At 29.3% G+C, this 72,089-nt stretch overlaps 5 protein-coding genes across 5 annotated transcripts; 3 read left to right on the top strand and 2 right to left on the bottom strand.

Moving 5' to 3' along the window:
* Positions 1–17,423: 17,423 nt before the first annotated feature.
* On the top strand, positions 17,424–22,144 carry LOC124849020 (uncharacterized). The gene is made up of 9 exons (XM_047326863.2): positions 17,424–17,762; positions 17,862–18,055; positions 18,687–18,868; positions 18,956–19,240; positions 19,320–19,378; positions 19,492–19,528; positions 19,647–19,718; positions 19,891–20,215; positions 21,563–22,144. The coding sequence occupies exons 1-9, from the start codon at positions 17,642–17,644 to the stop codon at positions 21,905–21,907; spliced, it is 1,620 nt and encodes a 539-aa protein (XP_047182819.2). The 5' UTR covers positions 17,424–17,641; the 3' UTR covers positions 21,908–22,144.
* A 7,924-nt stretch (positions 22,145–30,068) lies between these two features.
* Positions 30,069–31,803, top strand: LOC124848731 ((2S)-flavanone 2-hydroxylase-like). Its single transcript, XM_047326505.2, is given in 3 exon segments — positions 30,069–30,642; positions 30,645–30,943; positions 31,144–31,803. Coding segments are annotated over 3 exon segments (1,533 nt in total).
* A 5,157-nt stretch (positions 31,804–36,960) lies between these two features.
* On the bottom strand, positions 36,961–42,729 carry LOC124849015 (uncharacterized). Its single transcript, XM_088105990.1, has 3 exons — positions 42,114–42,729; positions 38,636–38,642; positions 36,961–37,640 (listed from the first exon to the last, which is right to left on the bottom strand). Exons 1-3 carry the CDS (start codon positions 42,701–42,703, stop codon positions 37,209–37,211), a joined length of 1,029 nt encoding a protein of 342 aa, XP_087962116.1. The 5' UTR covers positions 42,704–42,729; the 3' UTR covers positions 36,961–37,208.
* Positions 42,730–52,884: 10,155 nt separating this feature from the next.
* Positions 52,885–53,996, bottom strand: LOC124849000 (uncharacterized). The gene has a single exon (XM_047326834.2). The coding sequence runs from the start codon at positions 53,959–53,961 to the stop codon at positions 53,143–53,145; it is 819 nt and encodes a 272-aa protein (XP_047182790.1). The 5' UTR covers positions 53,962–53,996; the 3' UTR covers positions 52,885–53,142.
* A 13,567-nt stretch (positions 53,997–67,563) lies between these two features.
* On the top strand, positions 67,564–70,193 carry LOC124825257 (uncharacterized). Its single transcript, XM_047297842.2, has 6 exons — positions 67,564–67,742; positions 67,815–68,120; positions 68,718–68,764; positions 69,124–69,186; positions 69,500–69,632; positions 69,861–70,193. Exons 1-6 carry the CDS (start codon positions 67,640–67,642, stop codon positions 69,875–69,877), a joined length of 669 nt encoding a protein of 222 aa, XP_047153798.1. The 5' UTR covers positions 67,564–67,639; the 3' UTR covers positions 69,878–70,193.
* Positions 70,194–72,089: the final 1,896 nt, after the last annotated feature.

Genomic DNA, 72,089 nt, shown 5'->3' with positions numbered 1-72,089 from the left:
TAGGAAAGAAAAAAACAAACATTTGTGCATAAATTCTTTTTACCAATATTGCTGAATAAATTGTATTCAAAAGAGAGTTAATTGATGTAGTTCTAGTGTTCCCCACTGAACATGAGAATTAATTCATGTGATTTGTAAATGGCAATCCACTTCATCAATTTTGTAGAAATCAGTGTAAGCTTCTTTGTAGAAAGTGATAGCAATTTGTGATTCTTAATCAAATAACATAGAAATCAGCTCCTACTATAATATTATTTTAAGTATAGAGTTCAAATCTTTATTTGTTTTTTCTCCAACTATGATTAATGAAAAATAAAAGACACCCAACATTTTCAAAGAAGTTTTGCCCTTATTCTGCAATGATACGAATACCCTTTGGCCACAAGTTAAGGGCATCCCACACAAAAGGACTTTGCAACAAAATGATGAATATGTATGCTAATGAAACTTCCATTCTAGTCTCGAATATGCTCAAGATTTCAGATTTGCAAATCTGAATTTGTCTCTTTGAAGTCATAATCACCCATTAATACTCTCAACAACACTCTTTCATTATTACCGTAAAACATGATTAACCCACTTCAATTATTTCCCACTAACTCCATTTCTTATTATTAACTTAGAAGAAAAAACATACCCAATAGAACTTAATAGTATAAACACATACAATATTATTACCATTTTTCTATATACAAAAAAAAAAGATAATCTCAACTATGGAACACCATACGAAAAATTAAACTTTTGTTCATCAAAGCATATGCATGGTGAGTGTAGGAAAAACCCTAAAAGCATCACGCCCTTGAAAAAGTTCACCTCTATGCGTCTTTGGTAGAGTGACGTCATGCGCAGAATGCTCCAATTTTGACGACTGTTTCAACTTTTTTTTTTCCACAAAAGGTGCTTCTCATTGGTTGAATTAGGGTTTTTTCTTTTTTTTTTAATTATACTCTTCTCTAGTTTCATTTCATTTATTGTGTTTTATTCCTAATGGAGGCATGGCCATGTTTATGTTCCTTTCCCATATGATTATTATATATATAATGGTTTATCCAACCTAACATAATCTTGTGTGGTTTTGGGCCCCTAAGACTGTGTTCTTAAAGGGATACCCACTAATAAACACTTTTTAAGTACGACCAAACTAGTTAATAAAACAAATGTTGTTGTCTTTATTATGCACCTTTCAGCCTTGCCCAGCACCCAGGAAGTTTTCCCAAGCTGAAACCGCCTAGGAAGTAGGCTATAATGTCCCACTTCCACAAAAATTACTTTTAATTAACATCATTGCAACACAAACATTTATACTAAATACTCACATAATTTTCTTTACATATATAATCTGCTTTATTTACTAGCTTCCATGGCTTCGATATTGTGTTATGAGTTCGATAGCAATCTTTGATTAGTGTTTTCATCTCATTTTGATGTTTTCATGGCTCAGCTATTGGTTAATGAATAACAATCTTTGATTTTTTTTTTCTTCTTCTGTGTGTTAACTATATTACGAAGAAAAATTTACCTATAAAAAGAACTCCAAGAAAACTTTTACCATCATAGAAGTAATATAAATTCAAGTGAATTTTTTTTTCAATATATTATATTATATAGATTTCTACACTGTCACCTTATTTTTTACTTGGTTTTTGCTTTTCTTTCGTTGTATAATGTTTCTTAAATTTATCTGTAACTTATAATGTCCATTGCAAACTAAATAAATATACTAAGTTTGTTAGATTTCGAAAGAGTTTTTTGTGTTTATCTTTTAAAACTAAGCAGATTTTAACTTTTTTATCTGTTTGTCTAACCTGTCTAATTTAAAAATAAATATTTTTTTATTTTTTTAATAAGTTAATTTATTTATTTTTTAACAAGATAATTATCTTTAAAATGGTTTGTTTTAGAAATTCTTATTTAAATTTAACCAAATTAAAGTGTTTGTTTTGCAACAGAGTAACCCATTTTCAAATCTGTGAAATGATATATAGTTTATAAATTATTGATTTTCTTGTTTAGCTACTTATTTGATTCGATGTTGTACTCTTTTTTTTATATTGAAATTTCAGTAGTTGAAGACAGTTATCAAGTCTATAACTTATTCCAAATAAACAGTATGAGTAACTGCACCTAGTACAATGCACATTCTTTATCTTAATTTATTTATTTATATTTATAGAATTACATGACGTATTCTATTTATATTTTTCATTTTTAGGTGCTGAATAAAGCTATGCGTTTCAAACTTTCTCCTTAATATATATTTATGGTGACCATAACAAAATAATTGAGATTTTTTATTACTAATTAAAAAATTCAATTACAAATGTGATAGTTACGATTTTTTATTAACATATAGATATTATTCCAAGAATAATGTTAGATTCAATTTTTGATAGTTTTATAGTAGAGGCTTTAAAAATAGCGTATCCAGTGATAACGTCATTGACATTTGTATAAGAAGAAATGAAAAGGAAATAAGAGAAAGCAGGAAACTTTAGAGTAAAAAGCTGTTATTTGATATAAATGAGAGGTTGGTGGGACAGAGCTCGATGGGTGTAGCCACATCAGAAAAGTTTCATGAGTCACTAATAAAATGCCTTTTATTTATTTATTTATTGTTGAGAATGGATTTTCTTCCAGGTTCATGCATGAAAATAAAATATTAATAAAAATGCATTGTCGAAAATAGTCAGTGCGTAGTGTCTATCTTTTTTTCTTCTTTTTGATAATCAGTGTTTCATTTGTTCAACAACTTTATATCAAACAATAATTGAACCACAAAACACCTACTATACGAACTTTGCATATTCATTAAAGTAATTCAATATTTTTTATAATAAAATTTAATATTTATTAAGTCTACCATATGATTATTTATTGAATTATCATTAATTTCTAATCTCATAAATTTAAAATTCGTTTTCTAAAAATAGATTAAATTTAACCGTGTTACAAATTAATGGATTCAAAACAAGTTGAAAATAGATTAACTAGTAAATTTTCATTTTTTTTTTCATAATATTTACTTATTATAATTTAATTGTTTAATTTTAATTTTGTTCAGACATATAAGTTAACAATTTAACTTTAACTTATTATCTTTGTAATCAATAAATAATAAAATAAAAAATATTTTAATTGTGATGCTTATAAATATGTGAATTGACTCGATTCACGAAAATTATTATAATAAATATATAAAACCAAGTTTAAAAAGACATATAAAAGAACATATAAATTATAAAACATTTTACTTATTAATAAAGTAAATCAAGTTAAACTATCATTTTTTTTTAACTTAATTACTAATAAATGAACTTGTGTGAGTTGAATTGGCTCGCATTATACATGAGTAGCTAGTTCTATAATTAATTGTAAAGCATAGTTAGTTACTTTATAATTCTCTCGATTGCTTACATTAACCAAAAAAAATGTTTTATGATTACTGGGATGAAAGGACCCTAACATTGTAGTTGTTAGTTTAATCCTGCAAATCCAAAATATCGAGGAAGCTATCTCTATCACTAATTGCCTCGAGGGGTTAATGTTGGTTCGAATATTTAAATTGGCCCGAATTTTGTTAACGTATTGTTAGATTACATGAGATCCAATTAATTTATAGACTAACGCATTATGTGCTGTGTTTTGTCTTATCACCAATCTATAAAAAATGTCCATTTTTCATAGTGTGAATCTATTCCATTTTTTTGACAAAAAAAAAAAGTATCTTGTTGGTTAATTTACTTAAATGGTAAAATAATAAATAATAAAATTTGCAATTAAACTGCAATTAGTAAAGTGTGATTATCAACCATTCAATTGCAATTAAATCGTTGTTAAATTGAAAATTATAAATATAACTTTTAGATAAAAATATTAGTAATTATATTTAATAACATTAATTATCCTAACGATCGAATTTTTATTGATTTAGCGTAGATATATATCTTCTGTATATATTCTTTCCGTTTGATCGAATAAATAAGATAAACACTGACATACAGAAGAACTAAAACTTTTAAGACATAAACGTAAACGTCGACCTTCTAACTTAAACCGAAGAACATAAAAAAAAGTGAAACAAAATGTTTGTGGAGAATAAAAATTAACATATTCTGATAATAAATTTGTTTGGAGTCTTATTAGAAGAAAAAATAATAAAAAAGTTAACCTGTCCCTGAACTTAGCTCTAGGGTTAAATGAATTACAGGAAGCAGACAGCATTTGATAAAATTAGCTCATAAACAAGTTAGTTTCTATCTAATTAACTTGTAAGTTTCAAATTAATAGATTATACTTTTATGTAATTTACTGATAAGATAATCGGAAAATATAAAATAAAATAACTAAATAAATTTATCATAATAAAATTTGTGTTTAGTTTTATATCATTAAGTAATAATTTTTAGAAAAAAAACAATTAAACTTCTTAGTATACCAATTTTTAAAAAATATATATTTTTAAAATTTAGACATTTTATTTCTTTTAAACTAGGTTATCTAATAAAATTTAGACATTTTATTTCTTTTGGTAAATAAGTATAAAAAAAACAATTAAACTTCTTAAAACACAACTTCATATTTTTTGCCTCAACTTCATCTCTTTCCTGTTCACTCGAGACATTCTCTAAGCTCATACCATTAAAATAATCATTATAAAATAGAATAAACAAAATAGACAAACAACACGGAGAAAGGGCAAACTAATGTACCAAAAACAATCATATACTACATTTATAGAATTACACATATAACACAAATAAACATTCAATCCTAAGTCATACAATTCTTTCATCTAGACTTGACCACTCAAACACATGTATTTATATTGAATTATAGGGGCTCTACTCCAGAGGTGGTGCAACAACAACTCATCCACATCAATTGTCATATTTCGAGGTGAATCTGTCAAACATTTATGGCCAAAACAATTGACCATCAGGCTAAGGATCTCCTGCTACTTTTCACGACATAACTATCTTTCTCTTCTTCAGACTGAAAGTTATCTTTCTCTTCTTCACAACATGTAAAGGAAATGAGACAGACCAAAGAAAAAGAGTAGAAACTAACTTACTCTTTTGGAGAAGCTGGTCGGATAGACTTGAAGATCTTGTCGCTGTCATCACTTAGGCGGTCTCTGATCTTCAAACAGATGAATGCGAAGAACTCCTAGAGAGAAGTCAAATAACTATAGAATAATGGTTTTTAAAGAGATTGTGTGTTTTAAAATAATGAAACTCATTAAAACTATTTATATTAAAATTGTTTAGTTATTAAAATAATTGAGTCTCACTATTTTTAAACTACTACCTTCAAAAATACCTTTTTTTATAGAAGAAATGTTTTCATTCTCGAGAATTCACTTATCAAGTAGAGAAAGAAAAGTATTTTCTCTAACTTCACTCTTATCACACCCACGTTGCTTAACAACCTCACTAACTGAAAAGCTTCTCTTTGTATCAAATATTCAAGTGTTCAATAATATTTTAACTAAATTAATTTTTAAGTGAAAAAGAAACATATAAACATCTAACATAAGTTTGATTGTACTTTTTGGATTTTATTTTAAATTTTCCATAATTTAGTATCTTAATATTAATTATCTATAACTATAACCATTAAATTCATTTGGACATGAATAAATAATAACTAATAACAAGTAAATTCATTTTCTTATGAATAACTAATATTTAATTGTCTGCATATTTACTTAATTTTTACTTTTTAAAATATACTGAATCATTCTGAAATTATATTTTATAACAAATTTATATAATCGTTGTAACATCTCAAAAATACAGTGTAAAACCATATACGAGAATCATCACATATTAACAATACTACAGATCAGTTCTACACAGAACGAGATACTATTATGGCCGAACGGCCTTACATATATAATAACAGGGAATTTAAAAACATACGCTAGCTACTACTAGACTGAACGATGTACGAAATAAATTATACCGAACAGTCTTACAACATATAAAGCTAATAACAGACCGAACATCACTAAGGTTCGGTCTTCACTTCTGTCGCGTCTTCCAATACTTCTTCCAGCAGCTCTTCTCCTTCTGCTTACATCCACACGGATGATCATTGCAACAGGAAAACCACAGGACGCACAACACAGACAAAAATAATAAACAGGGTAAGCTTATGTAATTTAATTTATTCAATCACAACATAGAACATTCATAACAAAACCAACAACAACCACATCATAATTCATACATCAATGCATGCAAATAACGACCACATGACTTGACTGTCCGGACTGTATGAATCCTGTGTAGCTACGACGTTCGTGCACCCGGGTGATGTAGTAACTGGGATACCCTCAACAGCTGCCACCTGAGGTTGATTTGTTCCGTCCAAGTTAACCTTATGGACTAGGACCTCCTGCCATTCCCACACATGACTTACTCCTCTCTACATGAGAACGAGTAATCATGGAATATCAGGATGAACGCTCGCTAAGCTTTGCCCACATTCATACTTTACCAATCAATAACCACTTTCTAATATATCCCTCCCTGGAGTACTCGTTCATAATCAAACTATTTCATACACATCACATTTCAAATTCTCTCAGACTTTATCATCCACATATTCCAATGAAATAAGATCATACGTTCTTATCATAACCCAAGTACGACTGGTATAACAAGACCGAGCGCTACTCATCTACTTCAATAAACAGACTCCTAAGAGTTCAAACCGGACGCCACGAAGCCTAGGCCGAGTACTAAGACTCTAGGCCGAACACCTTTTAAAGACCAACACTGATTTTCACTAAATATTAATACAAATGAGAAACTATGAATTAACGAACGCTAGCTAGTTTGAATAAAGACTCTTATTCTAAGCACAGTAATACTATATTACAGAAAACAAGACCCAACGCTTGGTTTAAGACCGAGCCTTGTAGAAACCGAACACTATTGGACGAGCGCTGGTCGAAGACTAAGTGCTTATCAGGAACGAGCGTTACTAAAACTGAAAGATTGGTCCAAGACCGATCGCTAATAAACTCACAGAAAATGAATGAATATATATATATATATATATATATATATATATATATATACACACACACAATTGAGCCACCACTTATTCTGAATGAAAAGAACGGTAACGTCTACGACCTTGAGTAGTATATGACACGTTAACTAAACTGTTCAGGAAGTCTAAAGGAAAACTACACTTAGGCTGATCACTCATATTTACATTGTAATATTATAACACGCTCGTTATTACCGTAATTCCTTGTATAGGAGAACCTAATATAGACGGACGCTCAACCAGATTACCACCTTTACTCAGAATACTACAGTTGACGATCAATCCCTATCTCAACTCAATTCGCCACATGCATCATTCATCCATCCACACGTCCAAACAAGCAGTACACACATATCTCATATTCATCAAATAATCAAACAATGTATCATGAAAACATGCCAACGTTCAAACAAGAATTTAAATCAAATTATATAAGCTTCCCTTACCTCGACACGTAACCGAACGCTCAACTATGCAGGATTAGAGCTCCCTACTACCAAAGACTTAACGTCCGACGGCCACGTTTTAGGAATACTGAACCACATAGAAAACCAGAAACGCTCAGAATTATACTATCTACTCAGGCAACCAGAAATAAAGGGTTGCATGCAAGACTTAAACGAACGCACTAGAGAGAAAGAGACTCACCAGCTCAGAATCATAAACCGATCGGTTTAAATGGAAGCTCTTGACGCCGGGAGTGTTGCAGCGGTGCCTGAGAGGTGATCGAAAGAAGAAATGGTGAGGTTTTCTTAGAGAGAAGGAGGGGATTTTAGAGAGAAGAAGAAGAAAATGGTTTCAGCAGGGTGGGGAAGAAGAAAGGCATGCAGAGAAGTGGCACGACATTTGAAATTTGGCCTTAAATACTGTCGTCGCCCAAAACGAACGGCCACTCTCCTGCAGTCACATGTTCTCCACTAACTGAGACGCTCGCTTACTTCTTGGCACATGGCTTGGGGTTTTTTGGTGTGTTTTTAATGGATTCTAACAATCACTATCTTTTTCACTTCTGTAAGAAACATCTCATGTACTTTTTTTTCCAATAATCTGTTTGTGTCATGGCCAAATGTAAAAATAAAATCAAGTAATTCAACAAGTTATAGATAATCAAAATATCAAAAGATAAACATCACGTAAAAAAAACAAGAAATAAAAGTGAATGATTAAAAATTAAGAAACTAAAATTATTTGGTAAAAAAGTTAAAAATAAAAATTGTGAATTTTCTAAAACAAAAGAAAACCAAAAGTAGGTTTAAAAAAAAGAAACAAGCAACAATTATTATAATTTATTATGCGTAAAAGTTAATAGTTAAATTTATTTATGTATTATCTATAACTATATATATTTATCTATGCCTATATACTTGTATATAAAGAGAATATTTTTTATGATATACACATTTATTTTTCAATTTTATCCTTTAAATGATTTTTTTTCAAATTAAAATAATTATTTTTCTAATTTTACCTTTAAGTGATTTTTTTTATAATTTAACCATTTTTATTTGATATTTTCTAAATTAATAATTTTTCCATTAAAAAATTACCTACAAAATAAAAACTTGTTTATAATAAAATTATAAAATTAATTATATTTAATTTTATAATAATAATATTGAAAATTTCACTAATATATATTAAAGATCTTATACCTCATCGAAGTGTATGTGATTCAAAATGTATTTGGAGGAATAATTGAAAGAATGTGGTGATCAAAGTAAGATTTGAATTTGATTTTTTTTTTCCCGTAAATTCAATGTGCATTGGTCATATAAACTATTTTATGAAAATGAAATAAAAAAAATCTTATAAATTAATCACAAAATATGTTTCTAAGCTGTTTAAATGAAGCCTTTCACTTTTAGGAGTGATATAGAGATATTTATTTTTAATCGACAAAGTAAGGAATGTTGAAGTAAAAGAAATGATGATATTTATAAAAAACCAACCTCCATTTTGACACCCATGATTGCAACACTTCTCCTAACCTGTCATTTCTCCGTTCTACAGTTGCAAACACATCTTATTTTATTAAATTCAGGATTTCAGTCTTTGGCATTGATTTAATTTATGAGCTCCATTCCTCTATTATATATGTATTTACTTAATTAGTCGTCTTTATATATGTATGAACATCCATTGATTTATAGAGAAAAACTTTTTATAGCTTCTACAAACTAAATATTTGTCAATTAGATGATTGAATACAACTTCGAAATTAATGTTTCGTTTTATTTTACAAGTAAAGCCAAGTTAGAATAGGCTCCACCACAGTCAGCAATGCTTGCTTTTGATTTATTTTACAAAACGATGTAATTTTGGGTGAGATACAAATGTATAAGATAAAATATGAAAATTTTAACTTATATGATTTATTTACAAAAATTCAGCAAATCTTATTGAACTTTTAAAGATCATATAAAATAGAAAACTAAAATAGTAGAAAATTCAAATTTAGAAAATCATATAATCATTTTAAAGTTTCATAAATGTAAAATTCAATTTAATTAGAATCGATTAAAAATATTATTTACAAAAAATACTGTGACGAAAATAATAAATAAAGGTGTAACATTCCAAAAATACAGCTGTAAACTATACTTAAGATTTCTTACATTTACAATAAAATAGAACAGTTACAGGAAATAAATCTAACTTACAGTTATCCTAAAATAACCATAAATTAAAAACTTTACAGAAACCTACACGGATACATCCTCTTCTACCAGCGCCTACTCTAGAGAACCCTCCTCACCTTCTGCTCACACCCACAGGGTGATCATTGCAATGACAAAGACGACCGAACGGACAACATGACCAGACAAGAAAATAAGGGTAAGCTAGTGTAATTTAATTAACTATGATAACATATAATTCAGACAGACATAAGAGTAAACAAAAACCAACATGTCAATCATGCAACAACCAAACATATATTTCCAGCAATGACCGAATGTATAATACATGCAATGACCAACCACTTTTACTCTGACTGTCCAGACGGTATGAATTGTGTAGCTACGACTCTTGGTTTTGTTCATACCTTTAAACATTTCGCTGCGTATTTCTAATAATGGGTATGAGAGCTTGTTTTAATAGTTTTTCAAAATTTTACGAAAATGGTTGGAAAACACCAAATGTAGGATGAGGGTGCCCCATTGTTTACTAGTGATAACTATGCATTCTGAAAAGTTATATTGCAAATTTTTTTGAAGTCTGTTGACAATGATGTTTGAGAAGTTCTTCTGAATGGACCTATAATTCCTACCATAACTATTAATGATGTTCAAGAGAAAAAAACATATTTACAATGGATTGCTGAAGATAACAAGCGAGTTCAGTTTGATGTGAGAGCTTGCAATATAATATCATTTGTTTCTGTTTTAAATGAGTTTTAAAGGATCTCAGTTTGCAAAACAGCTCAAGAAATGTGAGAGGTCCTTCGCGTTACACATGAAGGAATTGATGAAGTGAAATATGCCCGAAAGAACACCCTTACAGAGGAATATGAGATGTTTTGGGTGCAATTAAGTAAAATCATTGATGACGTACAAAAGCGCTTCACACTAGTTATGGTAAAACTTTAATGTATTTAAAATATACCTTATAGTTTTTTAAAATAAAATTATAAAAAAATATAAAATATAATATATAATATAAATTAAATTAAGTATAAATTAAAATTTAATTTTAATTTAATTTAACTTAATAAAATATAAATTAAATTTTAATTTAACTTCATGAAATATAAATTTAATTTTAAATTTTTAGAGGTAACAAATATTCGCAAATACCTATAATATGATATCTACTCCCAGAATATTTATAGATGGATATTAAAAACTTGTTATGGGTTATCCGCGAATAATAAATATCTATAAATACTAATTATATATTACAAATTTTATTCACACTATAAATACATATATTCCTACTAAAAGCACTACAAAATTCAAAATACATGTTTTTTCATAGCTTAACATTGTATATGAAGGTTTCCATTTATAGACTCATCAATGATTATTTATTTCTAATGTACATGAGATGCGTTATCATCCTAAGATAGGTAGACAATTATTATACGAGCAATGTATAAACTTGTATTTGAAGGAAAATTTATCATATCTCATAATTGATAGCATGTTCTTTGTATTTTGCAACTACTCTCAATTTCTTAAACATTAAGTCATGATACTTTGATTTCCTTTTTTCTTATCAAGCTCTTCAGTCGAATAGTCTTTTAACTTAGCCAAATTCACCTAGTATCTTTATAAAATGTTTTTCGTTGATTCATATATATACATATAGGGGTTTGTTAACATGTGTAAGCTCTTTTTTAAGTTAGTACATTTTAGTAATGTATACCCAATTTTAGTAGACAAAAATACCCTCATATATTATGATTCTAAGTTTTAAAGTCAAGGGTATTTGAATAATTTTCATTCTCAAAACTAAAAAAAACAAGAAACCCTCGAACCCTTATTCATTTCCATCATTCCTCTCAACCCTTTCTCTTTCATCTCTCACTCCAACATTTTCTCTGTCATCCTTACGGTAGCCCTAACTGAAAAAATCATAAACACCGTTGTTAAACAATTTCTTACAAAAAATGATTTTATAATGAGTTTTCATTTTATAATTTTTGTCTTATCTAATTTTCACAAGCATAATGACATCCAAATGAATTAGTAATTGGCCTGGAAAAAAATCAGAAATACTCGTTGTTAAATCATTTCTTACAAAAAATGATTTTGTAATGAGTTTTCATTTTATAATTTTTGTCTTATCTAATTTTATCTAATTTTCACAAGTATAATGACATTCTAAAGAATTGGTAATTGGCCTAGAGGGTTTTTGTAGAGACGATGATTCAACATCCGCAGATGATGAAATTAGAGAGGTTAGTGAAGATGATGAAATGGAAGAGATTTTGAATGAACCTTTGCTTGAAGGCGAATATATCAATGACTCAACTCTTTATAAAGGCAAGTTGTTTAAGAGTGAGTGTTTCTTATTTTTTTTCAGTTAGAGCTACAATTAATAGGGATGACAGAGAAAATGTTAGAGTGAGAGAGATGAAAGAGAAAGGGTTGAAAGAAACGAGGGAGGTGAGTAAGAGATTTGGGGTTTCTTGTTTTTTTTAGTTTTGAGAATGAAAATTATTCGAATATCCTTGACAAAACTTAGAATCCATAATATATGAGAGTATTTTTGTCTACTAAAGCACGGTATACATTACTAAAATGTACCAACTCAAAAAAGAGCGTACGCAAGTTAACAAACCCATATATATATATATATATATATATATATATATATATATATATATATATATATATATATATATTATATATAGAATTACATGACATATATTTTTTGTAAATTAAAAGTATATTATATAAAACTATAACGATGTAGAAAATATAAATTGTAAATTTAACACCTTATTAAACTAGTAAAAGTATATAAAAGAGTAAAAACAAAAATGTTTGAAAGAAAAATAAAGTTAGTAAAAGGAAAACAAGTTTAAAATAAAATAATTATTATCTTGGAATTTAAATTTTTAAAATTAGTAATTTTTGTAATAATTGAGTATGAATATAAGTTTGCACAAAACATGAATTTTTAAATTGAGTAATAATTTCATTTTAAATTATTAAAATATGTTTAATTTATTAGATAGTTAAAAAAACTTATTTTCACTATTCTTTTTATTTTTTTTATTTAAAGATCTCTTCTCTTACTTTATGTAATTTTCATTATCTCTGAATTATTCTACTGATTTCAATATCCATTAAGTTTGTTCAGATTTTCAAAATACTTTTTTTTTTCATTACAATCCTAATTATATATCTTTTTTCTTTATATGGTTTAATTATCTTAAGATTTTTTTGGTTGACCTGAATCAGAAATTACATATTAGATTAAGATAAACCAGACGAACATAACATAATGAAAAAAATATACAAATTCATTACTTTAAGTTTTTAGGTTGAAAGTAATGTCATAAACTCTTATGAATTAATTTTAGTTTAATTTTTCAAGTTGTTTAATATTAATGTCGAGTTACTCAAAATGAAAATATTTTTTTTAAAAAAATATTATAATAAGTTTCGGTTGACCAAGGAATCATAATATATAATCAAATAAAATTTAATTGTTTTTTAAAATCCAAGCCTCTTCCTTTTCTCGTTTTTGGTATGATTTTTTAATGTTGTGAGTTTCAATTTTTAGAGACGATTGAAGTCTAAGGTTAAAGTTTATGTTTTAATTCATAATCAAAATTAAAAGTTCTCATTTTTTACCTGATATATTTCAGTTCGAGAGGAAATCAAAATATAATGTTAAAAATAACTTATATCAAAACCCTTCCTTGCACTAGCTATGTGAAACTTCTAATGAGTCTCAGATTGGATGAAAAAGAGTGAGATGATCAATATATAAAAAGAAAAACCCACAAATTAAACATCCTGGTTGAAAATAATGTTAAATTGTATGTCTCTTGAAAACAATACATTACTTGGTAATTAAGAAGTAAATAAACAAATAAATTAACAATAAATGGTAAAATAATAATTGGGCTAATGAAAAAGAATCTCCTAGTAATAATTGTTATTTAATGGACCTAGAAAAATAATAGAGTTTATATTTATATATATATATATATATATATATATATATATATGTGTGTGTGTGTGTCTGTGAATCACTGAGGCAAAGACACTAAATTTCAATTTTATTGAATTGATATAATTATTATTTGATACTCTATTAATTATGCAATTATGATTTCTTTCTTGATATTATAATAAAGAAAAAGTTATGTGTCTTTCTATTATTAAATTCTTGATGATAATATCATATTTTTGTGTAAAAATTATTTAATAAATATTTAAAACAATGAGAATAGGTTAGAACGTGAGTATAAATATGCAACATTGCCATATGAAAATAAAGATGAAACATAAATTTTATACCTAATATGAATAGAAACATGATAAATATAAATTATTACTTTAAATAATTTATAAAAGAAAAAAAATTAGATATAATTTAATGACATAAATATATTTCTATTTGTCTTCAAATTAGAGATTTTTAATCTTGATCATACAAAGTTTTCTCTATTTCTCATTTCTACAAAATTTGAAATTGGTCTTCATAAGAGCGTGAATTTTGATTTTACTATCCGTAAAGTATTTTCATTTGATTTTTATCCTTCAGAATTAAAAACCGTTATTTTTAATTCCTATATAATACTCATTTTAAAATAGATAAATATAATTTGTGTACTAGCTAGCATTGAATCATAATTCATATTTGAAGACAAACAACTGTGTATGATATGAGGATTAAATATAGTGGATAAATAAGCATACACTGCCAAAGGGAGGCTTAGAAAAGAAATTTCAGAAATCAGACGTAACATTGATGATAGTCTCAAAGAATTCAAGAAAGCAAATAAATTGACAATCTTAACTTAAGGCTTTATAAATGAATGAAAGCAAGGTGGAAGCATCTTCCTAAGAAGCATTCAATATATTGTTTTATTTTTTCTTTATTTTGACTTTTGTGCCGAATATAGCCTATAAGAATATGGTCCCAAAATAACGTGGATGAATGTGTGTCACTATCTAATAAGCAACAGCTAGCATATCATGTTACCGTCGTATAAAGTATTCATAAAGATAATAAACTAAAGTTGAAAACACCAAAATGAAAGAATCGCAAGTTCAAATATGTGATTAAGAAGCCACCAATAGAATAATGAACCTTCATTATCTTAATCTTAACCCTTGTTTTCGTATCCAAGCATAACTAAGAACATAACCACGTAATCAAAACACGTAGCACCATATATATTCAACACTTCTCAAGTAGAATTTGGGGTGTTGTAATTCTGAATAGTTTAACACTGTGCAACATCAAACATCTAAAATTGAAAATGGTGATGGTTAGGACATGCTAGGTCACCACGTTTTTGCAACCAATTTTATATTTCGATTTCGTTATACCAAATCACGTTGCGACTACAGTGAAGTTAGGGTTTCGTTGCTTTTCTATTTTTTTTTGTACCAAAATGCCCTTCTTTTACCAGTTATATATTAAACTTAACTAGTTATTTTTTATAATCTTTTTAAGAATTATGATTTTGTTAAAGCAGTATCTTCTCCAGTGATAATTAATTTATGACACGGACCATATTACCCGAAACAAATTATTTTTTACATATAGTAGAAATTAATTTTTTCTATACAAACTAAATTTAAATTGAAAACATCTAAATTATCTAAAATTTTGAAATTGTACCGTTTAAAACGATTTGTCGCTGCCCTCTTAATATAGAAACATGCCGACATCGTAACTGAAAATATCCTATTCCGTGGCTATCAACTGGACCACAAATTTATTAAGAGCCTTTTTCGTTATCGTTTCCTTACAGTTTTGAAGTTGTTTGTATCAGTTTCTTTATAAAACATTCTAAAAAATACGAAAATGATTGAAATTAAATTCTTCGTATTAAAATTAATTTACATAAAACTTAATTCATAGAAAATTATATATACATTTTTTACAAATTTCATTTTAATTTATACGTAATTTAATTTTAACTTATATAAACTGTTTTTATATTTTCTATTATATATAAAGAAACTCATTTGTACTTACATATACGCTTTGATTATTAAGTTTTCATTCTAAAAAATTTAATTTATAAATTAAATATAATTCATAAAAGTAATTTGAGAAAGAAATATATTCAATGTTATTTTAAATAATATAATTAATTCATTAGTACTTTATTAATAGTCACTTTTTTTTAACTAAATAAAAAATAATCTTACAGTTACTCTTGGACAAAATTAGTATGAAAGTGATTCAACCTTTTCTCACTTACAGTATGGCCCATTCATTCTATGTCAAGCTGAGTAGCCAAGCACACCATGCTTTCCGCACGTTTGGATTTTAAATTATATATTATATAAATTGCTTTTTCTTGAAAACAATTTTATCATTATTTTTTTTTATAAAACAAGTTTTATCTTTAAAGTACAGAAAAATATAAACTTTGTATATTGTATTAACATAATAAGAATTCAACATAAAAACTTAAGGATTTTAATTTTATTTTTATGAGAAATAGACTCTAAGTTTTCTTCATAAATGTTTAATGATAGAAAATTAAATTACAAAATAATAATGTTTTTTTTAGGATTTTGGTTTCATACAATTAAAAAGAATAATAAAATGAACCAAATAAACTCGACCGTAGAGTTTGTAGTGTTTATGATTTAATTATGTTTTTCAATTTGACATGGAGTGTTTTAGTGTTTGAGTCTACTATTAACACAAATTTGATGAATAATTTTTTTGTTATAAATTAATGTTATAAATATAGTTAAATCACTAAATTATCTCTTAATGTATCATTTTAGGCTATTGTTATACAATTAAAACTCTATACAAAAAATTATTCAAACAATTATTTAAATATTTTTATTTACTACACAATATCATTTATGAAAGATTCAATTGATTTACTTGAAGAAAAACATTTTCCCTAATTAGTTTCAACTTTCCATGTTTTACTTATTAAAAGGAATAAATGACATCTTTCTCTATTTATTTGTCAAATAACTTTCCTTTGGATGAATGACTTCTATCTTGGTAAAAAGATATTTTTTCCACTATTTTATAAATATACCATAAATCACTTAATTTTATCTTTTATATCTTTAAATAGGTTTCAATTTGATTTATCATTAAGAAATCGACCAAAATTATCAATCCGTATTCAACCATAGGCTTATGATTTTCTTTAACCATATTATTTCGATAGAAATTCACTTAATGCAACGTTTTCATTATTTAATTATTTTATTATATTTAATTTCATCACCAATAAAAATTCAATTTAAAATTTTTAAAATATATTAATGTAGTCCTCTTTCATCCATTAATAAAATTATTAACCATTAATTTATAAAATAGTATTTATAACCAAATTGACTGTTCATAAAACGGATAAATCTCAACAAATGACACTATTAAAATTTTAAAACGAAAAGAATTAGATCGACGTTAAACCAGTCACCATTGTGATTTTAAAATTAAAGAATTTAATTGAGGTTTCATAAATAAATGAACCAAATTTCAAAAAATAATAATAATAAAACAAAAAAGTGATAAATAGTTTTGAAAGTAGAGGAGGACAAAAGTGTCATTGGAGGAGTGAGAAGGAAAAAAGGAGAAAAGACGAGGGTATTTTGGTCAGGCGGTTTTGAAGTAAACACGATTTTGAAGTAAACAAAGGGTGAATGAAGGGCCTACAAGTACAAATACGAAGTGTCTGTTTCGGAAGACACGAAATGCCGAAGATCTCACCTCAAAATAAACTATCTTCCAAAAACTTCTTATCATCTCACACACCAACAACGCTGTCTCTCTCTGTTCTTCTCCCTCCCACGCTCTTTCTCTGTGCCTCTCTCCAGAACCAGAAGAAGAAGCTCTGGGGAAACCGCAAGAAGAAAAAGAAAAAAAACCCACTTATCTAACCAAAACCCACTAAACCATTATGACATGCTTCACACCACACCCTTCACTTCTCTTCCTTCTCACCCTTCTCCTACCTTTATCGTTCTTCTCTTTCTCCGCCGCCGTTGAAACCTCTGATTTCCATTCCTTGCGTTATCAAGGTTTTTTTTTTTTTTACTTTCCCTTGTCCGTTTCGAAGTTTTTATTTTTCTGAAATGGGTGTGCTTTGTTTGTGTTTTTGTTTTCTGGGTGTATTTCAGATGGAGTTGAGGGTGGTGGTTGGGGAGAGTTCCCGAAGGTGCTACCGTGGAAAACGAGGAGATCGATGGATGAAGATGCTCCGAGCAACACGTCTCTGATATTGGCTCAGAGAAGAACTACGAGGAAGGACCCTTCGGACAACTTTAACCGTTACACCGGTGGTTGGAATATCAGCAATCGCCACTACATTGCTGTCAGTTCCTACCTAACCTTTAATACCCACCACTCATGACTTTTTTTTATCTTCTAAAAATCATGCTTTTTATCGGTGTCTTTTATTTGCTAGTTCATTTGGATAAATTTAGCTAAAAAATAAGAGGATAAAATAACTTATTTCGTATAACCTAAACTCAATTTATGCATTTCAGTTTTTTGAGAACTGGCATGAGAAAACTTTTATAAAAAAATCTGTGTTTATGTTGAGAGTGACTCACTTTCCGTTCCCACCTAACTTTCCTTGATCACGCATGACCATTCTTTTTCTTAATTTTAAATTATGCTTCTAACTTGGTGCTTGTCATTTGTTTCCAATTTTTATTAGTTTTTTTTTGTTTCTAAGTTCTAGGTAAATTTCCCAGCTAGAAGAAAATAAGAAAACAAGCCAGAATAAAATTAGTTTATGTATTTTAGTTTTTTGAGAAACCTGACAACAGAACTTCTATAGAATTTAATGTAATTTAAGTTGGAAACGACTCAAATTATTTTAATTCTATCAATCATATCTGAAATAGTAGAGAGGGTAGCCGAAAATTGCTATGTTGTAATTATTTGACTGCATTGGAACTATTAATAATATTTGGCTGCCTTGTTGTCTTTTGGTGCAGTCGGTTATTTTCACTGCGGTTCCCTTCTTTGTTGTTGCTGCAGTCTGGTTTGTGATTTTTGGACTTAGTTTATCCATAATCTGTTTGTGCTACTGCTGTTGTCCAAGAGAGCCTTACGGTTATTCACGTCTGGCCTATGCTTTATCCTTGATCTTCCTCATCCTCTTCACCGTTGCAGCAATGTATCTCTCTTTCTCTGGCACATAATATGTTATCTTTGATTCATATGACTTTTAAGGTTTTCTAAATGTGTGTGATTGTTGTGTTAGAGTTGGATGTGTCCTTCTTTACACCTCTCAGGGGAAGTTTCACGGGAGCACCATAAACACTCTGGAATATGTGGTGAGTCAGGCAGACTTCACCGCTGAAAACCTCAGGAATGTGTCAGATTATCTTGATGCAGCTAAGAAGATTGGAGTTGATGCCGTTTTTTTGCCTGCTGATGTTCAGAAGGAGATTGACGATATTAAGACTAAGATTAATTCTTCTGCTGTAGAACTTTCCAGCAAGACTAAAGATAATTCAGAGACAATTAGAGATGTCATAGATGCAATGTTAGTTAGTAATCTTGATTTGATTTGAGGTTTTAAAATGTCTTTTTTTTTTCTGACAATTATATATTATGTGCTGTAGGAGACTGGCTCTGGTTATTCTTGCTGCTGTTATGCTCTTTCTTGCATTTGTTGGATTCTGTACGTTTCTTTTATCCTGTTTTAGTACTTGTTTCTGGTTCTATTTTCTGTCTCAATGATAAAGATTTTTTGTCGTCTCATGTGATTGTTTTTGTGGTCACAACTTTCTGCAGTATTATCAATATTTGGTCTGCAAGGTCTTGTGTACTTGTAAGTTAAACTAGTTGAACATTTTTCTAATCTTTTTTTATTTCTGGACTTTGTAATTCTTAATAGTTTGTCCCATCTAATCACCAGTCAGTAAATCATGTTCTTTTAATGACTGCAGCTTGATCCTCATTGGTTGGATTCTTGTTGCTGGCACATTTATACTTTGTGGTATATTTCTCTTTCTTCACAAGTAAGTCCCTTCTATTTTGTAGAATTTGTATTGAACTTTAGTTTTCACCTTTGCGGTTACTCTGTTAACTCGTCTATTATGAGTCACTCATTTGATGAAGTCCATTTTCTGCTATAATCACTTGTGTTGCACATGTATAACAAAAAGCTATTTTATTGCGTATTTGCACCAGTGTGGTTGAAGATACATGTGTTGCCATGGATGAGTGGGTGCAGAACCCTACTGCACAGACAGCCTTGGATGAAATTCTTCCGTGTGTAGATAATGCGACTGCCCAGGAAACCTTGACACGGACCAGGGAAGTGACTCATCAGCTTGTTAAATTAGTTGACAACGTTGTTTCCAATGTCACGAACAGGAATTTCCCACCTGCTGCTGGACCCTTGTATTACAATCAATCAGGCCCCTTGATGCCTCCTCTTTGTAATCCATTTAATGCTGACCTTACTAATCGGTCGTGTGCACCCGGGGAAGTTCCCTTGGACAATGCTGCAGAGGTAAGGAATATTTTAAGATTTTGAAAAGTAATTCTATGTCCAGGAATGAAAAGCTTAGGCACACACACATGTTGTAAGATAAGAAAAATACCCATTAAATCACCTTAATGGTTCATTACGTAAAATAGTCATCCATTTTATTTAGCAACCTATTGATTCAACCACTGATGAACCTATTAACCCATTGGGTTGGTTTTTATAACTATGGTTGCAACCCATTCAACCAATATGCTAAAACTTACACCTAAAGTACATGAATTTGACCCAAAAGTAGATTGTTTTGCCACATAACACACCAAACCCATGTTGAACCACTCCACTTGAAGGCCTCGGGCAGACACTTAAGTTTAGGAGGAAATCAGTCTGTTCAAGTTTTTCCACTGATGAACATCTTTGATATAAATATTTGAGACTGAAAAAGGTACAAAACTGTGTATAGGGTACCACCTAGACCTCTCTAGATCGTATGCACCTCACTTGAAACTTTTTAAATTGAATTCGAGGCCTTCTCAAGTTAATACTAGAGTTAATGAATTCAGTAGAAGTCTCCTGAGATAAACTTCTTTTGAGCAAAATGACACTCGATCTCTATATGGTTAGTTCAACACAATATGGAGGGGACTATCACAATATAATTTCATTTGTTGAGTTTCAAGAAATTTTAACTCTTGAATCAGTTGTTTAATTCACACAAGTTCCTGAGGCCACAATTCTATATTCAGTTTTTCCACTAGACCGAACAATAACATTTTCGTTTCTTACTCTTAAGAGAAATCATATTTCCACCAATAGATACCCAATATGCACTTCTAGAATATTTCTCTGTAAGACATCTTTGCCCAATCAAGATAACAATATTCAGAAATTTGGCAGTCTTCTTTATCTTTATTCAACAATCCTTGTTTAGGAGCCTCTTCGATATATTTAAGAATGTGTATGACAACATTCCAGCGGTCAATGTTAGGGTTCTGCATAAATTTAATACCAACTCCAACGACAAAGGTAAGATCAGGTCATGTGATCGTGAGGTAAATGAGTTATCCACTACTCTTCTATATCTCTTAGGATCTGTGAATGACACACCTTAAAGAAGCATCAACCTTTGATTGAAATCCATAGGGATAGGATAATCAGTGAGTCTAACTCAGTCATGCCTGTTTCTTTCAAAATATTCAGACAATCTTTTCTTTGTGATGATCAATCAACCTCTATCCCATTGTAAATAGCTATTCATGACTCTCATCATGTCTAAGCTTGATGGTTCTACTACACATGCGTTCATAAGATCATGTTTTTCAGAATATTCCCGAAAGAAAATTGGTAATGATGAAATGTTGTCTGAAACAGGTGTGGAAGAACTATACCTGTGAGGTTTCTTCGTCAGGCATTTGTCAGACGCCCGGTCGGATGACGCCGACGATTTACGGGCAAATGGAAGCTGCAGTGAATATAAGCTACGGGTTGTATCACTATGGTCCATTTTTGGTTGATCTGCAAGACTGCACTTTTGTGCGGAAAACATTCACAGACATCAGCCACGATCACTGTCCTGGCCTGCAGACGAATAGTGAATTGATTTATATTGGATTGGTTTTGGTATCTGCGGCTGTAATGCTGTCTTTGATCTTCTGGGTCATCTATGCAAGGGAGCGGCGGCACCGTGTTTATACAAAACAGTTCATTGACGGCTAAATGTGTTGGACTTCACATTAGGAACATCATCGTTATTGTGTACATTTGAGTTATAGATGTTTGCATTTCCTGTTTGCATTTCCAGTTGAGTCTCTTGTTTCATGTTATGTATGTAGAGTTCTTGAACTCACAATTTCCCTATACTTTAGTAGAAGAGATATGTAATGTGGAAGTAACAGTGTGTTTTGCTATTAATTTTCTTATTTCAAAATAAATCATGTCAATATTATTTTTTCAGCGTAATAATTATAATAGTGATTATAGAAAAATATTAAATATGAATACAATAAATGATTAAGGTTGTCAATGTATCATCTCTTTTGATGTTACATATAAGAAAATGGGAATATTAGGAAACTATATAAGTAATGGAATTAAGTAATAATAATTTCAATATTATAAATAAGAAACTATATTCTAGTAAAATGACTGTAAAAATTATTTTTTTATTATTTTTCTCCAAATAATGTCTCTCTTCAATCTACTGTTTACTATTCTTTCAACTTAACGTTTTCACTCATTTATATCTATTTTTCTTATTTTTTTCAGCTAAATAATTTTATCATTAATCTATATCTAATCTTTTTTTTTACTTTCTTTTTCTATATTTTTTAACCTAACAATCTTGATATTTACTCTATTTCTCATACTCTTTTTCACTAATGAACGTTAGGGATAAATATTTAAAGATTGTAAGATGTCTATAGCATAACACACTGTTACTTTATGAACGTGGTTCCAAACACACCACGTTTTCTTGTTTGAGAATAATTAAATCTTGATAGCTCAATTCTTCTTTTGTTTTGTGTTAAATAATATCTTACATAATAGCTTCCTTAAATAGTCAATGTTGAAACAATTCATGTTATTATTTTTCAATAACAAATAATAATATAAAAATATAAACTTCAAACTGGAAATTAAAATAAACTATTTCTTTGATAATTTAGAACATCGGCGACAATAAGAACAAACACGAATGTTCCGAAATTCCGGTAAACATTTATTTATAATACCAATTAATACGTAATTACTAATACGTAATTAGATAATAGGAATGTTCAAGATTTAACTTCCTAACCCCTAAAAGAATATATAGAGATGCGTGTTTTAGACTGCTTGAGGAAGCCAACAAACAAATACTTTTTCTAATCGCACCACTAATATTACTAACTTCATCCCCTTGTTTATTTTCATTCATGAAAATTCAAAAACTTATATACTAATATTAAAAGAAGTACATATTTAATTTTTTTAATCACTAATTTATAACTCAAAAGCTCGTAATAACTTGGTTGTTGGAAAGTCTTAATAACTTGGTTATTAGAAAGTATTTTGAGCATGAACATAAATTAGACACAACATGTGTAAAATGTTTGATTTTTTTTTTATTGATTTTATCCTATTATTGAGAGTTATTAACATATATTTGCTCTTATAATACTAATTATGTTAGATATTATGAAGAGAATTAAAATACTTTATATTTAGTTTAATTGAGTTAATCAGTCTAGATAATTGTTTATGGTTGATGCTATAAGTGATTAAAATACTTATATACTAGGAGTGGTTAAACTCGGATTAGCTGTGTTGATTAGGTGAACAAGGAATGATGCTAATACTGGTTGTAAACTTAGGAAAGTAAAACTTGTGTAATCTTCTTAAAAATTAATGGAATCCCTTAAAAGTTATTACAAATTAATGGAATCTCTTAAGAGTTCTTAAATAAGAATTGAACATAGCTCTAGTTGAGTGACCCACTATAGAATCTGTGCTTTATTGCTTTGTTTTTAAAATACTTTCATATACATACCCATTATATCTCCTATAAACCTATTAGTCGCTTTGCAAAAAAGTTTTAAAACATTATTTACCATCCTCTAGTGTTTTTTCGTGATTTCAATATAAATATATATATATATATAATAATAATAATAATAAGTAATATATTAATTTTAACTTGAAAGGTAAAATAGTAATCCTATATATTAATGTAATAATAATCTTTTTTATCTATCATAAAATCACTCACAAAAACATCACTCCCAACTCCATCTATTTTACTTCCAACTTTCTTAAAAGAAACAACTAAAATCCATCCATTCAAATTCACTCAAATTCATTCCTTGACTCTCCTTCAAATGTATCATCTCAAATGAACACAATTATAATATACTACCTAGATTTTTATACTAATTTCTCTTAAAATGATATTATTTGAAAAATAATATTTATTGATAATACAAATTATTTACATTTTGATATAAAAATTTGTCTTTTTAAAGTATTATTTTTAAATTGATTTATCATAAAAATAAAAATATATCTCAACTCTATCATTTAATATCTAATAATTTATAATTTAGTTATTAAATAACACTATTATTTTCTCAAATTTAAAATCTTCAGTGTCAATTATCTTTAAAGTTAGAATTATTTCTTAATAAATTTGATCCGTGATAGACAATTTTAAAAATTAGTTGAGTTTAATTTTTTTTAAATTTGGATCCATAAATACATTGTAACCATTATTACATTTTTTTAAATATATTTTCAATATAATTAAAGAATAACTTATATTTAAAATTTTAAATTTTTTTATACTATATTCTCAATCTTAGTTATCTTTTTATGATTTTTAATCATTTAATCATTTAGTAAGTTATTAAAAAATAATTGATATTTAAAGCATTAATTTTTTTATATATTTTTTTAATTTTATTTTCATCCGATTTCTAGTTAGATAGTCATTTAATAAAATTAAAGTCAGGAAAAAAAACATTTTTTTATGTCTTAAAATAAATCACACACACAAATATTTTAAATAAAATAAATTGAAATTAAAAAAATCTATTTTAAATTGTAAATAATTTACTTATTTATGTCAAAATTTACTTTATTATATATTTATTTGTTTACACATATTTTAGGATGGTAAATAAATGTATACCATGAGTATTTTTGAAACTTGTTTTAATTTGAACTATTGTATTAATTGAACATGGACATTTGTGTGATAGTAAGTCATCTTACTTTAAAAATATTTAACTAATATTTAAAACATGGAATTTAATAGATAAAGTGATAAAAAAAAAACAGTTAAATAGTGTTAATGGAGTCAAAAGTTGGAATGTAGTGTAAAGAATAAGGAAAATGTTATTTGGACAACAAAAGTTTGATACAGTTTTGACAACGGCCACGTGGCAGCTGTGCATTGGCTCAGTGAATTGAAAATAAACCAGAGAAAGGGAACCGGGGCGAGGGGTATTTTGGGTTTTCTAGATTAAATTTTTAAGATTTGGGACTTGGCGGTTTAGGGTGCGAAAGACGTTCGTTCAAGCCTTGCTTCTTCTCCTTCGTTCAAGCCTTCTCTCTCGTCCGTCTTCTCTCTCGCTGTGTCGTCCTTCTTCTCGTTCGTTCAAGCCTTCGTTCTCTTTCCGTCTTCGAAGCTTCCATCCTCGGTTTCGTTCTCTCCTCCTTCTTCAAAACGTGCGTTGAAACCTTGGAGGATCTCTGTGGCTGTGTGTTCCATCTTTACCCTACCCACAGCGTTCAACCCTTCCATCCTTTGTGTGGGTCTGTCATCCAAAGAGAAACCCTTACATTTTGGTGTAAGTAAAAATGGGCGAGCCCTGACATTGTGTTTTACTCTGTGTTTTTGGTTTTCATTAAGTTGAATGATATAATTGAGTGTGGAATGTTGTCTTGTTAGGGCCGTTGCAATGGAAGGGAAAAAAGCAAGTGTAAGAAAAAACTTAAATTTTTTGTTTATATATTATTTAATTATCTTACGGATTGTAGTTAGTAATAAATTTTTATGATTTTTTTTGTAGTGGCGACTTCTTATCTCGATGGATTCATCGATAATTATTGAAATGAATCGTTTACTCCGACAGTGTCATGTGGATCGGATTAGGATGACACCATTTATGTGGTGTTTGAATATTAACAACCCTGTGGAGGTGAATTTAAAATTATTGAAGGTTATGAGGAAAAGTTTTTTTATTTAATGGTTGCAATGAACCAAGATGAAAACCGAAGTTTAATTTCAATTTTAAATTTTATGAAAGTGAAAAAATACAAGTTCTTTTTATTAACGTATTTTTGCAAAAACGAATGACAAATAATATTAATGGATTTTTACAAATATACAGCACAAATAAAACAAATAGATGGATGCACATCCTGACTGAATTAAAAAAAAAACTGTGAGAACCCAAAATTTGGGATTTAAAAGAATGGGTTACTGTATTAGACTAATAGAACCATATTTTTATTTTAGTATAAAATAGATTTCTAAACAATCTGGTTCATTAGCTACTTCCACTATATCTCTAAAATCTCAAGTTCTTCTAAGTTCTCCTCCTTCTCTCTAACCTCCACACTCACTGACTGAGTGCATGTTCGTTTAGGTGGTGCCCAAGCGTCCATAGCGTAGAGGGCTTTATTTTGAACCGATTACTTCTTTCATTCGGACCGGTAAGTAGTTCTTCCTTTTCCTCCTCTGTTTTGGAACCTAGGGCATGCTATTCTACTGATTTCATGTAACTAGAAATCTTTTCCTTCAATTTCTTGTCAAAACTTAGCTCTAAAGAGCTGTTCTATCACCCATTGGGTGGTTTGTAGGGTTTGGTTGAGTTCTTGCTGAGTCAGGCACTGTTGAATGAAGTTGTGAGCTTAGCTATGAAACCTTAAGGTAAGGGGAGCTAGAATACGTTTTTAATGGGTTGCATGTGATGTATGTATATTGATTTTTGCACTGCTATGTTGTTGGCGTTGTGCTTTGATTGAGGAATATTTAGTTCCATGTGCTGGAATGTATGATTGTGAAACTGGAGTGTGATGATTGTAAACTGTTTTGGATGTATCTAATTTCTGTAATAATCATGTTGAAAGTGTTTGGGGTGAGAGATCTATTGTAACAATGAATAGGTAGAAAACTTGGTGTTCTGTTAAGGTTTAGTTCATTTTGAGAGGAAGTGAGATAATGATTTTAAGCATTAGAGGTCTAGAGTATTTTTGGGTTGTTGGGGGCATACTTAACCAATGCATTGTGACTTGTTTGAGTCACCAAAGTGGTCCAAATAGGTACAAAGAGTTAGATTTGTGTTTGGGATCTTCAAGTTGTGGAAATTGATGTTGAGGAGTAAAAGTTGAGTAGTAATCCCTTTAGAAATGTAGTAGGAACGTTTAGGATCAATTAGACAAGTTTAATTAAGTATAAAACACGAATTAGGGGTGTTAGAAGTTGGGGAAAATGACTAGAAATGGTAAAGAGTGTGTGAGTTGCATAATTTTGCAGAATTTGCGTTCTGCAGATTATGCAGACTCGCTGAGCTAATTGTTTCGCACAACGAGTCACCCTAGCGAGATGCTCTCTGTCAGGGCATTCGCACATAATTGTTCTGCATTGTGACTTGTTTGAGTCACCAAAGTGGTCCAAATAGGTACAAAGAGTTAGATTTGGGTTTGGGATCTTCAAGTTGTGGAAATTGATGTTGAGGAGTAAAAGTTGAGTAGTAATCCCTTTAGAAATGTAGTAGGAATGTTTAGGATCAATTAGACAAGTTTAATTAAGTATAAAACACGAATTAGGGGTGTTAGAAGTTGGGGAAAATGACTAGAAATGGTAAAGAGTGTGTGAGTTGCATAATTCTGCAGAATTTGCGTTCTGCAGATTATGCAGACTCGCTGAGCGAATTGTTTCGCACAACGAGTCACCCTAGCGAGATGCTCTTTGTCAGGGCATTCACACAACGAGTTGGTGCGTTGTGCGAATGGCTAGAGAGGGTTCCTCTCTGTTTGGTGATTCGCATAGCAAATCTGGGCGCTGTGCGACTGGTGGTTGCCTTGAAAATGCTAGTTTAATTCGTATAGCGAATTTGGGGTGTTATGCGAGGGTTTAGGGTCTGATAGTGTGTAGCAGAATTTTCAGTTTAGCATAGCGCACAGACTTGGTGCGTTGAGCGAATGTGAGTGAGTAAAACCCATTGTTTTTGTTATTCACACAACGAGTTTGGTGCGCTGAGCGACTTGCCTAGAATCTGTTTTTATTCTTTTTATTCCTATTTTATGATAACCTTGAACTATGTTTTGATTATTAGAATGGTGTAAAAGTATCTATGATATTGTATGATCAGTGAGGTTATATGTTTGGATTCAATGTGATAATATTATGGTATTTGGTTGTTCATGTCTTGAGTTAAGTTTCAAAGTGACAGTATGGTTGATGGACGTAATTCCATGGATCTCAAAGGAGGTTAAATGGTGGTGCCCTATGTTAGTGAACGTAATTCCATGGATCTCAAAGGGAGGTTACATGGTGGTGCTCTATGTTATTGGACATAATTCCATGATCTTCAAGGAGAAGATCCATGGTGGTGCCCTTGGTGTGTTTTAGAATGATTTGCATGGAAACTCAGTCTTGAGGGTTATCCTGAAACTACAATGGTCAATCATTCTCAAGTAGAGAGGATTGAACCATGTCGTGAGTAGTATCAGGAGGTCCTAGTCTTGGGTTCTTCCAGTATGGCCCAAGGGTGAATTGGTTCTGGAGTCATCTCTACATAAATGCAATTCAATATTCTCAAAAGTGCCTTACAAGAGATGTTGATATGTCTATATATAGGACTAAAAGTCCCTCCTATCTATCACATACCTAACACTTTTTACACATACTTTACTAAAAATAAAAGAAATACTACACTAAGATAATTGTGTTTGGGCGCGTCCATCCCCTTTAACATGATTAAATTGTAATATATAGATACAATTGAGATTCTCTAATGGTTTTTAGTGTTATATATTATGTTTAGCGTTACACTTATGTTAATATTTTAAAAAGAAATTCAATATGTTTTAAAACCAAAATTAGTGTCCATCGTTATTTTGAAGACACAACATAGAGGAACAACATAGAAAAAACAGAGAATCCAAAATGTATAACTTTTACTTTATCTTGAAATTGAATTTATTAAAAAAAATAAAATTTAATCTTAACTTAATTTCACAGCATAAGTTTAATAAAATAAGATTTATTATTTATATATTATAATCTTGGTATATTTTAATAGAGTTAAATTTAAAGTTACTTTTCAATAATATTAATATCTAGTATAGTTGAATTTGTTTTCGGTGGATTATATGTGATCTCGAAGAATATTTGAACTTCCTATTATATTGTTTCTAAACTGTAACAAATACAAATGTTATTTTAATATACTCATGCACATAATTTTTCTTAAGATTGAAAACTATTTGTGTATAAAAAGATTTAAAATTAAAAATATCTTGAAAAAAATTCATTCTAATATATTATGAGTAATTAATAATGAATTGAGATATGTGGCTTTGAAATTTTTTCATCCTACATACGGACGTTTCTTCCAATTCAAGATTCATGAATGGATAAGTGAACCACCGATAGGATTTTGTCTTCTTCCGGGATGCTTTATTTAATTCTTACATCAAATTAGTCTAATTGGTCTAATGTAATCTTGTATCATATATAGAAATTTATAGTGATATTTTGTTTTATATAGGTAATAAAATATTGCAATATTTTGGTCTTAATTGCAACTTTACTCTGACATATTGCACAATACTTTTGAATACTGATGTATAAGGGGATTTTTTTATGTTCATATTTTTATTTAATTTTACCTTTCATGAAGTATTTTTTTTCAAATTTAACTTTTTTTAGTTGCTTTAAATTTTATTATCTTTTAAAAATAATTAAATAAAAATTAATTAAACCACAAATTTTATAAACAAAATTTCTTGTAATTAATGATAAACTAACCTGATACCAATTATATTGTTAGATTTATGAATAAAATGAAGAATTAGTAATAAAGCCTTATAAAATAAAATACTTAATAATATTTTTAGAATAAAAAATGGAAACATACCTAAAGAATTAATATTGGAAATAACTAATTAATCAATCTGGTTTCTTGTTTTCGTTCTGTATTTGATTTTATTTTCTCATAAGATACTACTTACTCATATTACTCATATTGATAATATTTATAAAATCCACCCATTTAAGAAATTTCCGTAAAAAAATTTGCGCCAACTTGAAAAGTTTTCCTATATAAACACTCTAGATTCATCCCATGCATGCAAGGCCCTTCTTTTTTGTCTTAAGAAAGCCTCAGAAATGGAACCTCAACTCCTCTTTCTCTCTTTCTTCCTTTCAGCACCTCTACTTTACTTCTTACTCGCCATTTATTTCAACCACCACCTCCTCCCTCCCTCTCCACGGTGGCGCCTCCCAATAATAGGGCACATGCACCTGTTGGGTCCTCTCCTCCACCAATCCCTCCACACCCTCGCCCTCCAACACGGACCCTTTTTCTCTCTTCACTTCGCTTCCCTTCCCTGTATCATTGTTTCTTCTCCCCACTACGCCAAACTCCTCCTCCACACCTACCAACACGCATTCATCAACCGCATGCAAACCATCGCCGTCAAACGCCTCACCTACGATTCCTCTCTGGCTTTCGCGCGCTACGGTGAGTACTGGAGGTTCATCAAGAAGCTCAGCATGAACGAGCTTCTGGGCTCACGCAGCATCAACAACTTCCGCCACCTGCGCCAGCAAGAGACACGTGGCTTTCTGAGGGTTCTGGCCCTGAAAGCCAAGGCTGGTGAAGCCGTTAATGTGACGGAGGAGTTGCTTAGGTTGACGAATAACGTTATTTCGAGGATGATGTTGGGTGAAGCAGAGGAGGCAGTGATGTGGTGCGTGGAGTGACAAAGATCTTCGGGGAGTTTAATGTTTCGGATTTCGTTTGGTTGTTGGGGAAATTGGACCTTCAGGGTTTTGGGAAGAGGATAGAGGATCTGTTTGTGAGGTTGGATGCTATGGTGGAAAGGATTATTTGCAAACGAGAGGAAATGAGAAGAAGAAGAAAAAGGGTTGAAAATGGAGATTGTGACGTGAGAGACTTTCTTGATGTTTTACTTGATTGTGTTGAGGATGAAAACTGCCAAGTCAAAATTAACAGGGTTCACGTTAAAGCCCTCATTGTGGTAAACCCTTGCTTTCTTTACCCTAATTTTTTGTTTTTTTTTTTTTTACAATCTTAATGCATTTTTCTTCAATAATTTCACTTATTTATTTGACATATCTTTCTTTATCTCTCACGTTTTATCAATTGTTGTAGATACAAAACTACCTAGGAGAGGAACAGTATGATTTCTGACGTATATTGGTGAAATATGTTTGGTAGGATTTTCTGACAGCAGGGACTGATACCACAGCCATCTCAACAGAATGGGCATTGGTGGAGCTGATGAAGAACCCTTTGGTGGTAGAAAAAGCTCGAAAAGAGATGGAGAGTGTGGTGGGAAAAAACAAAGTTGTTGAAGAATGTGATTTTGAAAATCTACCTTACCTACAAGCCATTGTTAAGGAAACATTTCGTCTGCACCCAGCAGTGCCTATGGTTAACAGAATATGTGTTGCAGAGTGTAAGATTGAGAATTATGTGATCCCAAAGAACACACTACTGTTTGTGAATGTTTGGTCAATGGGAAGGAATCCAAAATATTGGGAGAAGCCATTAGAGTTTCGTCCGGAACGGTTCATGACGGTGGGTGAAGGAGGAGATTCGAATGGGGTGATGGATGTAATTGGTAAACATTTTGAACTTCTTCCTTTCGGTTGTGGAAGAAGAATGTGTCCTGGGGTATCTTTAGTGATGCAAGAGGTGCCAGCATCGCTTGGAGCTATCATTCAGTGTTTTGATTTTGAGGTGATGGATTCCAAAGGATTGAAGGCTGATGGTAGAGCGATTGATATGAATGAGAGGCCAGGATTAACGGCTCCAAGGACTCAGGACTTGCTTTGTCTTCCACTTCAAATATCCAATATACATCAAACAACTTAGAGTTGCTTCTGTATTCTTCTTTACAATCGCTTAGTATGTTCACCCTTTTCAATGGAATTTTAATAATTTTATTTTTCTTATGGATTTTAAGTGTATCTATCTATCTATATATATATATACATGAATTACTTAGACTTGAACTTTTAAATTAAATTAATTAAACCATACAATATTTTAAGGTGAGCTATGAAGTCACCTATATACAAAATAAAATGGTATTTGTCTTTACTTCGTATCACAAATATTAAAGTGATGTTTCTAACCGTTAACATGATTAAATTGTAATATATATATTATTACGAGAGTTTTAACCGATTAAATTGTAATATATAAATACAATCACTAGTAAAAAATAGGCTTTTTCACCTAATGTTAGAATAAGAAAAGTCAATGTTAAAAATAATTGATGATTTTGTTGTAAATAAATGTTCAAATTTGATGTCAAAAATCACTTTATTGTGACGTTATATGCTTATTTGACATTGGAATGCCACATGTTGGAAACTAACATTTTAGATGTTATATAGTTACATGAATCATTTCAACCTCTACATAACTGACCCTTAGGCGGTCAAAACACCGATTAGACATCTCAAAAGTGAAATTCTGACGTCAATTAACATTGGAGTTTCACTCTTTAGATGTTATATGTCCTTCAAATTTGATGAATTCATTAAAATGTTTGGTAGACAGCTGTAAAAGTTAACTAACATAAGATGTTTGATACCTTAGATTCTGACGTCAAATACTTATAAGATGTCGGAATTCTTTGCATTTCAACGTCACATCTGTCAAAAATTGTAAAAAAAAAAATCCATGCATATTATTTCTTTGTGCTTCTATTTCTGCTTGAACTTGCATTCTTGAAGACAAGTGAGACGAAGAACAAATGTTAGTTTTTTGTCACTTACCTCTTATGAGAGTGTTTCTCTTGTCTTTGTTGGGTTGTTTCATTAGTTTTGATTGATTTATATCGTTTTTCGTTTAGTATTGACGTGCTTTACACGAGTTCAAACTCCATCACCCTAAGTGAACCAACTACTTTGTTCACGAGTGCAAGGAAGAATAAAGGTTAGTTTTAGGTTATTTAGCATAAATGTATATGTTTCTACAAGTGGAGGATATGATTTTGTTTATGTTTATGGTTTGATTTCGTGTTTTCATGCTCCATTAAAGGTCAACCACAACAAACAACAGTGTCAGGAATTTCTTCACTTTCCATTGCTGCCAACAACTCCCTTCTATCAAGGTTAGTTTTTTGGTTTTGATACACATTGTAATGTAGTAATTTATTCATTATGGTATAATGAAGAGTGATACAATTTGGAGTTGGCATGGAGAAGTACTACAAACCTACAACTTCAAGGGGAACATATTATGTGGACGAATGGATGAGTGACCATTTAGAAGACATGATACGCAGTGTTGGTGAAGAAAAAATGAGATGATCCTTTAGCAAAGCTGATAACAAAATTATACAGGTTGAAAATAGAACCTGTAAAGTTGGAGTGAGATTTAAGAATATTTAGCCTCAAGTGTCATGTGCTATTGTATATTACTCTAAATGATGCATGAGAGGTCATTGTTGGAGAAAGAATGTTAAACATTTAATCCTACAACTAGGGTGCATGTAAGATTTTTCATTGTCTCCCCTTTTTAAATATTCAAATTGTTATATATATATACTTAACTTTATTGTTATAGATACGTGAATATATTCATGGTCACTAGTGCAAAAATAGTGTATAACGTCATGCGTTCAACGTCCAACCAATGAATAGTCAACGCTAAAAATGACCGATGGTACTTTTGTAAATAAATGCAATTATTAAACATCGTTTAGAATTATAATTCGACGTAAAATGATATAAAATGTTGAATGCCCCAACATTAGATGTCAAAAGGTTAGTGAATTCAATAAAAAATTGAGTGAGAGATTGAAAATTCATTCACTTTATCTTAGTGCGCGAGACCCTTTTCTCTTCTCAAACTTTTCTCGAACGAAGTTTGACGACCCATGTAATCTTTCTTTCATTTGATACAAATGCATGTTAATTAACTACTTTATGTATGATTTTCGTTTGTTTTGACTGATTATTTTAGTGCTTTTGTTCTTCATAGGCACATTCTGCTTTCTTCTTCACTGGTGACGACACTTTATTCCGACGAACCCACCTATTTAAGGTTAGTTTCCGTTTTTGTTTTGAAGAACTTGTTTGTTGTTTTTTGTTGAACTTGTTTGTTTTTGTTGTTTGGTTGAACTTGTTTGTTGTTGTTGTTTGATTGAATTTGTTTGTTGTTGATTATTGTTGCTTGTTTGATACTACACTACATGTTCATAGTTCATGCTTTATAAAATACCAAAAACTAAAATTTGTTGTTTTTTCTGTTTTTCAGAGGTGTCGTAGAGTTGTAAAAAATTATCACAATTAATTAAAAAAAATTGATTAACATCGTATATTGACAAAATTCGACGTTAATTTAACGTTGAATTTTTTAAATTCGACGTCAATTTAACGTCTCCTGATATAATGTCGTTCGCGAATTCACCGTTAAAAGTCCAAAATATTCAACGTTATACACAATTTTTGTACTAGTGGGTGGACCAAAGTCTGACATCCATGTATGGATTTTATTGTTATATATATTTAACTTTATTTTTTAAATCTTGTTGTACAAAGTTAAATTCAAATAATCATATATATACAAATATGGATGACTGAGTCCAAAAAAAAGATGTACACCATACCATATATTGATGGATATGCATTATTCATTGTACAATTTAATGAAAGTTTAATTAATCAACTCACAATTTGTCATTTATAATAGGATCTATTAATAACTTATTGTAATAATAGAATTGAAGTAAGTCAAAGCAAGTAATACATAAATTATTATTTTACTTATTCAATTTTAACAAATTTGATATGTATAATTATGATAGTATGAAATTATAATCAAATCAACAAAAATTTACGTCTTTTATATAAATATATTGACAGGTTAACATTTGATAAAAATTATACTGTATAAATTGATATTTGTAATGATTTTTATGGCTAAAGTCTTTCAATTAGATTCTAAGATTCGCATAAAGAGTACTTAAAATTTATTGTCTTTCTTTATATCGTGTGTGGTTTATATTTTCTTCGTTAATCGTGTTCTTTACGTTTCTTATTACTTTTTTTATGTTTCTATTTTTGAAGGACCTTTTAAAATACGTCCTTACATTCTTAGGGTCACATGGAGCTAGTTTCTTTAAGAAACAACAATTATCAAATACAATAATAAATACATCTAAGATACTCCTATGTAAAGGCATGCTATATGTGGTGAGGACGTTAAAATTTTTGTATTTCAATTGAGCATTTGTTGTTTAACTTTTTAATTAATTATGTGACATGATTATATATATATTTTTAATATTTTGTTTACTTATTATTACACTTTAAATAATATCAAGTTTTATGATTCATATTAAAATAGATTGAAATTGATGTAAAACGAAAAATGTTTTTTAATGTTCATTAAAAATGTGTAGATAACAAATATGGGATAAACTTCTTGATGTGACACCGTGCATTGACAACTATGACAACCTTGTTATTGAATACGTTTTGAATGAAAGTAATAAAAATTACTCGTTATTTTACATTAATTATAATATCATTTTTATATTAATAATGAAACTTTACATTTCTTAATACATAGAGACAATTAATTCATACATTAAAAAGAATATAAGAAGCAGGTCATTCAGTTAATGAAAAAATTAAATGAAAAGTTTTAATAAAAAATATAAGAATTTTGAATATACAAATTTAATACAGACTAAATGCTAATATTTATAAGAAAACGAAGAAAAGAGAATGGGACAAATAATTAATATCTTAACCTAAAATGGGATTGTTTGAATATCATTAAAGTTCTTAAAAAAAAATCCTCAATCAAATTTTACTTATCTGACAATCGAATCTATAAGTTATAAAATGAAAGTATCGAAACTCTCTTGGTTCATATTTTATGGAAAAACAATCTGATGATATGTGTATGGTTACGTATAGGCATTTAAGTATGTTTTGAGAAAGCAATTATGAAGCATGATATAGAGACATTAATAAAACAGGGACCAATAGCACCATAGGAAACAAACACAGAAACACTGAATAATACTGTCTACTCACTCTGTCTCGAATTGCTTGGTGGGTGGTGCCTCTGCTACTTCTTCACACATGGTGGTTGCTCACCAATACTGGATTCTTTAAGATATCAAATCAAAGTTATAACTATATACTAGTCTTCAAAACAACTCACAATTTATATATATATATATATATATATATATATATATATATATATATATATATAATCATGAAAGTCACATATTAACTATATACGTGATTAATTTATATTACAAATTGATTTTATAAAATTAAACAGACGTTTTTAATTAGCTTAAATTCATGAATAAATAATCTCCTAACTAACAATTTTAAGATATCTTTCGTCAGCTATGAACTGAAATACTTAATGGCACATAAACATCTTAGCCTTTGTTGTTAAATACTGAAATCCAATAACTATAAATCATTAACGTCTATTCAGAATATGACGAAGTTTTTTTTATGTATTAAAATCCATTTGTAATTGATATATATCACAAGCGACCAAATTGACGTTAGTTTAGGTGCACGTTGCTTAAATAAATACCAAATAATGACCCTATTGACTACATATCTGTTTCCATCTGCCCGCAGGCAATAAATTCCATGGCGTAATAAACTACTTATTAAATAAGATTATATTCCCATGAATTTCTTCCACATTTTATACAAGTATAAAATTAAAAGGAAAAATAAAACTTCTTATATAGTTTCACTTTTCTTAGTTTTTACCGCATTATATATATATATCGCTATTTAAGGGAAACTAATTAGTTTTGGTGTCACTTTTTAATTAAATATTTTTTTAATAAATAAAAATAATCTGTCTAAACAGTTTCAAAACAACTACAGAGAAATTATATTTTTATAAATTCTTTCAAACACTGATAGAAGTGTAAGTGACATAAGTCCAAATAAACTCTTTCAAACGCACCTTTCGACTTATCCCGAACATATTATGATAGAGTGTTATAAGGAAGGAATCACGATATGATTAATAATATAAAGTTCTATAATCCATAGTCTGGAGTACAAAGCAGTGATTCTCGGTTCTAGATTATGCATCCATGATACTATTACCTTGGCCATAACATGGCAAAGAAATGCTTGAAAAGAAGAACTACGAGTAATCCTTGCGAGAATATGTAAACTAAACTGTAACATGACAATGGTAGCGGTAACACCTCTTATTTTCTGCATATAGTTAAAACAGCATTCTGAACGTCACAGGTGGGTGCCTCAGTTGGAAGCAGGAGGGTACTTAGGGTGTGGTGGGTTGTGAACTGGTGGGGACTTATGAAGAGGAGGTTTATATTGAGACTCATGCACGGGTGGTTTTCCATATGGTGGCTTGTGAACCGGTGGTTGCTCAACAGGTGGCTTGTGAACCGGTGGCTTGTAAACTGGTGGTTTGTAAACTGGAGGGGACTTATAAACAGGTGGTTTCTCGTATTGTGACTCAAGCACTGGTGGCTTCCCATACGGTGGCTTGTGCACTGGCGGTTTCTGAACTGGGCTTTTGTAAACTGGTTTTTCCTCCTCAACTGGGGGTTTGTGAACCGGTGGCTTGTGAACCGGTGGCTTATAGACCGGTGGTTTTTCTACTGGTGGCTTGTAAACTGGTGGTTTTTCTACTGGGGGCTTGTGCACAGGTGGCTTTTGAACTGGAGGCTTGTAAGGTTTTTCATAGTTAGCAAGCACTTGAGGGGACAGAACAAGAGCTGCAAGGAGCAGAACCAGGGAGTTTAAGGAAACCATGTTGTTCATGTTTTAGTTGCTGAATGACAGAACCACTGCATGGTATTTATACTTGTTAGGGGTCTCACTATTACATACACATGTTTCAGTCTTTTAGTTATTTTATGACGCACTAAATAGATACCTCTCTGTAGGGTCAATATTTGGTGTGGATTTTCAGTAAATGTGTTGCTTTTTTTGTCTTTTTGTAGTTGTCAAGTTGGAAATTGAAATGGAACAACTATCTTTTCCACTATTTTTTTCATTTTCCAATACACGAGATGCTACTTCCGTTGAAAGGAGTTATAATTGTAGGTTTAGTTCCTAGTGCGATGCAAAAGCACTCCAAATAATTTAGTAGTAGCCTGTTTCAGTTTTGCTTCTCTGTTGCTTTATCCAAGAAAAAAGTGACTCCACCGGAGAAACTGAATGATTTGGTATCATTTGCTATGTTTGATTGGTAAAAAGTATGTTTGATTGATAAAAAGTAAGATTCGTGTATTATAAAAAACATGAGTGCAGTACATTGCTCTTCTTTTTTGTTTTTTCTGCAAGAAATACACCTACCACGGAATTGCTATGAGAAAGGAATTGAATGAAAAGCAACTACTAACATCAGTTAAAATAAAGATATCTAAAAATATTGAAGAGAAAATGATGTATTTAAAGTAACCTATCTTAAACTATTGAATGTATCTAAATAGAACTAAAATATATTGTGCTGGCTATAGTGAAATTAGTATCCAGTGAATAGTGTCACTTGGTTTGATTTGCTGTTAAAGATGGTTAGCAAATTTCATTGTTTTCAACTATTTTGCTAGAAAAGTCCACACACGAGATTGAAAGCGGGAAAGTGTGCACCATAAATAAATAAACAACAACTACAGTGACCTAACTTTATTTGGAATCTATATAAATCTTCCAATAACTTTATACCTTTTTTTTTCTAACCCCGCAAGTAGCAAATTATAGTGTCATTGGTGCAAAATCACCATTTTACATGTAAATATTATTATTTTTTTCGAAAAAACAATGTCTGAAAGGAACCTTTACCAAAATAATAAATAAGCAACTCATTTTTATATTGAGTTCTTGAGCACCAATTATAAAAAGTATATATTACATATATTACTTATTGCTAACACCCACATTTGCTAGATAATTAAAAAACTTAACTTGAAAAAAAATACAAAACAATAAAAACAATTAAAATACTAAAAATTAATAAAAAGATAGAAATACAAGACGTAATGTATATGACTAACAAGTATATTTCAGTCATATCATTCCTGATCGAATATAAGTAAGACTACTAAGTTAACATGTATTTAGTCCATTTCTATTCGATTAGTACAATATTGTATTGGCCACCTATTTACATTAATTTATAACTAATCATGATAGTTCAAAAGCTAACGAATATCTTGATTAATAGGCCCAAATTTGATAAGTGCGAAAATACTTACTATTCATACTTATTTTTATCCTTAAATTTGTATTTGTTCACGATTTGTGTTCTTCTCATAGGAAAATGTAAACTTTTCTTTTGTTTTTGTTTTAGGTTAGTTGGTCCTTTTTAGATTATTATATAAGAAAATGAAGAATTAATGAGAATGAGAGTTTATTACTAGAATCTTCTCGCTAAGTCACAACTAGGACCGGACAAAATTAACTAAATTGTACTAAACTATAGTTAATTGTACTATAATAAACTAAAAAAAACTAAACTAATTAATATAATATCCAAACTGTATTGTTTTATTGTTCAATTTTAAAATACTGAACTTATATCAGTTAACTAATAAATAAACTATACTATCCATTCAAACATAAGCATATTGTGATTAAAAAACGACAACTAAAATATATATCTAAACTAAATTTTGCATTCAAACATAAATATACTGGCATTCAAATATAAACATAGTCAATTTCAAAAAGCCGTAAATAAAATATATATAATTACAAACTTTAAATTGTGGAATTGAAGAAAAAATTATTTAAAATTCTATTTATTTTATATTTAAAATAATAAAATGGTATATTTAAAGATATTATTTTATATTTAAAATAATAAAATGGTATATTTAAAGATATTGTTTTATATTTAAAATAATAAAATAAATAGTATTTAAAGAAAAATATCTACTTTGTCCAATTTATTCACTGTTAAATTGGTGAATAATTAAGATTATAAAAGAAATTAATATGGAGCACAATGCACTTTTAACATTTGAATTTAACCACCAACTGAATTTATTAGATGAATTAACCATAATTTAAATCCAAATTAAAATTATACTGTCTTAATTTTTATTAATATTGTTAATATTGTAAACAATTATTTAAGTTCATAACTTTTCAATACTAAACTCATAACAACCAACCGTGGGAAAACAATTATCCAATACTAAACGCATAAAAACCAACCGTGGGAAAACAATTATGCAGTGGATAGTGTGCTTACAAATTTCAGAATAGTGTACTTACAATTTTCAGTTCCGTTAACTAATATTAGTTCAGTTTTAAAACAGAACTCTTAAACAGTATACTTTATATATTATATTAAGCAGTTTAGCTTTTTTAGTTTATTAAAAATATAATTAACTGTAGTGTAATATAATTCAGTACGTTATCTTCAGCTCTAATCACAATTGGTTAACTTATCCAAGAAAAAAATATTGACTCAATGAGTATATTGTCTCGCTTAACAAAATTAATCAGTTAACATCGAAACAAGTTGATTTTTTGTCCAGTATATACATATATGCTCACTCAACGAAATTAGTGAAATGTTATATTCTAGGACTGGTTATTTAGTTAGGGGGAAAAAAGAAAGAAAAAGAATTCTAGTTATGGAAATATATTTTTTTTAAAGTTTTTTACTAATTCTAAATATATCATATTTTAAGAAAGTTTATGTTGTATTTTAAGATATTTGTATAACATATGATAAATAAGTCTTTAAAAACATTAAATTTTAACGTCTCAAAAATAGTGTTGTGTGTGGGTAATGATTTATAGGGTGATAACTAGGGAAGAAACTTGCCTCTGGGTGTTTAATGGGTTGTGAAAAAAACCAACCACAGTCCCCCTGTGTGGTGTACTTCCGGATCCGGAAGTCATATTCAATTATTATATATATATATATATATATATATATATATATATATATATATATATATATATATATATATAATTAAGAGGGATAAAATAGAAAGGAATGAAAAATTTAGGGGTGCGGGAAGAAAATAACGTGGTTCAAAAAGAAGCCCCTTTCGCATCATGACCTTGTGGTCCAGCACATTTTCCCTCCTTCTAAATGGGGTGATTCAGCGCTATTCTTGTGTTTCTCTGCCTTATTAAAATAAAGTACTATGATATGCTAATAATTTTTTTAATAATTTTTTAATAATAAATTACGTGTTACTATTTTATTATATTTTTTTAGTTTGTTTGAATTTATTTTTAAAAATATATTTAAAATAGATCAATAGTAAACGTTGTCAGAAAATTAAAAAAATATGTTAAAAAACATTTTTTATAAAATAAACTTTCTCATTAAATCTTTTCAGAAAGAAATATAAGAGAAGAAAAATGAAATGAATTTCTGTATAAGCTAAAACTACTTTATTATTTTTTGCATAAAAAAATCATTTTAATTTAGGGCTAATTTCATTTTTTTTCCCTTAAAATCCTTATAGAAACATTGTGTTTGTGAGTTAATTCTATTTTACTAGACACTGATTCTTTTTGCTTATTTTTTTTTCTCTCAAGAGTAAAAATGGAGAACTTTCTAGCACATACGCTTAAAACTTTCTGATTCAGTTCAATCTCCTTCAACATAATTACCTTTATATTAGTTTAGGTGCATGCACTTCAGTAAACACCAAACAGATCTGTAACCTTTCTATATTGACCTTCATTAACCACTCTTCTGACTCTGTAACCTTTACTAACCACTCTTCTTCCGACTCTGCTTCACAGAACATTCCATGCACCTACGTTGCACGACAAGAATGTAGGATCCATTTCTAAGTTGACCATATTGCGTTAAAGTGATTTAGGATTAATAATTAATCAGCCGAGACAAGTAATATCAGAAGGCTTAAAAGATATTCTATTCATAAGCTGGAGTACAAAGCACAAATATTTCATCCCCGTGCATGCATATTCTTATCTTGGCCAGAGACAGTAAAAAAGACAACTTGAAACCAAGAAACTAAGAGTAATCCGTTCCACAATTCGTAAGCAAATCTATAATCCGAGCATGGCAATGGTATAGTAATAATAGCTATGCCTCTTATTTAGCACATACTTAGTACACCTCTTATCATGCATCATAAACGGGTGCTATCAGTTGGAGGGTACTTCGGGTAAGGTGGCTTCCCATATGGTGGCTTATACACCGGTGGCTTCTCAACTGGGGGCTTGTAAACCGGTGGCTTCTCCACTGGTGGCTTGTACACTGGTGGTTTCTCCACCGGAGGCTTGTACACCGGTGGTTTCTCAACTGGGGGCTTGTACACCGGTGGCTTCTCAACAGGAGGCTTGTACACCGGTGGCTTCTCAACAGGGGGCTTGTACACCGGTGGCTTCTCAACAGGGGGCTTGTACACTGGTGGTTTCTCATATTGAGACTCATGCACAGGTGGCTTTCCATACGGTGGCTTGTAAACTGGTGGTTTCTCAACTGGGGGTTTGTAAACTGGTGGTTTCTCAACCGGGGGCTTGTAAACTGGTGGTTTCTCAACCGGTGGCTTGTAAACGGGTGGTTTTTCAACCGGTGGCTTGTAAACGGGTGGTTTTTCTACTGGTGGCTTATAAACTGGTGGTTTTTCAACTGGGGGTTTGTACACAGGTGGCTTCTCAACGGGAGGCTTGTAGACAGGAGGTTTTTCTACTGGGGGCTTCTCATAGTTAGCAAGCACTTGAGGGGACAGAACAAAAGCTGCAAGTAGCAGAGCTAGGGAGCTTAACGAAGCCATGTTCTTCATGTTTCAGTTGCTGAATAACACAAGCAGTGCATGGTATTTATACTAGTTTGGGGACTTACTGTTACGTACATGTCTCAGTCTACTGGTTCTTTCTATGATGCGGTGGCAAGTTGCAACTGTGTAAAAGGTCAATATTTGGTGTTGAATTTCAATGATTATGTAGGAGATGCTGTCTTCTTGTAGCTGCAAAGTTTGAAGTTAAACGGGAACATTGAGAACTACATGTCAGTGGGAACATGTTTCTCAGTTTCAACGCACCGACTAGCTGTCCCATTAATTAATTTTGGATAATTTCAAGTGCCATACCAAATAATTGAATGGCTCGAAAGAGTAGTGGCTAGTGTCTGGTTCTGACTCATGCTTACTGTTTCGGATGTGTAGGGCCGTGCAGTTCTAAACCTTCACGTCTTCCTGTCCACTTATCCTGGCAGCTGGTCTTCTGTCCTGATTCTCAGTTCTTTCTCTCAATCCTGAGGGGTAGAGACCTGCAAAAGATTCTCCGATGCCAAAGTCAGTTTCAGAGCAATGGCTTTTCTCAAGGATAGCAATAAATGTGCATTCAATGTAACCTATCTACCACTCACCATGAACCTGTATTTATAGTTTTCGCTATGGGCTTGGGATTAGTGAAAAGTTAATTACGGCCCAATCAGCCCAATAGCTTCTAATTTTTACTTACCTCTAAACCAGGTTAATTTGCTTAGGTCGTAGTGATCAGTGGTTGGGCCGGTCATCATGATGTGGGCGTCCGCCCCGGTGAAACGGGCGTCCGCCCAATCGCTACGGGCGTCCGCCTTACCTATGGATGACTCGGGCACTAAATTGGGCGGACGATCCTCTACGAGGTCGTCCGGCTCTCCCTGGTGCCAGACGTTTTCGTCTCGGCATTTTCTTGTAGAACACTGAGTATAGAGAGTGCGGGTCTATCTTGTGGTGATGGAATTCCAAGTGAGTTCTTCAAAGTTTTTCTTACAAACAGAGGTTCCGCCCCTTCGGTCGACGTAGGCATCGAGATCGGCGGACGGCCTTGTTCGTGGCGCCCAGCACCTGCTGGTGTAGGAGAGTTTGTACGGAGTCTAGGTTCAATCCGTGCCTACTTGGGTGGTCGAGCATTTATCCCTCCGGGTGTGGCGTGGGCGCCGAGCTGAGCGGGCGGCCTTTCTGAGGAGCGCCTTTTGTACAGCACCCGGCACTTTAGGCGTCCTTCGTACGGCGCCCGGCACTTTGGGCGTCCTTCGTACGGCGCCTGGTATTTCGGGCGTCCTTCGTACGGCGCCTGGCACTTCGGCGCCCTTCGTACGGCGCCTGGCCCTTCGGCGCCCTTCGTACGGCGTCCGGTATTTCGGGCGTCTCGGTATTTCGGGCGTCCTTTGTACGGCGCCCGACACTCTCTGGTACACTTACTAACTGAGAAATAGAGTCTTCACATGGGAGACTTAATTTAGATATATATGCCAAATTAGAGCCTGCTTTGCATATATATAGTTTTGTTGCTAACTTGTTATACAATTCTTCTTAAGTTTACACTATAATTAGATAATGGGAGACTTGTCTGGTTCTTACGTTTTTTCTTCGAAAGAAAACCTACCACGCAAACCTATTGGGAAATGAATGCTGTTTGATAACAGGTTTAAACTAAGGCAATTTTGCGCCTCTGTAAAGTACTCTACCTGAAAGCTTGCAACAAAATCTTTTCAACCATTTTGATATTCGTCTGATATCTCTACCTCCAGTTCCTGAGCTCTTTCTTCTTAATATTCTCTTTCGTTTTAAGCAGAAAAAGTGACCTGATCATGGGGCTAAGTTTTAATATAAGAGTTTCATTATTTCATCTTCATCCTAAAAATAAAAATTCATTTTAATCTCATTTCCAAATTCAACAAGTATATAATTTTTGTTTCATTTTATCATCACCTGATAATGACGAATATATACCTATACTCGTATCATATTTGTACCGTTTCAAATATTAATTAAATTATTTTTATAAAAAATATAAATTTCAACAAAGAAAAAAATTATGATATTATCAAAATATTCAATATTAAAAGAATATATTTATTTTGCTTTTTTGGATATCAAATATTAAAAAAATATTTAATTATATAAATATCAAATTAAAGTATTAAATAATAATTCAAAAAATTCAAAAAATTCAAAAAATTATTACATCTAATTAAAATTTCATAATAATCAAAATATTTATTAATTTTCCAAATAATTAGTAATTTCACTTCTATTACGTATAGAAAAGAAGAAAAATAATTAAGTATGATATAGTAAACGAAATTAAAAAATTTAGTTCTGAAACATAATAATATTTTAATAAATTACTGATATTTAAAATTATTTAATAAATTATAAATAATTTAGTAATTTAAACATAAATAAAGATGAATATGAAAATAAATATTGAAAAGATACCTATTCAATTTTAAAAAGTAAATATTACTCATTCATTTCCATAAAATCTTCAGATTTTCCGTCATAAGCAACTTAATTTACCATCCCTATTTTGGTACAGTGGTGAAAGAGTATGGTTAATTCCATTCTAGGATCGAAGACTTCTCAGCCACCGACATCTTTTTGAACCTAATGCTCTGTTTTTCGGCAGAGTAAAAAGGAATAAAGGAGAAAGGGAATTGTTTTCACCTTTGTAAATTCATTGAATATGGATTGTTGTCTACTCCATTTACCAATAAAAAACATACTTTTTGAATTCAAATTATTCAATGCCTTTTCACTAAAACTTGTTGTCTGCATGTTTAATTATTTAAGATTCCATTCTCAGTGTAATTCCATTTTACTTTCTATATCAAATATGTATCGTACGGTCCTTATACTTGGCGTATGTCCTCTCGTACGATTTTTTTCATGGCCGTTTTCTCAAGGCTGATCTCTTAGATCGTCCAGTGTCCTTCCAGAATATCTTTCCGTAACCGTGCCAATTAGTAATGATTTACTAAACTCCTGATAAAATTTAAGGTATGATTGGATCATTAAATAAAGATCCATCACAACCGGTATAAGTAAAAGTGTCAGATATGATTTTTGGATCACGCTGTTGATTATACACATCACATGCATTATTTGCAGTACTATTTTATATTTACTTGCGTTTAAGCATGGAGAGAATATTAATATTTTAAAATAATATTGTGAATAAAGGTATAGCTGTTAAGAACGTCGAATTGGTGTTTAATTATTTTTCTATTAATAACCTCAGAAAACTTTTATTATAACAAGTTAGAAAAATTGAGGTTCTCAAAAACAATAATATTTCAAGTTAATAAAAATAGGTGTAAGAAAATATATATATATATATATATATATATATATATATATATATATATATATATATATATATATATATATATATATATATATATATATATATGCAAAATATTTTTATTGATCTAAAACTCTTTGAAAAGGTAAATTACAACCACACTTTATATATATGAAACTTGTAATTATAAAATGTTAAAATTAATGGACAAAATACACTACGCAATCTGTAAAATGATCGCGCGACTTTTGACAAGAGACAGTGAGAAATACTCAACAAATTAAGATTAAAGAAACATCAAACTCACCGAACTTCTTGACATAAGAAAACTTTTTAAAAGATTTAAAATTTGTACTTATCAAATTTTAAGGAGATTTTTCTTGAATATGTAAGATGTGCAATGTCAATTATAATTACTAAAACTCAAGAAAGTGATAAAAAAATTATAAAAATATGCTAAAAAATTATAAAACTCAACTGTATATCACTAATAATAATTAATTATATTAAATTATGATAGACTATGTTCTACTTGAAGCCTTTTTAAAATATGCTAAAAATGACACTTAAAAGTTTAAATGAAAGTAGCTAATGAATATATATGTGATACTTATTCTTAATTTAATCACTTCGGAATCCATGATTCATTTTCATTCAAACATAAAAAGTTATAAAGAAACAATATACTTTTGTATAATCATCAAAATACAACAAAGTTAAACTAAATCTCGAATCTTCATGACCCATAATTAATTTTGTATCAACTTTTCATTCTTTATGTTTTCTCCCCTTTTATTTATTTTTTATTTGTTATTACTCATTTTCTTATCATCTCTTAAATATCCCTCGCTTCTTGGATTTATCTATTGTTGATATACAAACATATATTTGTTTTATTAAAATTATTAAGTATTATCTTATATTATGTTTAAAAATAAAATATTTAAAAATTATTTATATATTTCATTGTTAAATAATTACACATGTTTAATAATTACATAATTTAAATGTTAACGGTAAGTGCAATTTAAATATATATTTTTATATATTTTTTAAAGTAAAACCATGACAAAATTTTAAGTTTTAAAATGGACAATTCTTCATATATTATTATCGAAGGTTGAAATATCTAATATAAAACTTTTAATTTTAAAACTCTATACTTAAAAAAAGTTCGCATATGGTATAAATTAAATCCTTCCATCCAAATTAAGAATTCAAAGTTTAAACTTAGATGTAGGTTTAATAAAGCACATAAACAATACCTTTTAGTTTCGTGTATTTTTCTAGTTTTAAAGGTTAGTTTTCTTCTTTTAATTTATAGTTTTAAAATAAATTAATTACATTAAAACTATTCCTAGATATATTCGTATATTGTTGTGGTGAGATCAATCAAATAATAGTAAAAATAAATACAGCAGTGATATTGATTGTAAAATTGTAAGGGTAATAATAGACTTCAAAATCAACCCATTGGGTTATTCATATATCTTCTTCCAATCATCACCACTCAAACCAATGTTAATTGAAATTTAATTTTCCTTTTAATAATCTCTTAAAGTTTCACTTGAACCTAACCACAACCCAATTTAATTTAATTATATTTTAGTGAGTGGGACTATTGAGTTTTATTTAACACACCCATTTATAATTAGAGGAGATAACCTGTTTATAAAGGGTTAAATATGTTTTTAGTCTCTAAATTATTGGCCGTTTCTGGTTTTCGTCCCTTTTTCAAAATAAGGTACAATTTGGTCCTCATTATTTTCAAAACTTTGGTTTTAGTCCTCGAAAACTAACACCGTTAAAAATTTGGAAGTTTTCGAGGTTAGTTTTCGAGGACTAAAACCAAAGTTTCAAGGACTAAAACTAAGGTTTCAAAAAGAATGAGGACAAAATTGTACCTTATTTTGAAAGAGGGACGAAAACCAGAAACGGCCAATAGTTTAGGGACTAAAAACATATTTAATCCGTTTATAAATTATGAAACCCAATGAACTCTGTCCAACTTATCTACTATGTAATATATATATATATATATATATATATATATATATATATATATATACTAAAAAAAATCTATTTATCTTATTGGAAATATTTATTTTAAATGATTTTTTAATAATTATTTTAAAAAATACTCCGCTGATAATCTAACTCAATCTAATTATAATTGAGTTGAATGATTAAATAATAAAACTAAATTTAACACCACTCGTTCCAATTAAATTTAATTAAAAATTAGATTAAATTCGACTGATATATGACTGGCCCCTCTAATTTCACTTATGATCAAAAGAAGAAAAACTACTAAGAATTAATACTTTTTTTTTGTAATTTTAATTTCAATTTTATTTCCTCATGATCTATTAATTTTTATTTTTATTTTAAATTTTAATCTGGTCTTAATTTTCAATTGAGACAGGTTTTGAAAGTTAAAAAATATTATTTTAAATTGTGATGGTTTTTTCTCATTTAAGAGAAACGGGGAATTGAACCAAAAATATTGGTCTGTCCAGAGCACATACCAAATGATATAGACGTGTTAACCACCACAGATAAATATAAACCAAAAACGAAGAAAAAAAAAACAAAAAGACAAATTACAAAATTACATTTATTATAAGTCAAAATATTAATTACTTTTATAATATTGATCAAATATTTTTATTGATAATGGTTGCTTTTATAATATGACATAATTTTTTTTCTAAGAAATTATTAAGTCATGATTTTTTTTAGTTGATTGTTCAATACAAATTTTAATTTTCAACCACATTAATCAGTAATTAACTTTTCAATAAATATTAAACGTGATAAAATATTGATAGTTTATCACTAAACTAATATTTTATTAACTAAAATAACTTTAAACTATTCAAGATTACTTAAAAATGTTTAAGTGTTATATTTTTTACATTATATTTATGGTTTCAATATTTTTTTAAGACTTGTAAAACAAGTGTATTGTGATTTTGATTCTTGTAAATTTTTTCTCTGTTCTTATTATTTTCAAAATTGAAAATCTTTTTGTCTTTATGCCTAGTATTATCTAACACTCTATGTGTGTTCAATTAAAAGTCAAATATTCTAGGTAATTATATTATTAGTGTTATTACACAATATACATACATACATACATATATATATATATATATATATATATATATATATATATATATATATATATATAATATCTTTAAAAATTATGATTTATACAGATAATAAAAAGTATTATTTTTTTAGAGCTTGAAACTTAGTTATGATTTTGAAATAAGAGTATTTTATATTTGAGATATTATTTACTTTTGAGTATAAGCTTAAATGTGGTTTTATTCTTAAAAAATACATTAAAAGATTGAAAGAAAAAAAAAGATATTTAAACTTTTCTTAATATACCTTCTAAACAATTCAAAACTACTGAATCTATTGAAACAATTTTAAATTTTGAAAAAAAAATAAAAATTAAATATTTTACAAGGACAAAACCAAAATTTATATATTTAATAAAGACTAAAAATAAGTATTTCCAATTTTATCACATGAAGGACAAGGGAAATAAGAACAATATTTTTTATATTTGAGATATACTAAAGACATTGAAAATTATACTCCTGTATTGTATTTTCTTTTCAAAAGTTTTGTTTCTTTTGTCATTCTTAACGTTTAAAAAGGTTATAAAAATAACACTAACTAACTTTTTCTTTTATGATTTATACTTTTATCCTTCCTTTAATCTTTAATATATAAATACTTTATTGAATTAAAAAAAAAAAGTCATTACACTCTTTTTTTTCTTTTGAAAAAGAACCTTACATTTACTTTTAAATTTGTACAATGCATTGATTAGTTTGAAAAAGAAACTCACCAGAGAACATGCAAAGGTAGTGTTGTCAACATATGTTTTACACTAAAATCAATCACGTAACTTAAAGAACATAAAATAATGAAAGTTGGGTAGAAATTAATGTACGTATAATAAAAAAAGTGATTTCCTTTTTCTAAAAGCAAACATGTTGGTAAACGACCGCGTTCAAGTTAATCTTCTCCCAACACATCAAATGATAAAGACACGTTAACTAACCTACACAATTATATATACCAAAAAAGAAAAAGAAAAACAGCAGCAAATGACAAAAAACTACATGTATTAAAAATAACTCAAAATTCATAATTTTAATTTGAAGGGTTAAAAAAATTACTGGTACAAACTTTAATTTTTAGGAAAAAAATTAAGAAAAAATAATGAAAAAAATATATGAAATGAGTTACGTTACTGAAGTTAGTTTAATTTGTAAAAAGTCGTAATTCTTTTAAATTTTTAATTTGTTCATAAACTACCTTTGAGTTACGAAATTTATTTAAATTTTTTTCTAAAACTTTGATTAGAAAATTTGTTCAAATATCACCTAGAATTATTATTTTTCACTCTTATAAATACACACTTTAATATCGTATTTTCTGTTATTCAAGTGTTTATTTCGCATATGTTATTTATGAAGTAGCTAAATAAATTAAATCAATCATCTTAAATTAACTACTATATTTTTTTTGCACACACATATCTATAGTCTTAGATATTGTCTCTTTTAAATTTATATCATCATTTTAATTATCTTTAAATTGAATTCTAATAATTTTTGGAAATAAATAATTAAAAGATATCATTTCAAATCCAAAATATAATTTATATATTTAAAAATTTTATTTACTATGAAGTTTATTTATAATATAATTCATATATTAAATTTATTTAGTCAGACTAAATTTTATAATCAAGTTAATTTACACTTCTCGATTAAAAAACTATTTTTGATCAATTAACTTGGGACACTAGTTAAAATTTTGTATTTTAAATTGAATAATATAAAAATATATAATTAAAGATGACTATTTTTCATAATTAAATTATTTATTAAAATAGAAATACAGTGATGGATACAGCTATTCACCGTCTGTATCTTTTGACAATGTAAGCCAGAATTTAAAGCTTGATAATGTTATTTTATGAATAGAAAAACGAAAGAGAAATATTTAACTTTTTCATAGAATGCACATTGCCTACCTATGGAGTAGGGAAGGGTTGGTGTCCCATATTCTACACTACCGCTACAAAATTCCCTTGTCTCCTTTTTTCTTCTCACAATCATATCTTTGAAATTGAAATTTTAAAACTAAATTTCTCACAATATCGCTTTGAAATTAAAATTTTAAAAGTAAAATATGTTTTACAACTTCTTCAACAAGTGAACACAAAAATTCTTAGAAGGCAAAATGAGTTCTTAAGAACCATCAATATTTAAAGTTTCTTAAATATGAATATTATTTGTTGTTTGTTTTGTCTAACGTATGTTTATATATATATATATATATATATATATATATATATATATATATATATATATATATATATATATATATATATATATATATATATATATATATATATATATATATATATTTATTGATCATCTCAATGTCAAATTTATAAATGTTCAATTTTATGTTTATAGATAATGTATGCATTTTCATTCTTCTAATAGGATTTCATAACGGTCTATCAACATTAAAATCCCATGAAGAACATTATAAAAGTTGTTCCATACAAAAATCATATTTTTAAAAAAGACTGCAAGTTAGAGTTGTATTAAACGTCGCACTTTGTTTAAAAGTTGATAGAAGTTATGTGCATAGACATGTAAAACTTTGTTGTGTTTCAAATAAGTTATTAAAGAAGCCATACACATTTAATTTAATGCTTAGTCAAGAGCATTTAATATGTCTCACTACTTTAATCATGATCAAAAGAAAAAAATGGTAATAAGAGAAACTTTCAATTTGGCTCACAACGACTTCAAAGAATTTGCAATGACTATTTTCTTCTCAAAATCTTTGTAAAAAGGATATTTGTCAAGAAGAAAGATAGGAGAAGCTCTTATAATAAGAACGAGAACATGTTTTTTGTATTCTTAAGTAATTCTTAGCCTTATTAACATTTCTTATATTGAAAAACATGATATTTAACACAAAATATTTTTTCCTACCTCAATGCAATGGATAAATAACATGAAGATCTTCATTGCTGCCTCCAGGAATCCACATCATTATTTGAATCTTGAGTATCCTAAAAAGATAAATATTCTATATAATTATTTCAACATTAAATAATATTCATTAACAACACACACAAAAAGTTTTAAAATACCTACTTGAAATTAGGTTAAAAATGTAGGAGAAATTTCATCTAAATTTATTTGCATTGACTATTCCCTGGTCCCTTTCTAAACTTAAGTTACAATGCAAGCGATGGAATTGCATATGTTTCCATGTGCATTAAGAGATTTTACATTCTGATCAAACAAAAAATAGTTTGGGTAAGTATATTTATTTTTAAGTATAATGACTAAAATGTAAAGTTTGTGTAAGTATATATATATATATATATATATATATATATGTATATATATGTATATGTATATGTATATATATGTATATGTATATGTATGTATATGTATATGTATGTACGTGTGTGTTGATCTTTTTTATCAAATCACACATGACACTTGACTTTTTTTTCTTTATTCTTTTCTGTTTATCATTATTTCTTTTACAGCTGTGTACAATGAATAAGCACTTTACTTTTGTCGTTTTCATATTAACTGGAGACGATCTTTAACTACTCTTCCGTGTCTACCTCACTAAATTTTATGCACCACCGTGGTACGACAAGAATCTTAAGATTAACGTTTCTTTTTTTATCAGAAAAATAAAGATACAAGTCAGACAAAGGTAACAGGGTATCCAACCAATATACTCTAAGATTTATACTTAAGCTGATCATAGTGTCATAAAGTAATTTATTAAGGATTTGCTTGCTTAATCGACCCAGCAATTATCAAAATCACAAAGTTCTATTATTAAGAGTTTTCAGTACAAAAGATCACACATTTTTTTCTCTGTTTTACATTCATGCATCCATGACACTCTTATCTTGGCCACAACACTGTAAACAAATGATTAAAAATAAACGAAGACAGCAGGAGTAATCCTTGGCATGATTCGTAAACTAAGCTACACACTCTGAGCTTACAGCTTTTATTTATCACATACTTCAGATACAACTCTTAACATACTGCAGAATCGTTTGTCATCAGTTGGAGCTTGGAGGGTACTTTGGGTGAGGTGGCTTCCCGTACGGTGGCGTGTACACCGGTGGCTTTACAATCGGAGGCGTGTAAACTGGTGGCTTGTAAACTGGTGGTTTTTCAACTGGGGGTTTGTACACCGGTGGCTTCTCCACAGGTGGCTTGTACACTGGTGGTTTTTCAACCGGAGGCTTGTACACTGGTGGCTTCTCTACCGGGGGCTTGTAGACCGGTGGTTTTTCAACTGGAGGCTTGTACACCGGTGGCTTCTCTACTGGGGGCTTGTACACTGGTGGTTTTTCAACTGGTGGCTTGTACACGGGTGGCTTGTACACTGGTGGCTTGTAAACTGGGGGTTTGTACACTGGTGGTTTTTGAACTGGGGGTTTGTACACTGGTGGTTTTTGAACTGGGGGTTTGTACACTGGTGGCTTCTCCACAGGGGGCTTGTAAACCGGTGGTTTCTCAACTGGGGGTTTGTACACGGGTGGTTTTTCAACTGGGGGCTTGTACACCGGTGGTTTTTGAACTGGGGGTTTGTACACTGGTGGTTTTTGAACTGGGGGTTTGTACACCGGTGGTTTCTCTACTGGGGGCTTGTACACCGGTGGCTTCTCCACTGGTGGCTTGTAAACCGGTGGTTTTTCTACAGGTGGTTTATAGACCGGTGGCTTCTCAACCGGGGGTTTGTAAACAGGTGGTTTCTCAATGGGAGGCTTGTAGACAGGAGGTTTTTCTACTGGGGGCTTGTCATAGTTAGCAAGCCCTTGAGGGGACAGAACCAGAACTGCAAGAAGCAGAACTAGGGAGCTTAAGGAAGCCATGTTGTTGATGTTTTAGTTGCTGAATAACACAACCAGTTCATGGTATTTATACTACTTTGGGACTTACTGTTGCGTACATGTTTAAGTGTCTAGTTGTTCTATGATGCGGTGGCTGTAAAAGGTCAATCTTTTGTGTTGAATTTCAATCAGTGAGAAGGTGTGATTTTGTCTTCTTGTCGTTGCAAAGATGGAAAATAAACATGAATACTGATAAGTCCTTACCGGTTGAATATTTTCTTCATTTTTTAATTCACCGACGCCCTATATCCGTTTAAATTAAACAGGAATCATTTAGTTGCCATAACAAATAATTAATCTTTTGACTATGTAAGAAATTAAACCATAGTCTTTGCACGAGCCTTAATTTAATATACCAAATTATGGCCAAGTAATGTTTGTAGATTTTATTTCCATGGATCTGAATGTTTGGCTGGACTAGCTCAAATCACTTTCAAGCAAGTTTTTATGCAGGTCATGTGGTATATATATAAATAAAACATGAGTTACTTCCATACTTGTTCTTTCAAGAAAAAAAATCGACCTCTCGCGCAAACATGTTGGAAGACCTTAATTTCATCGACGAATGTTTATCACGAAGAATTCAATTAGTATGTTATATTAATTAAATGAAAAAATTGAACACTATAAAATAAGAAAATTTATAAATTTACCGTCTTAAAATATATGGATTAAAAGTTGTATAGTTGGTTTTATATTTTCTTAATGAATCTCTTTTAAAAGCACTGAGTAATATTAAAATGAGGTTCGTCTTGTTGGCCACTCATATGAATGCAATATAATCTTTCTATCAAAAATCTTTCCTATAGAGATTTAGGATATCATATCCTATTAAGATAAATGGTAGTACAAAAAGGACATTCAAGATTTCTAAAATGTTTAGGAGATATATCACTATAAAATTCTTTAGAATTTAAGTATTGAACAAAACTAAAAAGATTAAGTATTATAAACTCATCATCAGGTTTTATATCAAAACTGAATTCGATCTCTTATATAAATTAACTTAATTTTAACATATATATGAGCAAGACATAGAAATTATTAGAAGTTTAGGTTTTAGTAAGAAATTGTAAAATCCATGCAAAATATTTAGCTTAATTGTAACAATTTTATTACTCGTAGTAATAAATTTCTTTGTGAATGAAAAATATAATTAATAAGTTAAAATATAGAAATTTTGGTAACTTAAATGGAAAAAAATTGTGGTGATTTCAAGAACATGAGTTCAAGCTCTTTTCTACCTTTTTGTTTAAAAAAATTAAAAAAAAATTAAAATATTGATAGTAGATGAGCACTCCACGTTTGAAGGCATTATTGAGGGATCAAATATGCCAAGTGGTGATTAAAATATTAATATAATAAGATAATATTAAAATAATAAATAATATTAAAAAATTGTTAAATAGTAAAATTTTTGGACTATAAATAGTCATGAGAGGGGAGATTATTCTGCACAAGGAGAGAAAGAATCAAGTAAGAACTTGAGAAATAGAGAAGAAAGAGTTAGGAAGAAATTTTTAGTTACAAAAAGAGTAGATGTTCTGGAGGGTTTTCGAGGAAACAAATTCTGAGCAAGAGATTAAGTCTGGAATAGAGGTAGCGAGCTAACCTTTCTATGCATTTATGTTAATTACTATTTGACTATTTATGTATTGAATTATTGTGTATGTTTATGGTGTTAGTTATATAACTGTTTATGCTTGAATTTATGTGTAATATTGTTAATATAAAAATATGTTGTTGTTTTCAATCTGTAAATAAGAAATTTGTTAAAACTAGTTGAGGAACACTTTGGCTAAGGAAAGACTTGGTACTTAAGTTGTCCATCGTGACGCACTTCTCTTTCTTGGAAGTTTACTCGACAAGTTTTTAACTTAAATCTTGTCGAACAGATTATGTACTATTAAATTATTGTGCAATATATCTTGTTGGAATGAAAATTTCTGATGAATTCATATTATTGTGGTAGATATGGAATTATAAATTATAATTGTGATGGTAGGATAGAGGAATCTTAAAAACCGGAGTTGGTACATCCCTGATCAAAGAGCAGCCCTAGTCAAATCCAGCTAGTCATATGTACTAGCGTTTATGGTGAGTTTGATTTGTCAAACATTTGATTCTTCTCCAGTGACCATTTATGGTGATATTTTAGTATTGTTAATTTATTTTGTGATATATTCATTTTGTATGATTTTGGTGATGATTGTATTAAATCCAGTAAGTTGTGACTAATCATATGTATAGCGTTTATGGTGAGTTTGATTTGTCAAACATTTGATTCTTCTTCGCTGACCATTTATGGTGATATTTTAGTATTGTTAATTTATTTTGTGATATATTCATTTTGTATGATTTCGGTGATGATTATATTTTATTATATTGGATTTGAATTTATGTATTTGAACATGATATATACTAGTATTATGGGGAGATTTTGTAATGGTATAATATGAGTTGAGGAATATGAGCATGGTATGAGTCTCGTGGAGAGATCCTGTAATGATATGGTATTTGTGTATATGTTGATGTTGAGGGTCCTGTTGTTGGAGGTTATCTTGATACTCTAATAATCATCCAGTCTCAAGTAGAGAAGGATGAATTATGTAGTGAGAGGGGCAGGAGGTCCTGGTCTATGTGCCGGTTTTGGACATAGTGTTGAGGACTAACCTTGTGGAGGGTATGAAGTATTTTGGAAGTGTATTTGTAAGAAGAAGTAGATGTCATCACAAGTGCATAACCTCCCGTGACCGCTCATCAACGTATCACCCGAATGAGTGTCTATTGGGAATTGTGGTATGATGGGATGAGTATCTATGGTGCGATTGTTGTATGATGGTATGATGGTGTCTGACATAATTATTATATGATGTTTGTTGAGTGTATCAAAGTAATTATGCATGTTTTATAAATGATTTGTTGCATGTTAGCTCACCCTACTTGTTTGTGTTTGTGTATGTGCGATGATCGTATAATTCGTTATACGGGAGCAGATGAAGGAATGTCGTCTGATTCAGTGTCAATGAAGAAAGAGATAGAAGAATAAAGTAGAAGAATTCGAGTTATATATGAATTATCAAGTGTGAGATTATGGGATCTTACCTTAAATGTAATGCTATAATATATCAATTATGAATTATCAAGTGTGAGATTATGAGATGTTACACAAATAAGAATAGAAATCAGACTCTCAAAACTTAATATTTTTGGCTTATAGTAAAAGTAATTATAATTTTTATTTTATTTCTTTGTGATTTATTAGTACATAAATTATACTAAAAAAAATCTTTCACTTGGCAACCATTGATAATGTATATTAAAATTTTAAATCAAAATATAAAATAAATAAATATAACTAAAACATTATTGTTTTTAGAAGTTAAGTGAGTATTCTTTCATTCGGTGGTGTAAACATAGCATCACTCTTGTTAGTATTAAATCTTTTCTGTGAATCTCCCTTGCAACTAGACACATAAGTTTCTGTATATTAAATTCAGATCATTCTAACATAATTTTTTAATTTAAGAAAAAATATGAAAATTTTCAGAAATCAGAAATTAAAAATATAATGATGAAAGTTGTCAATAATCTTTAAAAATTATTTTTGAGATAGTTTAAATTAACTATTAAATATACCGGATATTGAAATTTAGTTAAAAACTACGTTACTTGATAATAAAAATTAAAAATTTAAATTAATGATTTAGGTGTATTTAAATATAAAATAATATATACATATTTAAGAAATTAAATTTATTACAATATCTTGTGTGTAATAATTAATATAATTTATATATATATATATATATATATATATATATATATATATATATATATATATTATAATTTTTATAAAATCAAATATACGTGAAATGTGTTGTTTATAGTACTGTTTATGGATCTTTATCTGGAGATGAGTTGTTAGGAATGACACAAATGTTCCTAATCATGAATATCCATAAATAAAATATGTGATGGATAATAATTAGTATCCACATGTATTTATTAATCACTAGTAGTAGATATTTTAATATTTGCTTATAAACGGATCAGGTACAAATATCATACTTTCCGTATCCACATATATCCATTACTCACAAAGAAATAAAATAAAAATTTAATTTATATTTTATTAAGTTAAATTTTAATTAAAATTAAAATTAATTTATATTTTGTTAGGTTAAATTTAATTAAAATTAATTTTATATTTATATTTAATTTAATTTATATTATATTTTGTATTTTTTTTGTAATTTTATTTTAAAAATTTATAAAATATATATTTTTAAATATTTGTGTGTATTCACAAGTATCCACACGTTTTAAAATACCCATGAATATTTTTTAAAGGGATATCCGACAAGTAACAAGGCGAGTAATGAGTGAATGTTTTTGTTGTGGGTCGGGTAGCGGGTAGACACTATCTATGTCCAACCCGTTCTCATCCCTTGCCTAGACCTAGTGACCCAAATACTTGTTAGTTGTTGTAAATTATCGTGATCAACTATGAGTAAGGTCTTAAATAATTAATGTCGATATAATGAGATAAAGATGAACTTAGTACATGTCAACTTAGTAGGCAAGAAGAGACATTAGAGTGGTTAGAGTGATTTGATTGATTGAGGATACTTGATTGTATACAATACACACAAAATATGATTTTTTGAAATGTTGAGATTTAAAATTAATAATATTTTAAGTTGTTTAATGGTGAGAAAACTATTTTGTAATAGAATTGGAAATTGAAGTTATAATTTAAATTAATGATTTAAGTTAATATTATAAATATTTATTTATATTTTGAATATATTGAAAATTATTTTTTAAATATTGAAATAATTCAAATTGAAATTTAAAATGCCACAAATTCAAATTAAAACAAGTGAGTTAACAATGAGTATTCAAATAAATTCACAAGTTTATTAATAATAAAAAAGCATATTAGTTATTTGATTAATACTAATTAATTTGGTTTAATAATTTATACAAAATTTATGAAAGATAAATAAAAAATATTTTTTTCCAAAATTTCAATTAAAAAAATGAAAACTAGCTAAAAATATGGTTATCAAGAATCGAACTCTGACAAACTTTTTTTTTGTTATGATAGATCGAAACGAAATTAAAAAATTGATTTTCTAGAAATAAAATTTTGATCATAAATATATCATGTTATTAAGATAAATATTTGTAAATAATATGTTGTTTGGAGAAGAAAAGGTATTACTGGAAAAAAAATATGGTTGTACTATACTTTGAAAAGAAAAGAAAAATATACTAAGAAAAAGATATCGAAGTGTGTTTTAAGATTTTTTTTTTGGTAAAGTTTTGTTTGATAGGTGTTAAGAGACCGATTTTGAAAGATGGAACGTCAAACAACTTTTCTTAAGAGAGTGCATGCAGAATGTAGATACAACTTCAACTTTGATAAACACATTCTCAAAAATACTTTTCAAAACTTGTTTTCACAGTTCAGTTAGAAGGGAGTTACTAGTATCCAATATAGAAAAGACAAGAAATTTTTATATTCATTTATCTAATAAGCTATATTGCATTTAGTTATTATAATCAACAAGATTAAGTTAATGAACAAATGCTATTTAGATCTAACCACTTCTAATTAAACACAAGTGTTATTTTTAATAGACTTGTTTAAATAAGAGTATTATTTGGAATACAAACATATCAAATTTAGTTTTAATATTTTTTAAAACACAGTCATTAGTTAGGGTTAAATATGTTTTTAGTCCCTAAACTATTGGCCGTTTCTGGTTTTCGTCCCTCTTCCAAAGTAAGGTACAATTTGGTCCTCATTCTTTAGAAAAACGTTCGTTTTAGTCCTCAAAATTTTGTTTTTAGTCATCGTTTTAGTCCTCAAAACGTTCGTTTTTTCGACTAAAACGAACGTTTTTTAAAGATTGAGGACTAAATTGTACCTTACTTTGGAAGAGGGACGAAAACCAGAAACGGTCAATAGTTTAGGGACTAAAAACATATTTAACCCCATTAGTTATTATAAGACTGAATATTCTTTTAAATACACAATAATTCATAGTTAATATTGAGTATTCTTTATATGCAATTAATTTTGTCACTTCCCACTAAAATTTTGAGTATTTTTTGAAACAACATTCACACTTGGTTAAGACTCAATATTCTTTGAAATTCAACATGTAACATCTCATTTAATAGTATAGAACTATTAAATAAAATATTATAAAATTAATAAATTCAAAGTAGATAGACATGGTATATATATATATATATGTATATATATATATATATATATATATGTATATATGTATATATATGTATGTATGTATATATATGTATGTATGTATATATATGTATGTATGTATATATATGTATGTATGTACATATATGTATGTATGTACATATATGTATGTATGTATATATATGTATGTATGTATATATACATACATGTATGTATACATACATATATATATATACATACATATATATACATACATACATATATATATATACATACATATATACATATATATATATATACATACATATATACATATATATATATATATATATATATATATATAAACCAACTACAAATGACACGAGTTTTCCAAAAAGAACAAACTCCTATATAGAATAACTATTAGGAGTCTAAGGAACAACTCCACAACATCTTTGTCTTCGCCTCAGAGGTGTATTATCACATAACTTCTCATCTACTTGCCCCGTGAAGTGATCATTACAAAAGAGACAAACAAAACTCAAGAAACACAACAAACAATAAGGTAAGCTAATGTACAAAAGAGTTAACCTAAAATCAATTAAATCATATCAAATATGATTTATTCGACTTCGGTTAAATATGATTTTTTTCCTCAAGCCTAGTAAGGTGAATCTTGAAAAAAAAAACATAAAGATGGGCATGGGGATGATTAAGGTGATAGAGAAAAAAATTGTGCATTTCTGATTAGGGTTCACAATAAACACCAATAATTAACCCAATAAAACATATTAGGGTTCAAGGCTGACTAGAGCGAAAACGAGAGAAACTTGAACAATGATAGTGACCCGTAGATCACTACATCGTCGAGAGCGATGCCAAAGCACCACAGTTTGACAAGAACAAGAGTCACCACAACTAGAGCGAGATCCATAACAATAAGAATGAAGTTCAGTGCGAAAGCAAAGACAAAGAGACTAAAGGAAATATGAGGAGGAGATGAGAGCAAAAATGAAGAGAAAGAGAGCAAAGACAAGTAGCACAAGAAAGGAAGATAAAGTGCAACAAGAATGACCAAGGAGAAAGGAAAAGATTAAAAATATTATGTTGGTTATAATGATTACCATCATAATATTATTTTGCTGCAAAATTATCACTTCTCAACTTATTTTGACAAATACAAGGACAATCGACATAAAATGTATTATATTTTATTAATTACAAAATTATCACTGTTCTATATATTATAGCCATTTCACTTATTATGATAGATGAATTATAACTCTAATTTTTATAATATTAACTTATTGAAAATAGATAATATGACCTAAGTCTAATTTAAATAAAATATTAACACTAATTAAATCTAAAACCTTAAAATAATAAAAATCTAAAACCTTAAAATAATAAATGTATATAAATCTTATTCCTTATACATTCCTCACTTTTTCTTATTTCTATTCAATTGGAACTTAGTCTTTAATTAATATATAAAATTATTCATTCAGAAAAACACATGTCTTTGCTGAAAATATTCAATCATTGCTATATCTCTTCAGTGTATACAAAACGTGTATTTTTTCTTCATATTATAGTTACATTTTTGTTTTTTTGTCATTCCTGCCGCCAGCAATTCTCGTTTGTGTTTCCTTTTGTCATATTTTCGTTCGTGTTTGTAATTGCATCTGTCACCACAAAGTTAACCGTTCTGGCACATTGTGTTATTGTCATATGTGAGATCCATGAAAAATATTTACCTTAATAGTAATAATTTTATTACTAGTAGAAATAAATTTATTTGTGAATGGAAAATATAATAAGTTTATGTAAAAATAAAATGTGAAAAGTTAAATAAGAAATTTTGGTATCTTAAATGGTAGAAAATTGTGGTGATTTCAAGAACATGGGTTCAAGCTCTTTTCTACCTTCTTGTTTTAAAAAAAAATTAAAATATTGATAGTGGATAAACACTCCACGTTTGAAGGCATTAAATAGCCATAAGAGGGGAAATTATTCTGCACAAATAGAGAAAGAATCAAGTGAGAAAGCTTGAGAAATAGAGAAGAAAGAGTTAGGAAGTAATTTTTAGTTGCAAGAAGAGTAGAGGTTCTGAAAGGTTTTCGGGGAAACAAATTCTGAGCAAGAGATTAAGTCTGGAATAGAGGTAGGGGAGCGAACCTTTCTAAGCTTTTATATTATGATTTAGTATTGTTTTATTTCTATTCATGTCTTAAAATTATTTGTGAATACTGTTAATGAAAAACATAGGTGTTTGTTATATATCTATCTGTATTGAATTTCTGTGTTAATATTATATGTTGTTGTTTTGAATCTGTAAATAAGAAATTTGTTAAAACTAGTTGAGGAACACTTTGGCTAAGGAAAGACTTGGTACTTAAGTTGTCCATTATGACGCATCTCTCTTTCCTGGAAGTCTACTCGACATGTTTTTAACTTAAATCTTGTTGAACAGATTATGTACTGTTAAATTATTGTGCAATATATCTTGTTGGAATGAAAATTTTTGATGAATTCAGGTTATTGTGGTAGATATGGAATTATGAATTATAATTGTGATGGTAGAATAGAGGAATCTTAAAAACCGAAGTTGGTCCATCATTGATCATAGAGCAACCCTGGTCAAATCCAGTAAGTTGTTACTAGTCATATGTACTAATGTTTATGGTGAGTTTGATTCGTCAAACATTTGATTCTTCTCCGGTGACCATTTATGGTTATATTTTAGTATTGTTAATTTATTTTGTAATATATTCATTTTAGATGATTTCTGTGATGATTGTATTTTATTATATTGGATTTGAATTTATGCGTCTGAACATGATATGAGTATTATGGGGAGAAATTATAATGGTATAATATGAGTTGAGGAATATGAGCATGGTATGAGTCTCGTGGAGAGATTCTGTAATGATATGGTATTAGTGTATATGTTGATGTTGAGGGTCCTGTTGTTGGAGGTTATCCTGATACTAGTATTATGGGAAGATTTTGTAATGGTATAATATGAGTTGAGGAATATGAGCATGGTATGAGTCTCGTGGAGAGATTCTGTAATGATATGGTATTTGTGTATATGTTGATGTTGAGGGTCCTGTTGTTGAAGGTTATTCTGATACTCTAATAATCATCCAGTCTCAAGTAGAGAAGGATGAATTATGTGCGAGAGAGGCAGGAGGTCCTGGTCTATGTGTCGGTTTTGGACATAGTGTTGAGGACTAACCTTGTGGATGGTATGGAGTATTTTGAAAGTGTATTTGTAAGAAGAAGTAGAAGTCATCACAAGTGCATAACCTCCCGTGATCGCTCATCAACGTATCATCCGAATGAGTGTCTATTGGGTATTGTGGAATGAGTGTCTATTGGGTATTGTGGAATGAATGTCTATTGAGTATTGTGGGATGAGTGTATATTGGGTATTGTGGGATGAGTGTCTATTGGGTAGTGTGGAATGAGTGTCTATTGGATATTGTGGAATGAGTGTCTATTGAGTATTGTGGGATGAGTGTCTATTTGGTATTGTGAGATGAGTGTCTATTGGGTATTGTGAAATGAGTGTCTATTGGGTTTTGTGAAATGAGTGTCTATTGGGTATTGTGGGATGAGTGTCTATTGGATATTGTGGAATGAGTGTCTATTGAGTATTGTGGGATGAGTGTTTATGGGGTATTGTGGGATGAGTGTCTATTAGGAATTGTGGTATGATGAGATGAGTATCTATGGTGCGATTGTTGTATGATGGTATGAGGGTGTCTGACATAATTATTATATGATGTTTGTTGAGTGTATCAAAGTAATTATGCATGTTTTATAAATGATTTGTTGCATGTTAGCTCACCCTACTTGTTTGTGTTTGTGTATGTGCGATGATTGTATAATTCGTTATACAGGAGCAGATGAAGGAATGTCGTCTGATTCAGTGCTAATGAAGAAAGAGATAGAAGAATAAATTAGAAGAATTCGAGTTATATTTATGAGTTTGTAGTTGAAATCTGAGTTTAAAACATATATATATATATATATATATATATATATATATATATATATATATATATATATATATATATATATATATATATATATATATATATATATATATATATATATATATATATATATCAACTATGAATTATCAAGTGTGAGATTATACGATGTTGCCTAGCTTGGCAAGGGCTTTCGGGAATGGACTCATCTAGTTTCTAATACGTGTATCAAATGAGTAAGTGAAAATTAATTACTTTGACATTACAATACGTATATGTTTGACGGTTTATTGAAATGAATTATAAATTAATTTGGTAAATGAATGATATGAATTTAGTTATAGATAAATAAATTCTTTTCCCATATTAGAATGTATATGTTCTTATATATTACAAAGTATTTCGGTCTAACATTATATATTAATCATTTAAAAAAATTGTAAAATAACGATATAAAAAGTTTCTATTTTGGAATATTACTTATTGTAAGGTTGATAGTTGCTTATATGGGCTTTATGATCTAAGACCCGAAAAACAATAAATTACTTAGATATTATTTTTATTTTTGAATATGATTTTGGATTTGAATGAGGTGGGATTAAACCAAATCAAATATAATTATATATAGTTGGTATTAATTTAGCAGGAGCAGGTAGGCGTTTCTAAAAGGATAAATTAAAAAAATGGAACGCAAACTCTAAAATACAGTATTTGACAAAAAATAAAATAAATAAACTCCACATACATTGCTACGTCAAAGTTAGGTGTGTTCAATTGGTAAAAATTTGAAGAAAAATCCAAATACTAAATTTGACATAGAACACACCGCGTCATTGGTATTCTATTTAGTCAAATATTTATGATTTTTTTATATAAAAAATAGAATGGTTTATTCTTCAACAAAAAACAATAAAATATTTTACAAGTTATAAACAGTATACTAGTACCAAATAATTGGATTTCAGATTGTACCGCTCTATTTCGAGATATTAAAAAATATATTTATTAACTAAATATATATAATTAAATACTTATCTAATATATTATTTATTTAACTCTTTATTTAATAGGATAAAAAACTTATAAATATGTATGATTTTACATCGAGTCATCAATTATTCTATATACATATATTTTGTACTTCTTACTAATTTGAATGTAATTTTCTTTTCAATAATTAAAATTTTCCTTTCATTTTCATCAAAAGTTAGGTTATCAGTAGAAAGATCCAGCTCTAACTTTTTAGGAATCGTTCCTTTTCAATATGAACACAAATCTTTAATAAAGGGAAAGTTTAACTAACTTTAACATTTATTCTTTATTCTGCACTTACCAGCTTTGAAAAAATATATACGGTGACTTCTGGCTACCAAGAATATACCGTGTATTGCCAATTAGAAATTATCTATGTAAAGAAGGTTAATAATAAAATATATTTAATATATTACGGACAAAATGACATTTTAGACTGAATTATAAAAAGAATATTGATTATTATTTTATATTAACTACGGTTGGAAATTCAAATGTGAGTTTAAGTCCCAAAAAGTAGAGCAGTATATAAAGATGAAAGACACATTAACTGCCTTAAGGTTTTAGGTAAAGAGTGATGTTGAAGGTTTTGGGTAAAGAGTGATGTCGATCTCTTGACTTAGATATTATTGTTATAAACTTTAAAATAAAATCATGCTAGAAATTAACAAATCCTTCATTTTTAATCCTAAATTGGTTTTAGTTTAAATTACTTCATACTTATAAATAACAATTTAAATGTTTTACTTATTGATAAAAAAAATAAATCACTATTTAACATATTGGAAATACAAACTTTATAAATATTTGGAATAAATCAAGAATAAAATTAATAAGTTATTAAATCATTGAAAGTTAGTTTATTTTATTTATAGACATTTTGGAATAACATATTAGATTAGGTAGTTCAACATTAACTTATACATATCCACCTTAATTAACATATCAATCGAGTAAACCATCATGTTAGTATAAGTTAACTTGTCAAACCATTTTTAAAATTTTCTAACACGTTTAGATTTAGAATTTTCACTAAATAATTATTTAAGATTTTATTTTTCTTATAATATCAATATATATATATATATATATATATTATTTCTATTTTACTTAATAAACTAAATTTATCTCATTTTAATTAAAAAAGCTATATTTAAAGTAAGTTTAACTAAGTTATTGATATATTTGAAGTCTTATAAATTAATTTAAATTTTTTAGGATAATAATTAACTTTTTTTTTTCTTGTTGTCACTTTGAAGACAAGTTGATAGAAATATATGTGTAAACATTGTTTATGATTTCACGAAAACCTTATCAGTAAACTGTACTTTGATAATATGCTATAATTATAATAAACTGCAACAAGTCACTAAAATTTTCATGAATGAAGACTATTATACTTGTTGAAATTCACTCTGGGAACATCGTTTTATCTCTAGAAATTGCTTGTGAAATTTATTATCGAATAAATTTATTATTTTAATATAAACTTCATAAATTTTAAAAATAATTAATAAATATAAGTAGTTGATAAATAAGTTAATTCATTGATTACACTTTTATGTGTAAGCAATCTCATTTGATAATATTAAGATAAATTGACTCATAAAATTAAGATATGATTTTTATTCTATCTTTCTATTAAGTTATATTGCATTACATAACAAAAGTTATGGATAAATAAAAATTAAATATTATATATATATATATATATACATATATATATATATATATAAGTAATAAAATAAAATATTAATAAAAGTGTGGATCTTTTAAAAATTTAATACTAAAATAAAAGTTATAAAAATTACAAAGAATTAAATAAAAAGTATGGTCTAATAGTTGTAGAAGATTTGATGATTGTTAAAATGAGCCTAGGAGCATGGTTTTGTAGCATAAACATTTCTTTATGTTTAGCTTTTGCGTTATATATGTATCTGGCTTCCTTCTCATCCATGTACATTGTGGATTTTGGTGCAATGAAAATGATGGTGGAGAGTTCCAATCACAATTCTATTCAAACTCAACTTTCTTTGGTAGAAAGCAATATATAGATAGAAAAAGAAAATAGAATAAAATTAAAATGAGGAAATAGATTTGATTTAACACAAGTACATCAGTATCGTATGAGTATTTTTTTAATTAAACTAAACAATATTAGCAGTTCAAACTTATAAATATATGAAATAAAATTTAAATCATGCAAAGGATATGTGGGGGTGCCAATAGAAAGAACCGATGGTCGAATCATGGGCCCTCGTTTCTGAATAGTTGGCCCAATAACTAAAGGCCTAATATGTTCAAATTTCAAACTTTAGTTTACTATCCGCGTCTTCTTTCCCAACGAACAAATTTACAAGTTTCAGTCCATTCGTATTCATTCTCATTTTCTTATTGTTCGAACCAGAAAATGCCGAAGCGTAGAACGAAGAAATCTGCAAAAGCACGCGAATCAATACCAGACTCTCAAATTCGGAAGCAACCACCTCAATTCATGGACCTCGAAATCCAAGGTTCACATTCACATTTCAATTTTAGTTTCCTTTTTTTGGATGTGTTTTGGGTTTAATTGAACTTCTGTGCAGAGATGGAGAGAGAAATTGGAACGATTAGGGCGCGTCGCGACGCGGATATCAAGCACTGGCTCACGGAACTGCGATTGTTGCGCTCGCGTTTCAGCAGCGAGGAGCTTCGGAAACCTGTGTTGCAGGTTTTTGAAGAAACCCTGCCTAATCTCTCTCTCGTGATCGACGAACGCAACAAGAATATAGAAGTGAAATGGAGAGAAAAAGAGGGTTGTAACGATGGAATGGATGTCCGCGCTTCTTTGTTCCAAGGATTCATTGCATCCATCTCTCGTTTTCCAGGCTTTGACTATTCTGCCAGTGCAGGTACTTTCGAATTTCGAAAATGTTTAAAACTTTCGCATTAGTTCTGCAATTGAGAAAATTAGAAAATTAGAGTCTTCTTCTGCGCTTCCTTAATTTAGTGGACTATGGGTTTGTTTCAATAAATTTATCCATAGATATTTGTAGAAGAGAAAAATGAAATTAAAGTTTCGTAAGCTTAAATTATCTTAGGCTCACTAATATACAGAAGCTATGAGAGGGCTTTTATATATATTAGTTGAGGATTTTGAGTCTCAATGCTATTGTCATTTATATCTTTGTTGTGCATTGTTGAGATTCAATGTTGTTAATGTCGGAAATCGTATTCTTCTTCCTTTCTACGAGTCTTCTTCATCTTTTGTTTCATTGTTATCACTAAAATTAATTTATATATATAGACTAATTTTAGATTATGAAGAAATTCATTTTTTTTCTCAATCTTTATTGTTACAAGTACTAATGAAGAAACTTATTCAAACACAACGTTTCAAGCTCTTTGGAATAAAAATGTGTTTCATCCTATCCATGCCTATACATAGTTGCAAAACCTGACATATTTTTATAATTGACAATTGACAATAGTTACTTCTTTGGTGGCAGGGAGAATGAGCTTTATTGGTGCTGATAACCTTCAATTCAAGGACAATGTATGTTTGTTCTCTTTTCACTTTATTTATTAGCTATTGTCATACACCTTTCGTAGGGTGCCTTGAATGCAGTGCGATTCTGAAAATATTACACAGAAGATGAATGTCGTGTTATTAATTCAAAAACATAAATCCTGACATAAAAGGAACATCTTCTCAATGTTTTCCTTGTTAGCACAGTGTTATTACTCTTCATTTGTAGTAGAGTATGTGTGAATAAACAGGGTTTAACTCCAAAATGGGTGCAATAGCGTTACTCGTGTTCATCCATCTTATGCATAAAGTGATTCGAAGAATTCTTCAATTTAAATGGATATTTTTTGGTCCTGTTTTGATCTAAATTTCTATTATTTATACAGGCTTTGGAGGAGTCATCTGACACCCACACTATAGCAGTACAGGAAGGTCTTCAGACTCCCGGGGTTCGTATCATCTTTCTTGCTACTTTATTATGTATTTATTTGTTTGTTTTATTATGAACTCTGGTTTGTTTGGCTAAGAAATAAGCATATCCATGTTCTCCTAAGTTTTAACAGCTGAATGAACTGGATCTAGATTAGTTTGAGTTAGTTTTTCTATGCATTGACATGGTCAACAACTCTTGAGTGTTGGATGAAGATTGGAATAATTAGAACATTTATTTGAGGTCTGAATTGTCTGATTTTCATCCAACTGTTATAGTAATTTTGTGATGTTTAGTTCTGAATTTAATTTGGCTCTGTAAGCATTTTGCAGGTGACAAGTCAAAGGTTTTCTATTGGGATGACACCCGGAACACTTAGAGTGCCCAAACCTGGCGAGATGCTTTTCTCTGTTCATCAATCACCTCTAGGTGTTTTCAAGGAAAATAATATGGAAGCCATACATGGTAAGACAAATGGTTGAATTGAAAGTTGAAACTGTTTTTCTGTATCATTTTCATGTATCTATTGTTTTCCATATTGTATGAAAACTGATGGTAAAGTGTTAAACCCTTTTTGTTCTGGTATATAGTTAGTGCCTTGAAATTCCATAGTACCCAACTTGTTGTCCCCTTGTTAAGTATGCATTATATTTTTCTAACAAATCCTTGCCTGATATCTATTCTGATGTGCAGAGTCAGAAGAGGGTTGAATGTTTTCTAATAAATCTGTTGTCCTCCAAGAACAAGCTCTGGAGGTTTTTACGTGTCTCATCAATGTAAATTATGGCCTGTTATTTATTTTTCAGTCAGCATTGCCTACTTCCAGTTTTGCCAACCACGACCAATTTAGAAGCTGGGTCTATCAGATTTTATTATTGTTCTGTTTTATTTTGTGTTATTTCAAGTTTCTTTCGGTTGTAAAACAGCTCTATATAGCTGTTTCAGTGTTGATTGAATCAAATGTACATTCAGTTGTCTTTCACGCTTCAGTTTTCTCCTATTTAACAGTATGATACCCTTGCGTCAGACCTCCTTTTCTTTTTTATATTTTACAATAAAATAATATAATTATTACATTTAAATAAAAAAAATTAGATATATATATATATATATATTTAATTATTATAGTTTTATATACTGAATAGATGTAATACTAAAATAAAAATTTAATATTTTAATGAAAGAATTAAATAATTATATTAAAATGTTAGATATATATATATTTAATATTTTATATGGAGATTTTTGGATATTAAAATGTTCAATAAGAGTGTACATGATTGGTAGCAGATTAAGTTTTTTTTTCAGAAAAAATCAAAACTTTTTTTAATTCTCATGTTTTGAATGATAACTTTAATTTTTTAGAAAAAAAAATATAAAGAAAATCCGTTGAAATTTGAGTAAAGTTATTTAACTTTTTTGGAAATCCATTCCCGTGCATGATTATGGGTTTATAAAATTATTTTAGGTAATGTTTAAAAATGAATAATTGAAATCAATATTTATTGTGATTAAAAATTAAATGCTTTTGAAATGTAATAGTTAATATGTTGAGTATAATAATCAGTATAATTATTATAATAAAAAATGTAATTATTATAATAAATCTGAAGTTTAAATTCAGTATGTAAATGCATGAATTTAAACGTGATGATATTAAGATGCTACAATTTTTTCAATTACATTATATTATGTTTAGAAAATATATATTTTAGAAATTAATGTATTATTTGATAAATTTGTAGTTGTGAATGTTGTATTGGAGAAGATCGATTATATATAGGGTTAAATATGTTTTTCGTCCCTTAAGTATCACACGATTTTGGATTTAGTCCCTACTTGAAACTTTGATGGTTTTTAGTCCTTATAGTTTTGAAATTATTATTATTAATCCCTAAAATTGGATGGCGTTAAATTGTCTTTGACGTGGCAAACGGCAAATCCACGTTTCATGCCACCTCCCGTGCCACGTTTAGTGCTTCTTGAGGATTCAAGGCAAACCCGAGCTTGAACAGAAGATTCAAAAAACTGAAGCACCAAGCACCCACCATGAATCTTCAACTGCAAAGCGAAATTGAAGCAAACCCCAAAATTTCTCTCATCAGGCCACCCCTCAGGGCGCATAAAGTTTGGTACTTTAAGCTATTTCCACCAGGCAAAAGAGAAAAATTGCTCTCTGCGACTTCTTCTTCAACGCCACTGCGTCTTTGTCCACCACCTTGTTTTTACTTTTACCTTAATTGATACAAGCAACAATGACATAGCGGTACCCATCCAAAGCAACTATGTATCTCTATTCAACTCAATTGTAGAGAAAAAAGCTTTTTGCCCCTCATGTGTGTACTGCACTTTTAGGGAGAATTCCTCGTCGAACTTTACACTGTCCATTTTACTTATTATGCATCTAGAAAGAAGGTGGAGCTGGTATTCTCCAACACTCCTTTCCAGACCACAGTATTAGCCTCAACCATATTCCTCCTTTGTCTTTAATCTCACACCACCAACACTATCTATTATTATAAATTTCACCTTCTTTCTCACTTGTTTACAGCAACAACAAAAATTCATCTTACTTAATCATGCACAAGAGCGCTTCAGGTTCCAATTGGCCCAAGGGGCCTCGACCTAACTTAGGCCTTCTTCAAGCCCATCGCCAACGTTGCCTTCTTCAGAATGGCCATCGCTCAGACCATCCTCACCCAATACCTCACCGACTAGCTCGTCCTCGTTGATACTAACACCAAAAAGCTTCACGACAAAATGCTCGACCTCCAGCACGTCGACGTCTTCCTCCCCAACACTATGATTCACACCTCCACTGACTCTTCCGTGACTGCCAGCTCCGATTTCTGCATCATCACCGCTTGCGCCGACCAAATCGCCAGTAAGTCCCGCCTCAACTTGCTCTAGTGGAACCCTTCA

Source organism: Vigna umbellata, chromosome 2, assembly GCF_029865625.1.
Source record: "Vigna umbellata cultivar VRB3 chromosome 2, Vumbellata_1.0, whole genome shotgun sequence".
NCBI classification, from domain to species: Eukaryota; Viridiplantae; Streptophyta; class Magnoliopsida; order Fabales; family Fabaceae; genus Vigna; species Vigna umbellata.
The sequence above is the reverse complement of the archived record's forward strand: the minus strand, read 5'-3'. Positions and strand labels throughout refer to the sequence as shown.

What these genes read in the sequence shown, in the direction of transcription:
- LOC124849020 (XM_047326863.2), top strand. Translation starts at nt 17,642, where the DNA reads ATGACATGCTTCACACCACACCCTTCACTTCTCTTCCTTCTCACCCTT. An exon ending in CTGCAAGGTCTTGTGTACTT is followed by an intron (nt 19,529 to 19,646) that starts GTAAGTTAAACT and finishes TAATGACTGCAG; the next exon opens with CTTGATCCTCATTGGTTGGA. An exon ending in ATATTTCTCTTTCTTCACAA is followed by an intron (nt 19,719 to 19,890) that starts GTAAGTCCCTTC and finishes TATTTGCACCAG; the next exon opens with TGTGGTTGAAGATACATGTG.
- LOC124849015 (XM_088105990.1), bottom strand. Translation starts at nt 42,703, where the DNA reads ATGAAGAACATGGCTTCGTTAAGCTCCCTAGCTCTGCTACTTGCAGCT.
- LOC124849000 (XM_047326834.2), bottom strand. Translation starts at nt 53,961, where the DNA reads ATGGCTTCCTTAAGCTCCCTAGTTCTGCTTCTTGCAGTTCTGGTTCTG.
- LOC124825257 (XM_047297842.2), top strand. Translation starts at nt 67,640, where the DNA reads ATGCCGAAGCGTAGAACGAAGAAATCTGCAAAAGCACGCGAATCAATA. An exon ending in CATGGACCTCGAAATCCAAG is followed by an intron (nt 67,743 to 67,814) that starts GTTCACATTCAC and finishes ACTTCTGTGCAG; the next exon opens with AGATGGAGAGAGAAATTGGA. An exon ending in ACCTTCAATTCAAGGACAAT is followed by an intron (nt 68,765 to 69,123) that starts GTATGTTTGTTC and finishes TTATTTATACAG; the next exon opens with GCTTTGGAGGAGTCATCTGA.